Source organism: Choloepus didactylus, chromosome X (assembly GCF_015220235.1).
Source record: "Choloepus didactylus isolate mChoDid1 chromosome X, mChoDid1.pri, whole genome shotgun sequence".
In the NCBI taxonomy this organism is placed as follows: domain Eukaryota; kingdom Metazoa; phylum Chordata; class Mammalia; order Pilosa; family Megalonychidae; genus Choloepus; species Choloepus didactylus.
In genome coordinates, this window is record NC_051334.1 from 47,036,481 (window position 1) to 47,108,569 (window position 72,089).

Here is a 72,089-nt window from a genome sequence, read left to right on the forward strand (position 1 = left end):
ATTCACTAATGGATGCTAAAATCAGTCAACAACAGTTTGAGGAGAAACATGGTATTTTCATAGCCTAAAAGTATCTCACCCAAGGTAGTTACTAACAACAAAGAGAAAAATAGTAATTTTACAGTAGAGAAAGACCGCCTTAATCAAGGGATCAATGTTAAGATCACCAGTTAAAGACATAGCAACATTACATACCTCTCTCCTGATATGAAGTACTGAAAAGGGTACAATATAAGTTTTGTGGTGTTCTTGACAAAAATGCATATCCTCAATTGATTCATGAGAAAACATTAGAGAAACACAAATTGAGGGACTTTCCACAAAATAACTGACCAGTACTCTTCTGAAGTGTCAAGGTCATGAAAAACAAGGAATGAATGAATAACTCCCATAGTTTGAAGGAGACACAACAATGGGGTCCAGATTGGATTCCGAAATGGAAAAGGGACACGTAGGGGAAAACTAGTAAAATTCAAATAAGCTCCTTAGTTTAATTAATCATATTGTACAGTGTTAATTTCCTGGTCTAGATAATGGTACTAAGTTTATTTAATTAAGTAACATTAGAAGAAGTTGGATGAAGAGTATAGCTGAACTTTGTACTATTTTTGCAACTTTCCTGTAAGTCTAAAATTGTTTCAAATGAAAGGTTAAAAATAATCTCCTGGGGGGAGGGGTGAATGGCTGTGGGTGGGTGGATATCACAGTGGAGAGAGAGAGATGGAGAGAGAAAGATGAGAAAGAAATGTTACAAGAGTCAGCAGAGTATGGCAGTGATCAAATGCGATCAAATATGACATAAACATTGAATATATTTGTGTCCCCCAAACGCCATTATCTTTGATGTAATCTTGTGTGGGCAGATGTTATCAGTGTTGATTAGATTGTAATTCTTTGAGTGTCTCTTTGGAATGCACCCCACCCAGCCGTGGGTGATGACTCTGATTGGATAAGTTCCATGGGGGTATTGTTCCGCCCATTTGGGGTGGGTCTAGGTTGATCAGTGGAGCCATATAAATGAGCTGACATAGCAGAAGGAACTCAGTGCAGCTGAGACTGACATTTTGAAGAGGAACTACAGCCAAGAGGGACACTTTGAAGAAAGCACAGGAGCTGCAGATGAGACAGTTTGAAAACGGCCATTGACAGCAGACTCTTGCTCCAGAGAAGCTAAGAGAGGACAAATATCCCAAGTGCAACCAAGAGTGACATTTTCGAGGAACTGCAGCCTAGAGAGGAACGTCCTGGGAGAAAGCCATTTTGAAACCAGAACTTTGGAGCAGACGCCAGCCACGTGCCTTCCCAGCTAACAGAGGCTTTCTGGACACCATTGGCCATCCTCCAGTGAAGGTACCCGATTGCTGATGTATTACCTTGGACACTTGATGGCCTTAAGACTGTAACTGTGTAACCAAATAAATCCCCTTTTATAAAAGCCAATCCATCTCTGGTGTTTTGCATTCCAGCAGCGTTAGCAAACTAGAACAAACATCAATAAAACTAACATCCTAATAGTGTAAAGGTGGATGCCTGCCTTCTGGAGATAAAGAGAAAAGCAAAGCCCTCAAGGTTTCTTAAGTTACAGAAATATCATTGTATTTCTGATATCTGATCCAATGAAAGATACATCTAAATGAGATTAATCTAGTCAAACATGACAAGCCTGCATGGATTTAGTGAAAGCAGATGTGGACAGACATTAGCTGAAGACCAAAACCTGATGACATCCAGATGTCATTTAACCTCATTGCAGGCACTCTACAGGTTGGGTAGGACAATTGCTGCTGGACTAATTTGGGATAGTAAGTAGGACAGGGAGTGGATTTTCATCCATGAAGCAACCAGAGAGTAAATCCAATTGATTCTATATTCTAACCCATTTCAGAACCTTTCTCAGGTAACATCTGCCATGGTCAAGGGACATTTCCACAAAACCAAAAGTTGCTATAGCGGTAGTGGTTTGGCAAAGGTAGGAGTAGGACTGCTGATTTCTTCCAGTGAGGGACAATGGGCCTCCTAGTTCATCCAGTGGCACAAGAGAAGAAAATGTGGAAAATATTACCATTATTAGTAAATTCACTGTTGTTACACACATATACCATGTGCTCCAAAGTCAATATGGCAGACATTTTAATATCCATCAGCTAGTCTTCTGTCCATATCCATTGGTGTAGAACAGGCATTGGAAAGAGAGGTGTTATGTATTAACCCCGTCAAGTCACAGCAGCTATGATTATATTGTTATATTACTTGATATTACATGTAAGGGACAGGGAGAGGGAGGGAGGAGGGAGGGAGGGAGGGAGGGAGAGAGAGGGAGAGAGAGAGGGGTAGAGAGAATGTGTGTGGTTTACAATTTTGGGCGCAATCGGTGGCAGAAAATTCTCATCTTTGAAAGAAAGATGTGATTTGGAAAACAGCCAAAGTTAATCAAAGCCAAGTCCAGTGGAAAAAAAAAGCCGAGTCCAATGGACATGGTGAATGACTCGTGTGGAGAAAAGGCTTGCTTCTTATAATGGTAGAAAATGGTATCAGAGAGTGAGAGGAAAATGGAGAATGAGATGGGATTGAATGGAATTGAACAGCACTTGTGAAAAATTCATGTACTAATCCTGCCAGTGATTCTAACAGCATAGTTCTAAAAATATTTGACAATGACAGCATCTTGGAATAAGTGTGGATTTGGTCTTTCAAGGTGATTATTTTGAAGCATAGCACTGGTTTTGGTATTCACATTCTATCAGGCATTTGTAAGGTTACCCTATATATAGTTTATTATCTCAAAAGGAACACTTTTGAGAGTGAAAAGTGTGCTATTAATAATTATGTTGGAACAAAGGCACAAATCAGAATTGTCCCAGGCAAAATGGATCATATGGCACCCTAGATATGTGTAAAAACACCACCGTCATTCTTCATAGTCACACCTGTAAATACCATTAGAAATACCTTTTCAATAAATTTCCATGATTGAAGAAGAAACCTTTATTGAAATCTCTTATTAACATGGTACCATATTTAGATAGTGGGGAGGAGCTTCATTCCTTTTAAATCATCTGTGTTATGAACAAAAATGCCAGCACAAGTGGAAGGAAAGAAAAATGTAGTCAACTGGCTAGATGTTTTGACTGTACCATTCCAAATGGCTCATGGGGATGATATTTCTTCCCTAAGTAGCCTGATTTCCCTGGTCTTGTTGGATCTAGGTAAATTGTCTGGATCTAGGCTAGCCTTAATTAAAGGTAGTTGTGGTAGACACTGTCACGTTCTGCCCATATCCTCTTTCAGGAATGAAGAATTATTTCCTCGCTTACTGAGATTGATGCCTGCTGGCACTCTCAGCTCCCAACCCCCTTCAGGGATTGCCTCAGCTGAAAAAAACTGCCACAAACAAGGTCTAACCAGGGCAGCCCACATCCAATGCCTGGACAATGCAGGGAATATTAAAGCCTGACCCCCTTGCCTCATGTTGGAACAACTCTAAAGAGCCATTCCAGTACCAGAGCTCCCCAGGAGATTGGCTGAGGGCTTCATCGGGACTGAGTGGCAGCTCAACCTCTCCATCTACCCACTCATGTTTCTTTCCCCTCCCTTCTACAGGTATTGATCCCAAGAACATTTCCTAATGAATATCCTGTATGCTGATCTCCAGTCTGCTTCCTGGTGACATCAAACTGTGATAGTCATCTCTAGCTCTGATATTGTTTGACTTTGATCTATTCTTAATCAAATCATCCATTCTTGACTCAAGTTCTCAGTAAAAGATTAAGATTTATTCTTGGCTCATGGGTTCTACTTTCTATGAATGTTCTAGATGGAGAGGATAAAGGCATCTGCTCTTAAAGCTGCCACTCTCCTTTGAAGATGGAAGTTTAAGGAAGAATAGTGGAGCTGTCTGCACACCTTCAACAATCAAACCAAACACAGCATGCATACTATTGTAGTCTTTGCAGGTTGAAAGCCATTTAACCCATCAGAGTTTTGGGGTCCCACTGCTAGTCTCTATAAAAGGCAGAAACTGTCCTACTCAGGGTAGATCCTAGTACCTTGCACAGAATCACAAACAGAAGAGGTACGTGGTAAATGTTTGGTGAATGAATAAATGGATGCCTTGACCAACCCATGCAGTCCTCCGCAGCATTGTTTGAGAGGTTCTAGAACTGAAAATGACCGAATCAAGGTGAGGAGATGGGGTTGAAGAGGAGAATTAAGGAAAGAGAGGGCAAGATAGGAAGGTCCATAAAGGGATGACAGAAGACTGAATAAAATCAAGCCAGTCTTCTGTTAAAGAAGGAGAATTCTGCAAACTGTCTGTCCTTAACCTCTCCTTTCTCACCTTTCACCACCCTCCTACATCCATTCAACCTACTAAAATATAAAAGCATATTATAGTACTTGCCTTATTGCTGGATTATTTGTGGCATTGTGAGATTTTTTTCCTGTGGCATCAAAATATTGCTGGATAACCCTAAATTCTCTTTATAATAAGTTTTCTCTGCAACAGTTGGAATTGAAATTGGAAACACACTGGCCTAGGGCTCCAAGTCGGGGGTGATGAGCAGGGAGTAGTAAATGAATAACTGCCTTATTAGATCACATTCACATTTTACAATTCTTTAGAACAAAGACATTTGCAGCCATAAAACATGTTACCTAGTGATATAGTTGTGCCAAAGCCAATAATAATTGTACCATGCTAAAAGCCTATTCAAATCTATCAGTGGGAAGTGTAAAGAAATCTCAGACACTTCAGGATTTACTATATTTATTCTGGATAAACTGACTTATGGAGGGTAGTTTTGAAAGTGGTTTGGGGCATCAACTAACATAAAATATTTTAAATGGATGAGTTCTCTTAATTACAAATAAAATTTAATCTCTGTTTTAAGAGAAAAGACATTTGAGACAAACGCCTTTTGGGTCCTTTCAAACTCTGAAATGTCCGACTAGGGTTTCGAATAACAATGGATCAAAGAAGGCACCTCCACTACACTGTCCTTATTCACATTAATTATTACACTAGGCTGAACTAACTAATCTTGAATGCTCAACAATATTATTAGTAGAAGCAGCTCTATTTGTAAGCTCTGACTTTTCCCCTAGTGATTACACTTGATTACAGGTGTAGGAACGTTTTCTGTAGTGTGTCTTATAAAACCCAATGCGAATGTAACCACATATCATCTCATGTGAAGCATTAGGCAAGTAGTTAGATAGGATAGAATTCAGCATAAAGAACTGACAAGGTGATTATAAAACATGAGGCAGAAACCAAATAGGTGGGCACATTTTTATCGACAGCGCTTAGAATTGCTCTATGTGATTTCTCAGAAGCGCCCAGGTTCTGGTAAAATTATTTATGGTTAAGTGTTTTAAGGCCATTCAAAGAATATGTAAACAATAACCAACTCCCATTTTTCATGGATGCCATAACTATTTAGGATTCCCATTTTTAGTTAAAGTCTAAGAGGGCAGGTCTGTTGCAGAGATGGATTTTGGGGAATGCTTAAAAATTCCGATTAAAAAAAAACACACAACTATGAGCCAAATAATCTACCATTGGATAGATAGTAGTTCAAATTTAGTAAACTAATAATTCAAGAAGTTCTATTCATAATTACTCTAGGAATATCTTAATTCAACAGTGTTCCAAGTTTACCCTATGACTGCACCCTTGCAGAACAGACTTTCACCTGGGGGTGGAAGGAAATCATGTATAAAGTCAATAATGAAGGGGGTAGAAAAAATTTTCAGAATCTGATTTTCCCCTTTCCTTAACCTTGTGCTCAGAGCAGTGGGAAAGGAGAGAGAGAAAGGGAATATGTACATGTCAAAGGAAATTATAAAACTTTATCCACATTAGGTAATTCCAGAAGGTATGTATTTTACACACGGTGTGGGACCACCCATTTCCATTCAGCAGTTGGTCACACCTGTTTTGCTTCCAAAATAAACCTCTCAAATTAGAGGCATTGTGGAGGGGAGGAAGTCAAAGATTAATATGTACCTGCTACCAGGGCAGAGGAAAAATAAAGGAATACTTTTTGGCGAATAGGGGAATGAAACTGAGTGTTCAAAAGAAAAATGTACAAATATGCTATTGGAGAAAATGCAAATACAAATGAATATGAATCAGAAAATACATTCTTTGACACGCTGATGGAGAGAAATAAGTCTCATAAAGTTCATTTTTATTCAGAATATATTTTCTTTTTTTTCTCCCCAGCAAACCAGAAGCATATGCTTCTTACCAACATCATTGGCCTGTGAGATCTCACTAGAAGTACAACTAAAAGTGGATCCATATGTATATTTGGCAATAAAGATCATTCAATAACAGCTGAAACTTGCCTGTATGCTTGCAATACAGAATTTAGCTAGCTTTATCATTACACCTGGTGTTGTATATAAAACTGTGTGTACTATTTAAAAATCCCTATGAGATGTATAAAATTAATCATAGCACAGGAAGTCAATGCTAAGGTGATGAGTGAATGAATAAACACATGAATTTCTGCTTACAGTATTGGAAAATGTTGCCCCTCACGTATTCTTTAATTCCCACCCCACCTTATCCCCCAGATCCAGCAAAGAGCTGGTATTAAAACAGAATCTATGATGGTCTGTCTCAAGCAAGTACTTCCTTTTAATTAGAGAGTGAAATGCCCCCCCAACTTTAAAAAATAACAGCTTTATTATGATATATTAACATTTGATAAAGCCAACCAGTGTTTAGTGTACAATTGAGTGATTTTTAGTATATTTATAGAATTGTGCAACTATCACCATAATCCAAACTTAGAATATTTCCATCACCCAAAAAGATCCCTCATGTCCATTTGCTCCATACCCATTCCCAGCCCCAGGCAACCAATGATCTACTTTTTATGTCTATAGTTTGTTTTTTTCTGGACATTTCATTTAGATGGAATCATACAGTATGTGGTCTTTTGTGACTGGATTCTCGCACTTAGCAGGATGCTTTTGATTTTCATCCATTTTGTAGTATGTATTGTTCTTCACTCCTTTTAATAGTTGAAAATTACTTTCAGTGGCTGAATATACCATATTTTGTTTAACCCTTTGAAAGTTGATGGGCATTCGGGTTGCTTCCAGTTTGGACTGTTATAAATAATGCTGCTATGAACAATTGCATACAAGTCTTTCTGTGGACATGTGTTTTCACTTCTCTTAGATGGATATCTAGAAGTGGGATTGCTGGGTCGTATGGCAGATTTATGTTTAACTTTTTGAGGAGCTGCCAAACTGTTTTCCAAAGTGACTGTACCACCTTACATTCCCATCAGATATATATGAGGGTTCCAGTTTCTCCACATCCTTGTCAACTCTTATTATTATTGTCTTTTTAATTATAGCCATTACAGGTTTGAAATTGAATCTCATTGTTTTAATTTTCATTTCCCTGATGACTAATGAGGTTGAGCACCTTTTCATGTGCTCACTTTTTTCGTGAAATGTTTTTTTCAAACCTTTTGCCCATTTTTCAATTGAGTTGTCTTATTACTGAGTTGCAAAAACATTTTATATATTCTGCAAATAAGTTTTTTTATCATATATTTGATTTGAAAATATTTTCTCCTAGTCTGTTGCTTGTCTTTTCATTTTCTTAAGTGTCTTTTGAAGGGGGCAAAACATTTTAATTTTGATGAAGCCCAATTTATCTTCTTTTATTCTTTTTTGATCATACTTTGGAGGTGTCTTATCTAAGACATCTTAGCCTAACACCCAGTCATGAAGACTTTTATCCTATGTTTTTTTCCTAAGTGTTTTTAGTTTTAGCTCTTACATTTAGGTTTATGATCTACTTTGAGTTTTTTGGTTACGATGTGAGGTAAAGGTCTCATTTCATATTTTTTCATCTGTATATACAATTGTCCCAGCACTATTAGTTGAAAAGACTATCCTTACCCCTTGAAATGCATTGGTAACTTTGTTGAAAATCATTTGACCATAAATGTAACAGTTTATTCCTGGGCCCTCAATTATGTTCTGTTGATCTATATGTCTGTCCTTACACAATACCACACTGTCTTGTACACTCTAGCTTTGTATTAAGCTTTAAACACTCAAACTTTGTTATTATTTTTCAGTTATCTGGGTTATTCTAGGTATTTTGTATTTCCATTTAAATGTTTGGATCAGCTTGTCAATTTCTACAAAAAAAAAAAAATCCTGCCGGGATTTTGATAGGATTTGAGTTGATGCTATAGATCAATTTGGGAAAAATCATGTTAATAATATTGAGCCTTCTAATCAGCGAACAGAGAATGCATCCCCATTTATTTATATCTTCTTTAATATATCTCAGCAATATTTTGTAGTTTTCAATGAACAAGTCTTGCATTTCTTTTAAAAACATATTCCTGTTTTCATTCTTTTGGATGCTATCATGAATGGAATTGTTTTCTTAGTTTCATTTTTGGATTATTCATTACTAGTGTATAAAAATATAATGTTATAATGTTCTTATATTCTGCAACCTTCCTGAAGGGTTTAGTAGTTACTTTTTTATGTGTGTGGATTTCTTAAGATTTTCTATATACATGATCATGTTGTTTGTGAATAAAAAGAGGTTTCCTTCTTCCTTTCTAATCTGAATGCCTATTACTTCTTTTTCTTGCCTGGTTGCACTGGCTAGAACTTCCAATACAATGTTGAATGACAGTGGTAAAACTGGACATATCTGTCTTGTTTTTGACCTTGGAGGAAAGCACTTTTTCTTTCACCATTAAGTGTGGTGCTAGTGTAGGTTTTTCACAGGCACCCTTTATCAAGTCCAGGAAGTTCCCTTGTATTCATGAGTTGTTGAGAGTTTTTATCAGTAATGAGTGTTGGATTTTGTCAAGTACTTCTTCTGAGTCTAACCAGATGATCCTGTGGTTTTGTCCTTTATTCTATTAATATGATATATTACATTAATTAATTTGGGGATGTTAAATCAGTATTGAATTCCTAGAATAAATCCCATTTTCAAGGTGTAGAATCTTTTTTAATGTTGCTAGATTTTGTTTGCTAATTTTTGTTGAGGTTATTTGCTTCTATGTTCATGATGGATATAGGAGTAGTTTGCTTTTCTTGTGATATATTGTCAAGATGTGCTATTGGGGTGTTAAAGGCCTTTTAGAATGAGTGTTTCCTCCTCTGTTTTACGGAAAAGTTTGTGAAGGATTGATATTGTTTCTTCTTTAAATGTTTGGTAGTATTTACTAGTGAAGTCATCTATCTCTGGGCTTTATTTTGTGGTAAGTTTTTTAAATTACTAATTCAAATTCTTTACTACTAATGGGTCTACACAGATTTTCTATTTACTTTTTAGTCAGTTTTGATAATTTGTGTCTTCCAAGGAATATGTTAAGTTCATCTAACTCATCTTATTTATTGGCATAAGGTTGGTCATAATATTGCCTTATGACCTTTTTAATTTCTGTAAGCTCAGTAGTGGTATACCCTCTTTCATTCCTGATTTTGGTAATTTGTGTCTTCTCTTTTTTTTGTTGATCAGTGTATTTGTCAATTTTGTTGATCTTTTCAAAGAACCAATATTTGCTTACATTGATTTTCTTCATTTTTTCTGTTTCCAGCTTGAGTCATGTTTTAGTCTTTTTTATTTCTTTTCTTCTTCTGGTTTAGCTTGCTCCTATTTTTCTAGTTTTTTAAAGTGGGAGATTAGGTTATTGATTTGAGATCTTTCTTATTTTCTAATTTGGTCTTTATAGCTACACATTTCCCTCTAAGCACTGCTTTAGGTGCATCCATAAATTTTGATATGGTGTGTTTTTGTTTTCATTCCACTCAAAATATTTTCTAATTTCCCATATGATTTCTTCTTTGACCTATGGATTACTTATGTTGTTTAATTTTCAAATATTTGTGGATATCCCAGATTTCCTTCTACCATTGATTCCATTTTGGTTGTAAAACATACATAAATTTCTGGCTGGATGCCATTCTGTTGTTTGTCCCTACCAGTATTGCAACCTCAGGCTAGCTACAATGTTGTTCTTCCCTGATTGTTTGCCACTGAGATGGGTATTGTTTTCAACAGTGCTCTTCTATGCATGGAATTTTCCACGCTTGGCTCCAAATAAAGTCAGCAGCCTCTGGCAGGGCAGTAGAGCTGCCATTCCCCACAACCTGCTCCAACTGGGTAGAATTATGGAGCTGGGCTGCAAGGAGATTGGAGAAGTCCAAGACTAATACCCCAGAGACTCATACTATACTTATGGATGTTCGTTAAATTTTCATGAATAAACACTCTTCAATTTTCTGTATGCTTTGAGTCAATTTTCAGGGTCTTTTAAAGATTATTTTTGACAACTTTGTCCAGTTTCATCATTGTTTTCTGGAGAGAGGATTTGCTGAGCTCATTTACTCAGCTCTTCTGGAAGTCCCATCAAATTTCAACTTTTTAATTCAATATGACAGTCTAAAGGCTACAGGGCTTTGGGAAGTGTTAGTTGTTTTTGTTGCAATTAGTATTTAATATTTTAGGATCTTTTAAAAAGTAGGTAAATTGTCCCATAGAATTCTTTTTAGAATTAATCTAAAAAATAATAATAACCATTACTGCCACTTACTAAGGGTATAGTATATGCCAGGCCCTTAGCATACCTTACCTCATTTTGTAGTAAAAATCTTACTGTAATGTATTATTATTTCATTTTACAGGTGGGCAAAATGAGACTCTAGGTTAAGTTCTTCACCTAATATCTTACAATTAATAGGTCTTGGAAGGGGTATTTGAACCCAGAAATATCTGACTCCAAATCTACTCTTTTCTATACCTTATACCATGAAACTGAATATTGGAAGACATGTTTCTCTCCAAGACAAGTTACTACCTAAACCTTGAAGAAGAGACTGCTTTAGATAATTAACAGAATTGGCATTTGCCTACTTTGTGTGACTTCAGAGGATAAAAAAAATGCCATGTAGCCTAAAGTAACTTAATTTCTAGTGCTTGGAATTTCTTCTATTCATTTAATAGTCAGTTTGTTTATGAATGATTTATGTCCTGCATAATTCAGAAGACTTGATGTGATTTGGAATACCTAGAAGTCTTTAAATGCAATGATTTAAAATTTGGGGGAGGGTTCATACCCCATTGAAGATAGAATTAAGGCTCTCCAGAGAAATGGAGAAATATAAACACAATTTGGGATAGCATATCAAAGAGTTCATGGGCTCCAAAAGTCATAAACTCCAGTTTGAGAATCCCCATTTTAATAGCAGAGACAAAGTCTAGAGCAGCTACTTGCCCAGATAATACCTTTGTCAAGTATTAGAAAAAGGCAGCCACCTGAGTTGAATATCCTTGCTCAGTAAAGAACCCACCCAGCCATATATGGTGGACCTGACAAAGACAATGGGCTCACTGATGAAGGTATTATGCTTCCTTTGTTTTGTATCCCTAGTTCTCAGCACAGTACCTGGTTTACAATAGGTGTCCAATTATATTTGATTCATAAATAAGTGACTGATAAACATTTTATTCCAAAATAAGAGATATGACTTAAAATGCAAAAGATCTGAGAAAAGTAACACTGAGGCTAAAATTTAGAGTCAAGATTAAATTCTTGATTTCAATTCTTTTAATAGAGCTTGGGGAGGTCACAATGTGGAATTTGGCTGCTTCAGAAACAAAACTTTCATGAAGGCTTGCCCCAGGCAGGACATCAGTCATCTAGTGCCTTTCTGAAGAAATTAGTGAATGAAGAAGGAAAGAGTAACACACTTTAGAGTTGCCAAGGAATAAGTAGGTTTCCATAGCTAAAAGTAACATACTCTCAGCAGTGCGAGAATAGCTTAGTGTTTTCCGCATCTCAGTGAGTTCATTTTGCTTCCATGGAAACTACTGATTTATATTAACACGTAAAGAGCTTCTACAGGAAAGCACTTGGACAGAACTGCATGTAGAAATGTCAGTTCCATGTACTCAGAGGTCTCAAATATGCCTGTTCATGGAAGGCTGACTTGGGAAGCAAGCATACCTTCTGGGCATCGGTTTGTTCAACAGTCCCATAGACATTGCTGAATATATCATACTGAACTTCCAAACTTATGGTTTCAATGATTCAATTCAGCAAACATTTATTGAGGACCTACTATATGTCAGGCATGGTTCTAGGCTCCAGGAAATAGAGATAACATCTGTAGTCAATTCAGTATCCCCAGGGGACTAATGGGGCAAAATTTGTCTGCCATGAAATTCCAGATACTGATTGGAGCTCCTCAGCTCCCAGGTGATGGGTTGCCCTGATTATGTACCACCAAGGCATCTTAGGGATCTCCTATCATAGCACTTGCCATTTTGGTTTAATGGCTAATTTCCTGTTACACTAGGAAATACAGTCTTTCTTATTCACTACTGTATACCTGACATCTAGTATGATTATGGGGTAAATACAGGGTAAATACCTGTTACAGGGTAAATACCTAATAAATGCTTGTTGAATAAAATAAGAGTTAAAACGAATGAGATTTTAGTGGCAAGATTATTTTCCAAGGGTAAAGAATCACCGTACTGGAGAAAAGGAGGGTATGACAGGAGGTGAGGGTTAAAGCAGAACTAACTCTCTCTCAGGTAGAGAGACCTTAAACCATAAGACCATAAGTCTTTCTTCCCAACAACATTTCTTAATGCTGTGTCTCCAGCACTTTAGTTTTCTATTCAGTCAGCTAATTTTTGCTTACAGGACCTGCTAGGTTTAAGAACCTATAAGATATATATATATACATATACATATACAAAAATATATATAAATATATAATTTCTGGGAAAGGTGTGCAGACTCTAAGATGGTCTTCAATGATTTCAGCCTCCTGGTATGTATGCTCTTGTATAATTCCTTTCACCTTGAGTGTGGGTGGGATCTGTGACATGCTTCTAATAAATAGAAAACAGCAAAGGGGATGAGATATAACTTCCATGATTATGTTGCATAAGTTGGAACTTCTGTCTTGCTGATGCTCTCCTTTGCTTGCTTTGATAAAGCAAGCAGCCATGCTGTGAGCTACCGAATGGAGAGGACCATGTAGCAAAGAAATGAGGGTGGCTTCTGGCAAACAGCCAGCAAAGCATTGAGGTATTGAGATCCTCAGTCCAACAGCCCTCAAGAAAATGAATTCTGCCAACAACCACATGAGGTTGGAAGAAGTTCATTCTCCAGTCAAGTATTCCCAGCCCTATCCACAGTGACAATGCTCTGGCCTGGGTACCTCCTGCCATGATCACTAACCACAGAGTCTCACACAGCAGTGACTTAAGGACCCACACACATTCAGGCACGGGGATCTAAAGCCACATAGAACCACAGCAAGGCCCTAGTGGTTGGCATTTGGGCACATATAAAGCAACCCCCCAAAAACCAGAGCAAGCCATGGTAGAACTATTGACAAGTTGTGCTCAATCCCAGCCTGGTCCCTAATTTCAGGTGCACCTAAATGAAACAATCAGGTTTTTCTGAACACTGAACACAGGCTCCATGGGCTGGGATCTCCTAATGCAGAAGTTACCTGAGGCATAAAAGTTGTGCAAAAGGGGGTCCCAGGGCTGAGTCCTTCAACTTTGTTCTTTTTGAAGATGGTTTTGTTTATTTGGGGTCACTTATCCTTCCACATGAATTTGATGATTGGGTTTCCCATTTCTGCAAAGAAGGGTGTTGAACTTTGGTGGAAATTGTGTTGAATCGGTATACTGTTTGAGGTAGAATTTACATCTTAATAACATTTAGTCTTCAAATCCATGAGGATGGACTGCCCTTCCATTTATTTAGGTATCCTTAACCTCTTTCAGCAATATTTTGTAGTTTTCTGTGTACAAGTCCTTTACATCTTTGGTTAAATTTATTCCTAGTTATTTGATTCTTTTAGTTGCTATTATAAATGGAATATTTTTCTTGATTTCCTCCGCAGATTGCTCATTATTAGTGTACAGAAACACTGCTAATTTTTGTGTGTTGATCTTGTACCCAGCCACTATGCTAAATTTGTTTATTAGCTCTAATAACTTTGTTGTGGATTTTTTAGGATTTTTTATTTATAGGATCATGTTATCTGCAAATACAAAAAGTTTTACTTCTTGTTTTCAAATTTAAATGTCTTTTATTTCTTTTTCTTGCTTGATTGCTCTGGCTAGATCTTCCATTACAATGTTGTAGTGGTGACAGATGGCATCCTTGTCTTGTTCCTGATTTTAAGTGGAAAGATTTCAGTCTTTCACCACTGACTATGATGTTAGCTTTGGGTTTTTTATATATGCCCATAATCAGGTTGCAAATGTGTCCTTCTATTCCTAGTGTTCTAAGTATTTTTACCAAGAAGGAGTGCTGGATTTTGTCAAATGCGTTTTCTGCATCAAATGAAATGATCAGGTGTTTTTTTCCTCCTTTACTTTCTTAATGTGGTGTATTACATTAATTGATTTTGTTATGTTGAACTACTCTTGCGTAAATCCCAATTTATCATGGTGCATAAATATTTTAATGTGCTTTTGTATTCTGTTTGCTAGTATTTTGTTGAGAATTTTTGCAACTATATTCACATTGGGTATTAGTCTGTAATTTTCCTTTTTTGTGTTGTCTTTATATGGCATTGGTATTATGGTGATGATCTTGTAGAGTGAGTTAGGGGGTTTTCTCTCTTCAATTTTTTTGGAAGAGTTGAGCAGAATTAGTGTTCATTGTTCTTGGACTGTTTGATAATATTCACCAATGAAGCAGTCTGATCTTGGACTTTTCTTTGTTGGGAGGTTCTTTATTATTGCTTTAATCTCTTTACTTACTATTGGTCTGCTGAGAATTTCTATTTCATCTTGAATAGTGTAGGTAATTTTTGTACTTCTAATAATTTGCCTACTTCATCTATATTATCTATTTTGTTAGTGTACATTTCTTCATTGTATCCTTCTATAACCCTTATTATTTCTGTGTGGTCGATAATAATGGCCCCCCTAAATTTCTTCTTTTAGTTATTTGGATCCCCTCTCTGTTTTTCCTTTGTCAGTCTAGACAAAGTTTTGTTAATTTTATTGATCTTTTCACAGAGCCAAGTTTTGGTTTCATTTCAATCTCTGTTTTTTAACTCTATTCAATGATCTCTGCTCTAATCTTTGTTATTTCTTTCCTTCTGCTCACTTTGTACTTAGTTTACTCTTTTATTCTAGGTCCTCCAGTTGAAAGGTTGGTTCCTGACTTTATATCTCTCTTTTTTCTGTTATAGATTTCTAGCTCATTCCATTCTGATCAGAGAAGATCTTATTGTATCCTTTCAATATTTATGTGTTAATTGAGTCTTTTCTGACCTAACATATGGTCTTTCCTGGAGAATGACCCAGGTGCACTAGAGATGAATGTGTATTCTGCCGCTGTTTGGTGAAGAGTTCTATATATGTCTGTTGGATCTAGTTGGTTTATACTATCTTTCAAGTCTTGTATTTCCTTATTTATCTTCTCTCTAGATGTTCTATCCATTATTGAAAGTGGTGTATTGAAATCTCCCACTATTAATGTAGAACCATCTGTTTCTCCATTAAATTTGTTAATATTTGCTTCATATATTTTGGGGGCTCTGCTTGTTAGTTATATATATGTATATTTATAATTGCTATGTTTTCTTGTCAAATTGACCCCTTTTATCAGTATTTTGAGACCTTGTTTTTCCCTTGTAACAGTTTTTGGCTTAAAGTCCATTTTATCTGATATTGGCATAGCTTCCCCACCTATGCTTTGGTTACTTATTTCCATGGTTCATTTTTTTCTATCCTTTCATTTTCAACCTACATTGTGTGCTTGAATAGAAGATGAGTCCCTTATAAAAAGCATATAGTTGGGTCATGTTTTTTTATCCTTTCTACCAGTCTCTGCCTTTTAACCAGAGAGTTTAATCCACTTATATTTAGAGTAATGACTGATAATGGAGGACATTTTTCTGCCATTTTGCTACATGGTCTTTGTGAGTCTCATTTTTCCCTCTATTCTTCTGGTAATACCTAATTTCCTATTTAGTTGATTTTTGTAATGTACCATTTTGAGTTCCTTCTCATTTCATTCAGTATAAATTTTTCACATTATTTCTTTGTGGTTACCATGGGGTTTAAATATAACATCCAAAAATCTATAACAATCATGCTTGTTTTGATAGCAACTTGACTTCAATAGCATACACATACACTGTTCCTATACCCCTCCACCCCCAACCTTTTTGCTGCATTTGTTACAAATTATATCTTTATATATTTTATGTCCAGACCATAAATTTATTATCACTTTTCATGTATTTGCATTTTCAAAGCTATAAGAAGTAAACAGTGGAGTTACATACCAAAAAATACAATAAAATAGTATTGGTATTTATCACTATCCATATGCTTACCTTTGGCAGAGGTGTTTATTTCTTTATGCTGCTTTGAATCAGTCGTGTGTCCTTTCCTTTCAGGCTGAAGAACTCCCATTAGCATTGCTTGTAGGGCAGGTTTAGTGGTGCCGAATTTCCTTAACTTTTATTTATCCGGGAATATCTTAATCTCTTCCCCACTATTGAAAGACAGTCTTGCTGGATATAAAATTCTTGGTTGGCAGTTGTTTTCTTTCAGCACTTTAAATATTTTATCCCACTGCCTTCTTGCCTCCATGGTTTCTGATGACAAATTGGTACTTAATCTTATTGGGACTCCCTTGTAAATAACACATTCCTCTTCTCTTGCAGCTTTCAGAAATCTGTCCTAGTCCTGGGCATTTGGTAGTCTCACTACTATGTGTCTGGGCATAGTTCTCTTCAATTTTTTCTTGTTTGGGGTTCTTTGGGATTCTTAAATGTGCATATCCATGTCTGTCATTAAATTTGAGGAGTTTCCTGCCAATTCTTTGAAAGTTCCTTCTTTCCCTTCTCTTCCCTCTTCTGGGATTCTGTATTAGTATGCTTGATGATTTCCCACTGGCCTCTTAGGCTCTATTTGCTTTTTTTATTCTTTTTTCTTTCTGCTCTTCATCTGAATAATTTCATTTGTTTTGTCTTTGAGTTCACTGAGTCTTCTGTCAGCTCTAATTTGCTCCAATTAGCTCTTATTAACTGTTGAAACCTGCTAGGATATTTTTCATTTAAGTTATGGTCTTCAACTCCAACATTTCTGTTTGGTTCCTTTTTTTCTTTATTAAAGAAGTGATTTTACAGAACAATCATGCATAAAATCCAGAATTCCCATATACCACCCTATTAACACTTTGCATTGTGTGGAACTTTTGTTCAATTTATGAAAGCACATTTTTATAATAGTACTATTAACTATTGTGGAGTATAGTTCCACAGATTTTTAAAAATTTTTTCACTCTGTTACCATATATTCAACCTAACAATTTCCTCTTTTAACCACATTCTGATATATATTTCAGTGCTGTTAATTACATTCACAGTGTTGTGCTATTATCACCACCGTCTATCACCAAAACTTTTCCATAATTCAAGATAGGAACCAAGTACATTTTAAGCCTTAACTTTCCATTCCCTATCTCCACTCCATTCCCTGGTAACCTATATTTTAGATTCCAACTCTATGAGTTTGCTTATTCTAATTATTTCATATCAGTGAGATCGTGCAATATTTGTGCTTTTGTGTCGGGATTATTTCATTCAACATGATGTCATCAAAGTTCACCCATGTTGTCACATATATCAGAACACCATTCTTTTTTGCAGCTAAATAATATTCCATTGTATGTATGTACCACATTTTACTTATCTATTCATCTGTTCCTTCCATCTGGATTGCTTCCACTTTTTAGCAATTGTGAATAATGCTGCTATGCACATTGGTGTGCAAATATCTATTCGAGTCCCTGCTTTCAATTCTCTAGCAGTGGGATTACTGGGTTGTATAGTAATTCTATGCTTAACTTTATGAGGACTTGCCAAACTCTGTTCCACAGCAGCTGTGCTATTTTACATTGCCACCAGCAATGAATGAGTGCTCCTATTTCTCCATATCCTCTTCAACCCTTGTCATTTTCTTTTTTTTTTTTTTAGCCATTCTAATGGGTGTGAAATTGTATCTCATTGTGGTTTTGATTTGCTTTTCCCTAATGGCTAATGACACTGAGCATCATTTCATGTGCTTTCTGGGAACTTGTATATCTTCTTTGGAGACATGTATTTTCAAGTCTTTTGCCCATTTTAAAATTGGGTTGTTTGCCCTTTTATTATGTTGACAGCTTTCTTTATATACTCTGGATATTAAACCCTTATAGGATATGTGGTTTTCAAATATTTTCTCCCATTGCATAGGTTGTTGTTTTATTTTCATGATAAAGTCCTTTGAGGCACAAAAGCTTTTAATTTTGATAAGGTCCCATTTATCTACTTTTTTGTTGTTGCTTGTGCTTTGGTTGCAAATCTAAGAAACCATTGCCTTACCCAAGATTCTGAAGATGTTTCCCTATGTTTTCTTCTAGGTATTTGAAGAACTATTATATTTAGGTCTTTGACTCATTTTGTGTTGTGTTTTTTCTAATATGGTGCCTATAAGAATTAAACTGTAAATATGAAGACTCAAATAGTAAAAGGACCAAAAAATATATACCATCCTAACATCAATCAGATGAAAACTGGAGTAACTATATTAATATCAGACAAAGTTAATTTCAGAGCAAAGATTTTTTTTCCAGGGATAAAGAGTGTCATTTCATATTGGTATAAAATGTCCAACTCATGCAGAGTATTTACCAATCTAAAGATCAGGCACCTAATAACAGAACATTTAAATACATGGAGTAAACACTGATAGAACTGCAAAGAGAAATGGACAAATCAACAATTGCAGTCTGAATTTTCAAAACCCCTCTCTCAATAATTGGATAGCAACTAGACAGAAAATCAACAAGAATATAGCAGACTTGATCAACACCTTTCAGAAGAGGTCAGAATTGATCACCAAAATCCCAAATTTTGGGGTAACATTTGCCAACCATCCTCAAGTGTCTGCACTTCTTGGGGAGGAGGATGAAGAGGCATTGCATTATTTCAAGTTGAAGTGACAGAATTTGAAGATATTAAATCAGGTTACAGAATAGATTTTTATTTGGATGAAAATCCTTACTTTGAAAATAGAGTTCCATCCAAAGAATTTCATCTGAATAAGAGTGGTGATCCATCTTCAAAGTCAACTGAAATCAAATGGAAATCTGGAAAGAACTTGATAAAATGTTCAAGTCTAACACAGAATAAAGCCAGCAGGAAGAGGCAGCATGAAGAACCAGAGGGCTTCTTTACCTGGTTTACTAACCATTCTGATGCAGGTGCAGATGAGTTAGGAGAGGTCATCAAAGATGATATTTGGCTGAATCCACTACAGTGCTATTTGGTTCCTGATATGGATGATGAAGAAGGGGAAGGAGAAGAAGATGATGGTGATGAAGAAGAAGGAGAAGGATTGGAAGATATTGATGAAGAGGGGGATGAGGATTAAGGGGAAGAAGATGAAGATGATGATGAGGGAGAGGAAGGAGAGGAGGATGAAAGAGAAGATGACTAATAGAACACTGATGGATTCCAACCTTCCCTTTTTAATTTTCTCCAGTCCCTGGGAGCAAGATGCAGTATTTTTTTTTTCCCTCTTGTGCTCAGATGCCCTGTTTTTGAGATCTCTTTTCTCTCCTTTAAACCACGGTTCTCAACTTATTTTGGGGTAAATACCTTGCATAGAATACAGTGGGAAAAGAATCTCTACCCATTTCTGTTCCAAATTCATTTTTATCCCTTCCTGTCTCAACAACAACAACAAAAAATACTTTATGGAATCAACACACCACCGTGCTCTGTGGGAAAAAAGATAAACCTTCTGTTTCCTTCACTCTGCTGGAAGCTGGAAGATGCTAGGCCCCTGTGTAGTCATGCATAGAATTCTAGCGTTTTTCCTCCTTTCTCTGTATATTGGGCTCAGAGATTACACTGTGTCTCTATGTGAATATGGACAGTTAGCATTTACCAACATATATCTGTCTACTTTCTCCTGTTTAAAAAAAGAAAAAAAAACTTTAAAAAATGGGGTTATAGAAGGTCAGCAAAGGGTGGGTTTGAGATGTTTGGGTGGGTTAAGTGGGCATTTTGACAACATGGCTTCTCCTTTGGCATGTTTAATTGTGATGTTTAATGGACATCCTTGCAGTTTAAGATGACACTTTTAAAATAAAATTCTCTCTTAATGATGACTTGCCCTGCCACTTGATAGGAGAATCAGCAGAACCTGTAGGATCTTATTTGGAATTGACATTTCTCTATTGTAATTTTATTCCTGTTTATTTCTAAATTTTCTTTTTGTTTCACTGGAAAGGAAAGATTATGCTTAGTTTTAAAAGTTAAAAGTGTACAAGTTGCTTTGTTACAATAGAACTAAATGTGTACAAAAATAGTACTGAATTATATATGTAAAAGGGAGGAATTTTAGGCCATATATATGTTATTTGAATAAAAATTAAAGGAAAAAAATCATCTAGGACCACATTAACCACAGGGTAATAAAATTACCATTTAACAAAAATAAATAATAATAAGGATGGTTTAAAATCTATGCCCATGGAAATAAGGAAGGTGGGGCACTGCACTTTTAATCTGGCTAAGGAGAAATCAATTAAAATGGAAATTACAAACAATTGCAAAATGACAAGCAATAAGAGCTCTACATATCAAAACCAGTGGGGTGTAGCCAAACTAGTACTCAGAGGAAAATGTATGGCCTTAAATACATTTATTAGAAATCAAAATTGAAAACAAAGAAACAAACCTTTCAAGAACCTATGTGAAAGCACACAAAATAAGCTCAAATAAAAGTAAAAGGAAGTGATTAATAAAGTCAGAAATCAATGAAAGAAAATACAAAAAATAGAGTTGAGCAATACCCAAAAAACTGCTTCTTTGCAATGACTAACAAATTAGACAAATGTTCTTTCTGATAAAGAGAAAGAGAGGGGAGACATAAATAATGATAGGAATAAGCTTTGGCTCCAGATTAGATTTTTTAACAAATAAATTTTCAAAACAGAAACATAATTATTTGGTAGGCAATTATAAATTACCAAAATTGTGTAAAAAAAGGTATGGGACTAGTATGGACCAATAGCCATAGAAGAAAGTGGAAGGGTAGTCAAAGATCTACCTTTAAAATTTGTTGCAGGCAGCCTCTAAAATAGCCCATAATAGCACCTACTGGTATTCACACCCTTGTGTAATCTCCTCCCTTTGAGGGTGGCTGGACTAGCAATTCACTTCCTCTAGCCAATAGACAGCAGCAAAAGTGATGGGATATTACTTTCAAGGTTAGGTTACAAAACAGACAGTCATTCCTGTTTTGCTACATGACTCTCTCCCTTAGTGAAGCCAGTTTCCAAGTTGTGAGCTGCCCTGGGGTGAGTTCCATGTGTCATGGAACTGAGGGGGCCTCTGGCCAACAGCCCATGAAGAACTGAGGTCTTGAGTCAGACAAACCACAGGAAACTGCATCTTGCCAATAGCCATATGAGTGAGGTTGGAAATGTATCCTCCCCCTAAATAGCCCTAAGATGACTGAAATCCCAGCCAATGCTTTGATTGCAAGCTGTGAGAGATCCATGCTTAGTTTCTTGATCTACAGAAATTATGAGGTAATAAATGTTTGTTGTTTTAAACCATTAAGTTTTGGGGATAACTTGTTACACAGCAATATATAATTAATACAAAAATAGGTCCCAGGCCCAGATTTTCTATATTATGTAAACACTTCCTGAGCATAGAAAAAGATGGGCAGCTATTCACCTCACTTTTGGAAGCTAGCTGAACCCTGATACCAAAGGTGGACAAGAACAGGATATATAAAGAAGGTGATAAGTGAGTCACTTTACAAACACCACAGAAAAAGTCATAAACAAGTATTTAACAAGTGAAATCTAACAACATGGTAATTGAATACTGAATTGTAAGCATGTAGAATTTACTTCCAAGAAAGCAATACTTTAAAAATATATATATTTAGTACTTATTATGTACTAGGCTCTGTCGTAGGTGCTTTACAATGTATTTAGTCTTTTAACCTGCATAATAACCTAATGAGGTAGCACCTATTGTTTAAACCCAATTATATATTTGATGAGACTGAAAAGGAGAAGTTACACAAGTCTCAACATTACCTTGATGATAAACTAGATAAAGACATTACAAGAGAGGAAAACTACAAACAAATCTTATGAATATAGATGCTAAAATTCTCAACAAAATATTAAAATATTGAATCCAACAATATAGTACTGAACCTTTCTCCATATCTCTCTCTCCCTTCTTTGTTTCTCTGTCAGTAGGGCTCTCTTTAGTATCTGAAGTAGGGCAAGTCTTTTGTTAGCAAAATCTCTCAGCATTTGTTTGCCTGTGAAAAATTCAAGCTCTCCCTCAAATCTGAAGGAGAGCTTTGCTGGATAAAGAATTCTTGGTTGGAAATTTTTCTCTCTCAGAATTTTAAATATGCCATGCCACTGCCTTCTCACCTCCATAATGGCCCCTGAGCAGTCACTGCTTAGTCTTATGTTGTTTCCTTTGTATGTGGTGAATTGCTTTTCTCTTGCTGCTTTCAGAACTTGCTCTTTCTCTTCAGTATTTGATAGTCTGATCAGAATATGTCTTGGAGTGGGTTTATTTGGATTTATTCTATTTGGAGTTCTCTGGGCATTTATGCTTTGTGTATTTATATTGTGAAGAAGGTTTGGGAAGTTTTCTCCAACAATTCTTTGAATACTCTTTCTAGATCTTTACCCTTCTCTTCCCCTTCTGGGACACCAATGAGTCTTATATTTCGATGTTTTATTTTATCTATCATATCTTTGAGGTCCATTTCAATTTTTTTTTAATTTTTTCCCCATTCTTTCTTTTGCTCTCATTTTCCATTTTGTCCTCCTCCAGGTCACTGATTCATTGTTCGGCTTCCTCTAGTCTTGTACTATGAGTTTCCAGAATCTTTTTAATTTGGTCGACAGTTTCTTTTATTTCCATAAGATCATCTATTTTTTTATTTATTCTTGCAATTTCTTCTTTATGCTCTTCTAGGGTCTTCTTCATGTCCTTTGTATCCTGTGCCATGCTCTTCTTCATGTCCTTTATATCCTGTGCCATGCTCTTCTTCATGTCCTTTATATCCTGTGCCATGCTCTCATTGTTTGTCTTTAGTTCTTTGATTAATTGCTCCAAGTACTGTGCCTCCTCTGATCTTTTGATTTAGGTGTTTGGGTTTGGGTTATCCATATGGTCTGATTTTTTCATATGCTTTAAAATTTTCTGATTTTGGCCTCTTGGCATTTGCTTAACTTGATAGGGTTCTTTTAAGATATGTAGGCCAATTCAAAGACTAATCTCTAATTTGTCAGATCTACAGCTTGGTGGTGTACACTTTCTTTAACTAACCAGCAGATGGCATCTGTGAGTCACCTAGTCCCCTCAAGTCAGTTCTCCCTAACTTTGTCTTTGTGGTGTGTGGGGGTCTGATTCTTGTGGGGTCCAATTGGTGAACCAAGTTTGGGTGTGTTGTTGGTGCTATCTGCCCTGAATGTGGGGCATGTGTCTGAGCAGATAGGGAGGGAGGGTGGCTTTAATAATCAAACCTACCAGGTGTTCCTGGAGATTTAAGGCTGTTGCAAGAGTCTAAATCTTCAGTTGAGTCTTGCCACAGATTGTCTCTGGTGCTGACCCACAAGTCCTTGGTATTGGCCTATGGTCCCTGGGATTTCCGAGTGGGTCCCCCTTCTGAGCCATGCCATCCCAGGGCCTCTGCTGAGGGATGACTGTGCTACATCACAGGTGAGCACCATCCCCCAAGGGAAGTTCTGGGCTGCTGGCCATGTAGGGGCGTTCTCAGCCTGCTGTAAGGATGGCTGTATGAGCGTGTTAATTTCACCCCTTTCACACAGCTCCGCCTTCCTAGCTCTGGGACAATTAGCAGTGGGTGCATGAAAGGCTATCATCCACACCAGATATTGAGGCATTGGCACAGCCCATTCCTGTTGCACTTCACTGTGCAGTTCTCGCTGCCATATCCACAGCTGCTTTTGGGTTTTTTTAAAAAAGAACTAGTCTGATTCCAAATGCCAACCCATGATTTCCCTACACCACAGAGTGGCAGCTGGATATTCAGCAGGCTTACTCACCCTTTTCAGAACATAGACTCCTAGTTTCACCAAGTGCACAGTCCCTGTGGATTTAGCAGACCTTGTCCAGCTGGTGCATCGCTGGAACTGGTGTTCTGGGTCACTTTCTGGCTTTTATCTAGTATTTTTCACGGAGGTGTTTTTTTGCCCTGTCTCTCCTAGCCACCATCTTCTGAAAGTCCCCAAATGTATTGATTTTTAAATCAGATTTTAAAACTTCTGCTCTTTGTAATGCACTGTTAAGAAAATGAAAAGATAAACTACCTATTTGGAGAAAATGTTTGCAAATCATATATCTCACAAAGGACTTGTATCCAGAATTTATCAAGAATTCTCAAAACTCCGGTAATAATGGGGTGGTATATGGGAATCCTGTATTTTATGCATGAAAAAAAAAAAACAGAAAACAAGAAAAAGTTAATTACAGTAAAACAAAAATCCCAATAAAACTGGATGAAGGATTTGAGCAGACACCTCACCAAAAGAAGACATATGGATGGCAAAGGAACAAATGAAAAGAGGCTCAACATTATTAGTCATTAGGAAAATGCAAATTAAAACCACAATGATATCTCACTATACATTTATTAAAATAGCTAAAATAAAAATGTTTGACCATACTAAGTGTTGGTGAAGATGTGGAGCAACTGAAACTCTCATACACTACTGTTCAAAATGTGAAATTGTCCAAATACTTTGGAAAATAGTTTGGCATTTTCTTCATCAGTTAAGCATACACGTACAATGTGATCCAACCATTCCATTCTTAAGAATGTGCCAAAGAGAAATGAAAACATATGTTTATACAAAGATTTGCACATGAATGTTCATGGCAACTTTATTTGCAATAGTCAATAAGCATCACTAGGATAATTGATAGATTAATAAACTGTGGTATATCCATTCAATGGACCATTACTCAGCAATAGAAAGTAATGAAATATTGATACAAGCAATAACATGAATGAATCTCAAAATAATTATGCTGAGTGAAAGCCTGTCAAAAAAAAGAGCGCATGCTATATGATTATATTTACATAAAACTCTAGAAAATACAAAGTAATAGTGACAGAAAGCAGATCAGTGGTTGCCTGGGGATGCTGCAGAGGGCAAGGAGGTGTGGGGGGAGGGATTACAAATAGACAAGAGAAAATTTTTGGGGGTGATGGACATGTTCATTATTTTGATTGTGGTGGTAGTTTCATGGGTGTATATACATGTCAAAATTTATCAAATTGTGCACATGAAATATGTGCAGTTTATTGTATGTCAAGTATTCCTCAATACTGCTATTGAAAAACTAAGGACAAAGAAATAGGCATTGAACATTTGGATGGAAGACCAGAGAGGGAAAAAGAGCTTCTCAATATGGGCATTCAAAAAGAAAACAAATATCCATAGTTTGTTGTGGGGGGAGGTAAATTTCAAAACATTCGTTGCTAACAAAAGAAGAAAAATGTACATTTCATGTACAATATTGTTACTAATATAATTTGTGTCAAATATCATGAATATTTTCTTTATTAATAAAAGAACTCTTTGATGTGCATACCCCTTATAGACCGTAAGTCTAGTATGATGGACCCTACAAGGTAAAACATGACATGCCTTCTCGTTACACAATCTAAACATGCTCATGTGTCACATTTTGCTCCTAAAGCATCTGGAATTCTGTATTTCCTGCATAATTACTTGGAAAGGGGGATATATGAAGACTCTTCTCTAAGGGACCAGCCAAATCTTTGAAATTCAGCCAGATCAAACTCAAGCAGGGTTCTGTGTCCCAAGGGTGCTATGTGCTTTCCTCACACTATCCCTTTGAAGTTATTATTATTATACCCATTATGATACCCAAATGAGAGAACTGAAGCTCATTAACAGTAATTTCCTCTAGTTCACCCATTGGCACCAGAGGGCATCATGAAGCTCTGTATTAGGTCGGCTAGATTGCAAAATCTAGAAAATTAAGGGAAAGAGAGTAAGAATTATGTATATTGAGGACCAGGCCCTTCCATAGGCCCTCTATCCAAGTTATCTTATATAATGATGACAACAATTCTGAAGGTAGGTTTTATCATTCCTGACTCAGAAGGGGAAACCAAGCCAGAAATGGGTCAGTGCTGGTGAGTCACTGAGGAGCTGGGAGTGGCTTCCAAAGGTGGTAACCCCATAAACAAGTCCAGACAGGCAGATGGATTGCAGAAGCAGAAGAGATGGAGACCAGGGAGATGATGAAGGTGCAACAGCCTGCATCCTAGACTCCAGAGACAATTTGCCAGAAGAGATGGTTTGGCCGTAGCTGCTTTTTATTTCCATTCAAGACCCTTGAGCACATCCTCTTCTATTTCTTAAAGGGATAGTGGCAATTTCTGACAATATTTTAATAGACTCATGGGGATAAATATGTGATTGGGCTTGGATCAACCCTCTTTTCCTTCTCTGGGTTCTTTGCCACAGAACTATCCTAAACCCTAGAAGAGTGGTATCCATGTCATCCCATGGCAAATTATTGGATGAAGCATCTTGGCTTTATTTCATTTTTGCCCAAGGACAAGAAAAGGTATAAAATCTTTGAAAACAGTATCCCAAGAGAATTTTAATTAACACTTGATTAAACTTAAGTAACACTTAAGTTTGAATATCAAAATCTTTATCTCCAAAATGATAGTCTGTTGTTGGCAATGGAAATTTATAACATATTAAAGGTCACTGCCTGCATAGAGTTCTTTTCAACTGAGAGGGATTTCAAAGCAAAAATAAAGTTGTTTAGGTTCAGTTTTGTTGATCATTTTAAAAAAACAACATGCATATAATCCAGAAATTCAAGTAATAAGAGAACAAGCTTACAAGGCTGAAACAAAAATAACAATACTTTTTAATGTCCACTAAATTCCAGGAAGTTGTATACACTCTCTTGATTAATTCTAACGATAATTAGGTAAACCATCAGTATGTTCATTTGTGGAGAAGGTAATGAAGTTCAGAAGGGTCATGTAACATCTTCAAGTTCCCACAACTAATATATATCAAAATTCAAACCCAGCTTTTTTTGGCTCCAAATTCCACACCACACTATTATCCTGATACTGAAGAAAAGGACTACATCTGTTCTATTTCACCTTTCCTGAGTAGACATGTTTTGGGGTTGTGAATTGAACTGGTGTGTGGCTGAAACCATAGAGGAAATTCTCTGGTAGAAAAGATCATCAAATACTGCCTCAAACCTAAATTAACATCATGGCTCTGAGAGAAACCACTTGTATCCTTACGCTTTGGGCCTCCTTTCCTCATCTACAAATTTGGTCTAATAGTTAATATGGCAGAAATATGAATGTTGAAATTTATTCTTGTCTCTTCAGGAAGCTATTTGATATGTTGGCCCACCTGTAGTGACATAAGCATCACATCTTGATGTAGCCCCAAAGGAGAAGCTGCCCAACTGCCCTGTGTGGTAGTCAGGAGGGCTGCATCCGGGGTCTGAGTGGCCCTGCTTGATTTCAGCCTTTAAGACCCTTCCTTCTCTCTTCACACAATAGTGACAGCCCATCTCAGAACACTGGTGGAGTGGCTGGGTTTTTCCTGCCTGTTCATAGATTTAGCATCAATATTTGAGTTTTTTTTTTTAAACTTTATTGTAGTAACAAATATACAACTCAAAATTTCCCATTTTAACCACATTCAAGTGTACAATTCAGTATTAATTACCTTCCTAATATTGTGCTACCATCACCAATATCCATTATTCCTACTTTTTAATCACCTCAAACAGGAACTCTTCACCTGTTAAGCTATAACTCCCTCTTCCCACCCCACACTCCCCACTTTGATCCCTGGTAAACTGTAAACAACTATCTGTCTCTATGAAGTTTGTTTCTTCGGGGTATTTTATATAAGCAAAATCATAAAATATTTGTGTTTATGTGTTTAGCTTATTTCACTCATTAAGTTTCAAGGTTCATTCATGTTGTAGTAGGCATCAGAACATCATTCCTTTTTAAGGACTGAGTAATTCTATTGTACATATATACCATATTTTGTTTATCCATTCATATCTTGATGGACACTTGGGTTGCTTCCACCTTTTGGCACTTGGGGATAACACTGCTATGAACATTGGTGTACAAATATCTGTTTGAGTACCTGCTTTCAGTTCTTTGGGGTATATACCTAGAAGTGGAATTGCCAGGTCATACAATAATTTGATTTTCAAATTTCTGAGGAATGGCCAAACTGATTTCCACAGTGACTGTACCATTCCACAGTACCACCAAAAATGGATAAGGATTCCTGTATCTCTGCATCCTCGCCAACACTTACTATTTTCTGGTTTTCTTCAAATAATAGTTGGTGTGAAGTGGTATCTCCTTGTGGTTTTGACTTGCATTTCCCTGTTTACCAATGATGCTGAACATCTTTTCATGAGCTTATGGCCTTTTGTATATCTTCTTTAGAGAAATAACTATTCAAATCCTTTGCCCATTTTTTAAGCTGTATTGTTTGTCTTTTTGTTGATGAATTATGTTTCTTTATATATTCTGGATATTAAACCTTTTATCAGATATATGGCTGGCAATTATTTTCTCCCATTCTGTATGTTGTCTTTTCACTTTCTTGATCAGTGTCCTTTGGCATACAAAAGTTCTTAATTTTGACAAAGTCCATTTTATCTATTTTTTTTTCTTTTGTTGATCATAGCATCAGTATTTATTAAATTCTTTGTATGGGTTATTTTACTTCATCCTCATTGTAACTTGATGAGATGAGCAATGTTTCATGTGAGTAACAAGACAGAGAGAAGTAGAGTGATTTTCCTAAGATCACATAGTTAATAATGACAGAACAAGGATTCAAACTCAAACCAGGTCAGTCCAACTTCAAAATCTATCCCCAAGCCACAATGCCAGTGTTTATGAAAGTGTGATTATTTTAGAAATTCCACAGTGAGGTCATCTATGGGCTCTCCCTAGTAACACAGGTTCTTGGGCTGAATTTTAATGAATTAATAGCAAATCAAATTGATCAGTAGCATATGGATTTAATTTGTCCTTAAGGACATGTATTTAAACATATACAGGAAAATGTATCTTTTGAAACATATTCTGGATATTGTCCAGTGTAGAACATTTAAAACAAATTTTCAAATTTTAGATGAATCCAGATCTCTGGTATGTTTATTCAGTCTTCATCAGGAGATCCAGATGAAGGGTTATTTTAATTTAAAAAATGGAATTCTCAGAAAGGGCTAGTAATTGAAAGATCAGCATTCCAGTCACAGCCAGACCATTTACATGTGACTTTGGCAAAGCTGCTTACCTCTGGGAGAGGGCCTTGTGTTTCCCACTTGTGAAAACAGGATAATACCTCACATGCTTCACCTGATTTCTGTGAGGATCAGATGAGATGATATGTGAAGTATTACAAAATACTAGTGAAGTATTACAAAAATTAAACAATTGTTGAGTGTCATAAACACAGTAGACTATAAATATTTGCTTTTTACATAAATATTGATTTTAATTATGAAATAAATCACTTATTTTCTTTTTCTTTGTGTTATTTTGCTTTCCTTTCTATCCTCACACATTTGTTTTACAGTTCCTTTTACTTTCACCAATTTGACTTAGCTGCACATGGATGCGTGTTGCTGCTTTTTGTCATTAGTTTTCTGCAAATTCCCAGATTCCATGGAAGGAGCATTAATCAATCTATCTTCAGTTAACAAAAAGAACTTCCACTTTTTTTCCTCCTAGTATAGTCTATTAAAATATATTCTACCTAAGCTAATTCATAAAGTTGGAAAGTAGATTACAAGTTACCAGAGAACAGAGGATAAGGGGATAGGAGAGTTATTGCTTAACAGGTACAGAATTTCAGTTTGGGGTGATGAAAAAGTTTGAGTGATGGTAGCACAATGCTGTGAATGTAATAATACCAATGAATTGTACACTCAACAGTAGTGAAAATGGAAATTTTTGAATTGTATATATGTTATTACAATAAAAAGATTAAATATATATATTGTACCAATAATTTCATTGATCAGCTCTGGTCCAGAGCAGAATAAACTTTGCATGTACCTGCCCCAAACTGCACCAACCTGTTCAAGGGCATTTATATGGTGCAATGTTGATTTATCTTTGGTGTTCCAGTGTCAGAATGCTTTGAACTAAAGCAACCTCAGATGTGGAAAGCAACCATTCAAGAATTCCAGAACCTGTTCTCTCTGGCACACTTTGTTCTCTCCCTCCCGAACCCCAAAGCAAAATTGTCATTGTAGTTATTTTTTTTTTTTTTGGCTTGTATCTCTGTCACATCTTGACTCTTTAAGAGAGAATTTTTTTTTTAACTTTTTATTTTAAAACAATTTTATACATAGAGAAATGTTGCAAAAATAGTTAAAAGACAGTCCCATGTGCCTATCACCCAGCTTCCCACTAATGTTGGCATCTAACAAAATAGTAATACAATTATCAAAAACCAAGAATTTGATGTTGGTACACTAATACTAACTAAACTACACATTTTATTTGGATTTTACAGTTTTTCCAATACTGTCCATTTTCTGTTCTGGTTGCAAACAAGTCTCCCAAATGTCATTTAGTTGTCATGTCCCCTTAGTCTGTTCCAATCTGTGGGAGTTATTCATTCTTTCCTTGTCTTTCATGACCTTGACACTTTTGAAGAGTACTAGTCAGTTATTTTGTGGAAAGTCCCTCAATTTGTGTTTCCCTAATGTTTTCTCATGATTCAAATGAGGGCATTCATTTTTTGGCAAAAATACACAAAGCTTATGCTGTTTCCTCTCAATACATCATATCAGTGAGTACATGACATTGATATGTCTTATTGCTGGTGATCTTAACCTTGAGCACTTGGTTAAGGTGGTCTCTGCAGAGATTCTCTACTGTAAAAACCACTACTGTGAACTTCCAGGTAAGATGGTGGAATAGGAAACTCCAAGCTCCTCCAAAACAGCTAGTGGACAGGCAGGAACTGTTTGAAACAACTGTTCTGGGGCTCTGGAGGACAGGGGAGTACTATATAGCCTCTAGGGAAGACCAGGATGAAGAGGCTGAGAAATTGGTAAAGGACTGAATAGCTTGCTCCACAGTGGCTGCCAGTGCCCCCTCAACTCCTGAGGCAGGCCACATCAGGGTCCAGTCCCTCACTGGCTGCTGTGGATGGAAAGGGATTGGAAGTCCTCTACCCCAAGAACAGGGGTGTAAGGAGCACAGCTGAGCATTTATCACAGCTTTTGATCAGTGAACATGGATTGTCAGATCCCAGCCCTGAGCTGCTATTTCAGCCCACCCCAGAGTGGGAAGGCCATGGCCATTGTTTCAACCTTGCTGCTGACAGGGGCAGAGGTCTTGGAGTATGAAAAGTGCAGGGCGACCATAGGGCAGTGGTGAACAGTTCACTAAAGGGCACCATCTACTGGGCAGGCCATGAAAGAGCAGCTTTGGGGAGTTATCTAAAAGGCTTTTGACATCTTTCCTAACTTTCTCCCCAGGGCTCTTTGGTTCCCATTGGTGCCCCTTTCATGGGTCCTTGGCCTTCTTGTGGCTGGGAAATACTTGACTTGACAAAGTCCTCTCCAGGGTGATCCTCTTCGCAGAATTTATCCTCCAGGCAAAATCAGCTAAAGGCAATGAAATGATTGTTTAAAAAAAAATTATAGAGGCAAAACAAAACAAACAGAACAGATCACGATCCCCCAAGAAGGAACACAGGAAAGGAAGCTTTCTCCTGGAGATGAAACAACTACAAAATTAGTGCAATATTATAAATTGAGCTGCTTATCCAGGGCAAGAATCAGATGAAAAAGAGCTGGAAAATCCGATCAGTTAAACATGAGCTATTCTAAAGGTCTGGAATAAGTTGAAATGTGTCAAAGAAGAGCCTTATCAAAAAGCTAATCAACAATAAAACCCTACGCAAGAGACAAACTGAACTTCAGAGTGAACACATCAAGATAACCCGATATGCATCTGCATAGACATCAGCAAAAAAGTTACAAGCCATACTAAGAAACAGGAAGATATGGCCCAGTCAAAGGAACAAATTAAAACTATGGAGGAGACACTGAATTTGAAACAACTAATCCATGATGTTCAAAAAAATCTCCTAAATCAATTAAAGGAGTGAAGGAAAATATGGCTAAAGACATAAAGAATATTAAGAAGATTAAGAAGACACTGGGTGAGCATAAATAAGAATTTGAAAGTATAAAAAGAAATATAGCAGAAATTATGGGAGTGAAAAGCATAATAGAAGATTAAAATTAAAATACACCAAAGGCATACAGTAGCATATTGGAACAGGCAGAAGAAAGAATCAGTGAACTAGAAGACAGTACAATTGAAATCTTACAGACAGAAGAAACAAATAGAAGAAAAAATGGAAAAACTTCAGCAGGGCCTCAGGGATTTGAATGACAGCATGAAGCACAAAACATATGTGACACGCATGTCCCAGAAGGATAAGAGAAGGGAAAAGGGGCAGAAAGAATAGTTGAGGAAATAATGACCAAAATTTCCAAACTCTTACGAAGGGCATAAATATACATGTTCAGGAAGCATAACATACTCCAAACAGAATAGACTGTAAGAAACCTTCTCCAAGACACATACTAATCAGAATTTGAAACACCAAAGGTAAAGAGAGTATCCTAAAAGCAGCAAGAGAAAAGTGATTCATCACGTACAAGGGAACCTCAATAAAAGTAAGTGATGGAGAAAGCCAGGAACTGCGTGGACTGGACACCACAGAGCAATCTGTCTTTGGGCATACTTCATACAACACTCATGAAAATGTCGAACTGCTGAGATCAGCGAAATCTGTAAGTTTTTGTGGCCAGGGGACCCGCGCCTCTCCCTGCCAGGCTCAGTCCCGTGGGAGGAGGAGCTGCCAGCTCCGGGAAGGAGAAGGGAGAACTACAGTGGCAGCCCTTATCGGAAACTCATTCTACTGATCCATACTCCAGCCATAGATAGACTGAGACCAGACACCAGAGAATCTGAGAGCTGCCAGCCCAGCAGAGAGGAGACAGGCATAGAAAAAAAAAAAAAAAACACGAAAAACTCCAAAATAAAAGCAGAGGATTTTTGGAGTTCTGGTGAACACAGAAAGGGGAAGGGCGGAGCTCAGGCATTGAGGCGCATATGCAAATCCCGAAGAAAAGCTGATCTCTCTGCCCTGTGGACCTTTCCTTAATGGCCCTGGTTGCTTTGTCTATTAGCATTTCAATAACCCATTAGATCTCTGAGGAGGGCCCTTTTTTTTTTTTTTTAATCCTTTTTTCTTTTTCTAAAACAATTACTCTAAGAAGCCCAATACAGAAAGCTTCAAAGACTTGCAATTTGGGCACGTCAAGCCAAGAGCAGAACTAAGAGAGCTCTGAGACAAAAGGAAATAATCCAGTGGCTGAGAAAATTCACTAAACACCACAACTTCCCAACAAAAGGGGGGTGTCTGCTCACAGCCACCATCCTGGTGGACAGGAAACACTCCTGCCCATCGCCAGCCCCATAGCCCAGAGCTGCCCCAGACAACCCAGTGTGACGGAAGTGCTTCAAATAACAGGCACACACCACAAAACTGGGCGTGGACATTAGCCTTCACGGCAACCTCAGCTGATTGTCCCAGAGTTAGGAAGGTGGAGCAGTGTGAATTAACAAAGCCCCATTCAGCCATCATTGCAGCAGACTGGGAGCCTCCCTACACAGCCCAGCAGCCCAGAACTGCCCTGGGGGGACGGCACTCACCTGTGACATAGCACAGTCATCCCTCAACAGAGGACCCGGGGTGCACAGCCTGGAAGAGGGGCCCACTTGCAAGTCTCAGGAGCCATACGCCAATACCAAGGAATTGTGGGTCAGTGGCAGAGACAAACTGTGGCAGGACTGAACTGAAGGATTAGACTAATGCAGCAGCTTTAAAACTCTAGGATCATCAGGGAGATTTGATTGTTAGGGCCACCCCCCCTCCCTGACTGCCCAGAAACACGCCCCACATACAGGGCAGGCAACACCAACTACACACGCAAGCTTGGTACACCAATTGGGCCCCACAAGACTCACTCCCCCACTCACCAAAAAGGCTAAGCAGGGGAGAACTGGCTTGTGGAGAACAGGTGGCTCGTGGACGCCACCTGCTGGTTAGTTAGAGAAAGTGTACGCCAAGAAGCTGTAGATCTGATAAATTAGAGATAAGGACTTCAATAGGTCTACAAACCCTAAAAGAACCCTATCAAGTTTAGCAAATGCCACGAGGCCAAAAACAACAGAAAATTATAAAGCATATGAAAAAAACAGATGATATGGATAACCCAAGCCCAAGCACCCAAATCAAAAGACCAGAAGAGACACAGCACCTAGAGCAGCTACTCAAAGAACTAAAGATGAACAATGAGACCATAGTACGGGATATAAAGGAAATCAAGAAGACTCTAGAAGAGCATAAAGAAGACATTGCAAGACTAAATAAAAAAATGGATGATCTTATGGAAATTAAAGAAACTGTTGACCAAATTAAAAAGATTCTGGACACTCATAGTACAAGACTAGAGGAAGTTAAACAACGAATCAGTGACCTGGAAGATGACAGAATGGAAAATGAAAGCATAAAAGAAAGAATGGGGAAAAAAATTGAAAAAATCGAAATGGACCTCAGGGATATGATAGATAATATGAAACGTCCAAATATAAGACTCATTGGTGTCCCAGAAGGGGAAGAAAAGGGTAAAGGTCTAGGGAGAGTATTCAAAGAAATTGTTGGGGAAAACTTCCCAAATCTTCTAAACAACATAAATACACAAATCATAAATGCTCAGCGAACTCCAAATAGAATAAATCCAAATAAACCCACTCCGAGACATATACTGATCACACTGTCAAACACAGAAGAGAAGGAGCAAGTTCTGAAAGCAGCAAGAGAAAAGCAATTCACCACATACAAAGGAAACAGCATAAGACTAAGTAGTGACTACTCAGCAGCCACCATGGAGGCAAGAAGGCAGTGGCACGATATATTTAAAATTCTGAGTGAGAAAAATTTCCAGCCAAGAATACTTTATCCAGCAAAGCTCTCCTTCAAATTTGAGGGAGAGCTTAAATTTTTCATAGACAAACAAATGCTGGGAGAATTTGCTAACAAGAGACCTGCCCTACTGGAGATACTAAAGGGAGCCCTACAGACAGAGAAACAAAGACAGGACAGAGAGACTTGGAGAAAGGTTCAGTACTAAAGAGATTCGGTATGGGTACAATAAAGGATATTAATAGAGAGAGGGAAAAATATGGCAAACATAAACCAAAGGATAAGATGGCCGATTCAAGAAATGCCTTCACGGTTATAACGTTGAATGTAAATGGATTAAACTCCCCAATTAAAAGATATAGATTCGCAGAATGGATCAAAAAAAATGAACCATCAATATGTTGCATACAAGAGACTCATCTTAGACACAGGGACACAAAGAAACTGAAAGTGAAAGGATGGAAAAAATATTTCATGCAAGCTACAGCCAAAAGAAAGCAGGTGTAGCAATATTAATCTCAGATAAAATAGACTTCAAATGCAGGGATGTTTTGAGAGACAAAGAAGGCCACTACATACTAATAAAAGGGGCAATTCAGCAAGAAGAAATAACAATCGTAAATGTCTATGCACCCAATCAAGGTGCCACAAAATACATGAGAGAAACACTGGCAAAACTAACGGAAGCAATTGATGTTTCCACAATAATTGTGGGAGACTTCAACACATCACTCTCTCCTATAGATAGAACAACCAGACAGAAGACCAATAAGGAAATTGAAAACCTAAACAATCTGATAAATGAATTAGATTTAACAGACATATACAGGACATTACATCCCAAATCACCAGGATACACATACTTTTCTAGTGCTCACGGAACTTTCTCCAGAATAGATCATATGCTGGGACATAAAACAAGCCTCAATAAATTTAAAAAGATTGAAATTATTCAAAGCACATTCTCTGACCAGAACGGAATACAATTAGAAGTCAATAACCATCAGAGACTTAGAAAATTCACAAATACCTGGAGGTTAAACAACACACTCCTAAACAATCAGTGGGTTAAAGAAGAAATAGCAAGAGAAATTGCTAAATATATAGAGACGAATGGAAATGAGAACACAACATACCAAAACCTATGGGATGTAGCAAAAGCAGTGCTAAGGGGGAAATTTATAGCACTAAACGCATATATTAAAAAGGAAGAAAGAGCCAAAATCAAAGAACTAATGGATCAACTGAAGAAGCTAGAAAATGAACAGCAAACCAATCCTAAACCAAGTAGAAGAAAAGAAATAACAAGTATTAAAGCAGAAATAAATGACATAGAGAACAAAAATACAATAGAGAGGATAAATATCACCAAAAGTTGGTTCTTTGAGAAGATCAACAAGATTGACAAGCCCCTAGCTAGACTGACAAAATCAAAAAGAGAGAAGACCCATATAAACAAAATAATGAATGAAAAAGTTGACATAACTGCAGATCCTGAAGAAATTAAAAAAATTATGAGAGGATATTATGAACAACTGTATGGCAACAAACTGGATAATGTAGAAGAAATGGAAAATTTCCTGGAAACATATGAACAACCTAGACTGACCAGAGAGGAAATAGAAGACCTCAACCAACCCATCACTAGCAAAGAGATCCAATCAGTCATCAAAAATCTTCCCACAAATAAATGCCCAGGGCCAGATGGCTTCACAGGGGAATTCTACCAAACTTTCCAGAAAGAACTGACACCAATCTTACTCAAACTCTTTCAAAACATTGAAGAAAAGGGAACACTACGTAACTCATTTTATGAAGCTAACATCAATCTAATACCAAAACCAGGCAAAGATGCTACAAAAAAGGAAAACTACCGGCCAATCTCCCTAATGAATATAGATGCAAAAATCCTCAACAAAATACTTGCAAATCAAATCCAAAGACACATTAAAAAAATCATACACCATGACCGAGTGGGGTTCATTCCAGGCATGCAAGGATGGTTCAACATAAGAAAAACAATCAATGTATTACAACACATTAAAAACTCGAAAGGGAAAAATCAATTGATCATCTCAATAGATGCTGAAAAAGCATTTGACAAAATCCAACATCCCTTTTTGATAAAAACACTTCAAAAGGTAAGAATTGAAGGAAACTTCCTCAACATGATAAAGAGCATATATGAAAAACCCACAGCCAGCATAGTACTCAATGATGAGAGACTGAAAGCCTTCCCTCTAAGATCAGGAACAAGACAAGGATGCCCGCTGTCACCACTGTTATTCAACATTGTGCTGGAAGTGCTAGCCAGGGCAATCCGGCAAGACAAAGAAATAAAAGGCATCCAAATTGGAAAAGAAGAAGTAAAACTGTCATTGTTTGCAGATGATATGATCTTATATCTAGAAAACCCTGAGAAATCGATGATACAGCTACTAGAGCTAATAAACAAATTTAGCAAAGTAGCGGGATACAAGATTAATGCACATAAGTCAGTAATGTTTCTATATGCTAGAAATGAACAAACTGAAGAGACACTCAAGAAAAAGATACCGTTTTCAATAGCAACTAAAAAAATCAAGTACCTAGGAATAAACTTAACCAAAGATGTAAAAGACCTATACAAAGAAAACTACATAACTCTACTAAAAGAAATAGAAGGGGACCTTAAAAGATGGAAAAATATTCCATGTTCATGGATAGGAAGGCTAAATGTCATTAAGATGTCAATTCTACCCAAACTCATCTACAGATTCAATGCAATCCCAATCAAAATTCCAACAACCTACTTTGCAGACTTGGAAAAGCTAGTTATCAAATTTATTTGGAAAGGGAAGATGCCTCGAATTGCTAAAGACACTCTAAAAAAGAAAAACGAAGTGGGAGGACTTACAGTCCCTGACTTTGAAGCTTATTATAAAGCCACAGTTGCCAAAACAGCATGGTACTGGCACAAAGATAGACATATAGATCAATGGAATCGAATTGAGAATTCGGAGATAGACCCTCAGATCTATGGCCGACTGATCTTTGATAAGGCCCCCAAAGTCACTGAACTGAGTCATAATGGTCTTTTCAACAAATGGGGCTGGGAGAGTTGGATATCCATATCCAAAAGAATGAAAGAGGACCCCTACCTCACCCCCTACACAAAAATTAACTCAAAATGGACCAAAGATCTCAATATAAAAGAAAGTACCATAAAACTCCTAGAAGATAATGTAGGAAAACATCTTCAAGACCTTGTATTAGGCGGCCACTTCCTAGACTTTACACCCAAAGCACAAGCAACAAAAGAGAAAATAGATAAATGGGAACTCCTCAAGCTTAGAAGTTTCTGCACCTCAAAGGAATTTCTCAAAAAGGTAAAGAGGCAGCCAACTCAATGGGAAAAAATTTTTGGAAACCATGTATCTGACAAAAGACTGATATCTTGCATATACAAAGAAATCCTACAACTCAATGACAATAGTACAGACAGCCCAGTTATAAAATGGGCAAAAGATATGAAAAGACAGTTCTCTGAAGAGGAAATACAAATGGCCAAGAAACACATGAAAAAATGTTCAGCTTCACTAGCTATTAGAGAGATGCAAATTAAGACCACAATGAGATACCATCTAACACCGGTTAGAATGGCTGCCATTAAACAAACAGGAAACTACAAATGCTGGAGGGGATGTGGAGAAATTGGAACTCTTATTCATTGTTGGTGGGACTGTATAATGGTTCAGCCACTCTGGAAGTCAGTCTGGCAGTTCCTTAGAAAACTAGATATAGAGCTACCATTCGATCCAGTGATTGCACTTCTCGGTATATACCCGGAAGATCGGAAAGCAGTGACACGAACAGATATCTGCACGCCAATGTTCATAGCAGCATTATTCACAATTGCCAAGAGATGGAAACAACCCAAATGTCCTTCAACAGATGAGTGGATAAATAAAATGTGGTATATACACACGATGGAATACTATGCGGCAGTAAGAAGGAACGATCTCGTGAAACATATGACAACATGGATGAACCTTGAAGACATAATGCTGAGCAAAATAAGCCAGGCACAAAAAGAGAAATATTATATGCTACCACTAATGTGAACTTTGAAAAATGTAAAACAAATGGTTTATAATGTAGAATGTAGGGGAACTAGCAGTAGAGAGCAATTAAGGAAGGGGGAACAATAATCCAAGAAAAACAGATAAGCTATTTAACGTTCTGGGGATGCCCAGAAATTACTACGGTCTGTTAATTTCTGATGGATATAGTAGGAACAAGTTCACAGAAATGTTGCTATATTAGGTAACTTTCTTGGGGTAGAGTAGGAACATGTTGGAAGTAAAGCAGTTATCTTAGGTTAGTTGTCTTTTTCTTACTCCCTTGTTATGGTCTCTTTGAAATGTTCTTTTATTGTATGTTTGTTTTCTTTTTAACTTTTTTTTTCATACAGTTGATTTAGAAAAGAAGGGAAAGTTAAAAAAAAAAAAAAAAAAACAAGAAAAAAAAAGATGTAGTGCCCCCTTGAGGAGCCTGTGGAGAATGCAGGGGTATTCGCCTACCCCACCTCCATGGTTGCTAACATGACCACAGACATAGGGGACTGGTGGTTTGATGGGTTGAGCCCTCTACCATAAGTTTTTCCCTTGGGAAGACAGTTGCTGCAAAGGAGAGTTTAGTCCTCCCTATATTTATGCCTAAGAGTCTCCTCCTGAATGCCTCTTTATTGCTCAGATGTGGCCCTCTCTCTCTGGCTAAGCCAACTTGAAAGGTGAAATCACTGCCCTCCCCCCTACGTGGGATCAGACACCCAGGGGAGTGAATCTCCCTGGCAACGTGGAATATGACTCCCGGGGAGGAATGTAGACCCGGCATCGTGGGACGGAGAACATCTGCTTGACCAAAAGGGGGATGTGAAAGGAAATGAAATAAGCTTCAGTGGCAGAGAGATTCCAAAAGGAGCCGAGAGGTCACTCTGGTGGGCACTCTTACGCACACTTTAGACAACCCTTTTTAGGTTCTAAAGAATTGGGGTAGCTGGTGGTGGATACCTGAAACTATCAAACTACAACCCAGAACCCATGAATCTCGAAGACAGTTGTATAAAAATGTAGCTTATGAGGGGTGACAATGGGATTGGGAAAGCCATAAGGACCACACTCCACTTTGTCTAGTTTATGGATGGATGTGTAGAAAAATAGGGGAAGGAAACAAACAGACAAAGGTACCCAGTGTTCTTTTTTGCTTCAATTGCTCTTTTTTACTCTAATTATTATTCTTGTTATTTTTGTGTGTGTGCTAATGAAGGTGTCAGGGATTGATTTAGGTGATGAATGTACAACTATGTAATGGTACTGTAAACAATCGAAAGTACGATTTGTTTTGTATGACTGCGTGGTATGTGAATATATCTCAATAAAATGATGATAAAAAAAAAAAAAGTAAGTGATGATTTCTTATCAGAAGCCATGGAGGTAAGAAGGAAATGGTATAATATATTAAGGCACTGAAAGAGAAAAAAAATGCCATCCAAAAATTCTTTATCTGTCAAAACTGCCATTCAAAAATGAGGGAGAGGGAGAGGAACTTAAGATGGCGGCTAGGTGAGACAGAGAGAAAAACACCTCCATGGAAAACACTAGATAAAAAACCAGAAAGTTACCCAGAACACCACTTCCAGAGTAGCACTAGCCGGACAAGTTCTGATAAAGCCACAGGGAACGTGCGTTTGGTGAAACCAGGAGTCTGCATTCTCAAATGAGTGAGTGAGTCGGCTGAATCCCTTGGCCACACTGTGGTGTGGGCAAACGGTGTGTTGGCATTTTTTTAAAAAAAAAAGAAGCCCGGGAACAGCTGCAGATAAGACGGGAGTGGTCTGGACTAACGCCTTGGTTCTGGGGTGGAGCATACCCCTTCCCACACCCACTGCTGATTGTCTCGGGTCCAGGGGAGCAAAGGGGAGATGCATGACTTGCAGCCATCTCCCTAGCGGGCGGGGCTACTCCTGTCCGGGGCCGAACACACAGCAAGGAGCCGAGCCAAGAAACCCAGCCTGACAGGGAGTCTTTCCCGCAGCACCGCTCATATGACACAATATCGGCCATGGACAGTGGCCTTGAATACACCCACGGCTGATTGCCCCAGAGCTGGGAGAGCGGAGCTGTGCAGAAAGGGGGTAGTTAACACGTCCCATTCAACCATCTTTGAAGTGGGCTGGGAAAGCCCCTAAACAGCCCGGCGGCCCAGGGCTTCCCTGGAGGCAGGCACTCACTTGTGACATGGCACGGCCCTCACCCCCTCAGCAGAGGTCCTGGAAAAGCACAGCAGGGAGGGGGGAACTGCTTGGAAATCCCAAGGAACCTATGCCAATACCAAGGACTTTTGGGTCAGTGGCAGAGAACAGCCTTAAATCTCCGGGAATACCTGGGAGGTTTGATTAGTAAACCTGCCCTTCCTCCCTAACAGCTCAGGCACACGCCCCTCATTGAGGGCAGACAGCACCGACAACACACCCAAATTAAGTGCACCAATTGGACCCCAAAAGAATCAGATCCCCACACACCATAAAGTTGGGGAGAACTGACCTGAGGGAAATAAGTGACTCACAGATGCCATGTGCTGGTTAGTTAGAGAAAGTGTATGTCACCAAGCTGCAATTCTAACAAATTAAAGATCAAGTAAAGCAAATGCCAAGAGGCCAAAAACAACAGAAAATCTTAAAGCATGTGATAAAACCAGACTACATGGAGAACCTGAACCCAAACACTCAAATCAAAAGATCTGAAGACACACAGTTCCTGGCAGAATTAATCAAAGAACTACAGACAGGCAATGAGAGCATGGAACAGGATATAAAATACTTGAAGAAGAGCATGGCACAGGATATAAAAGACATAAAGAAGACCCTAGAAGAGCATAAAGAAGATATTGCAGGAGTAAATAAAAAAATAGAAGATCTTATGGAAATTAAAGAAACTGTAGGCCAAATTAAAAAGACTCTGGATACTCATAATACAAGATTAGAGGAAGTAGAACAACAACTCAGCCTCCTCGAGGAGCACAGAACAGAAAATGAAAGAACAAAAGAAAGAATGGGGAAAAAATTGAAAAAATTGAAATGGATCTCAGGGATATGATAGATAAAATAAAACGTCCAAATTTAAGACTCATTGGTGTCCCAGAAGGGGAAGAGAAGGGTAAAGGTCTAGAAAGAGTATTCAAAGAAATTGTTGGGGAAAACTTCCCAAACCTTCTACACAATATAAATACACAAAGCATAAATGCCCAGTGAACTCCAAATAGAATAAATTCAAACAAACCCACTCTGAGACATATTCTGATCAAACTCTCAAATACTGAAAAGAAGGAGCAAGCTCTGAAAGCAGCAAGAGAAAAGCAATTCACCACATACAAAGGAAACAACATAAGACTAAGTAATGACTACTCAGTGGCCACCATGGAGGCGAAAAGGCAGTGGCATGACATATTTAAAATTCTGAGAGAGAAAAATTTCCAACCAAGAATACTTTATCCAGCAAAACTCTCCTTCAAATTTGAGGGAGAGCTTAAATTTTTCACAGACAAACAAATGCTGAGAGAGTTTGCTAATAAAAGACCTGCCCTACTTCAGATACTAAAGGGAGCCCTACCAACAGAGAAACAAAGAAATGAGAGAGAGATATAGAGACTTTTAGCAGACATATATAGAATATTACATCCCAGGTCACTAGGACACACGTTCTTCACTAGTGATCACGGATCTTTCTCCAGAATGGACTGTATGTGGGGACATAAAAACAAGCCTCAATAAAATAAAAAAATGAATTTGTTCAAAGCACATTCTCTGACCACAATGGAATACAAATAGAAGTCAATAACCATCAGAGACTTGGAGAATTCACAAACACCTGAAGGATAAAAATGAGGGGGAGATGAAAACACTCCCGGATAATCAAAAGCTGAGGGACTTCATCACCAGTAGATCAGTCCTAAGCAGGCTGAAAGGAAGGGACACGAAACAATTGACTGAAACCACATGAAGAAATAAAGATTTCTAGTAAAGATCACATGGTAAATATAAAGACCGATACTACTATATTGTTGATTTATAACTCCACTATTTACTTCCTACAGGATCTAAAATACATAAACTGTAATGATAAATTGGTGGTTTTGGACTCAATGTAAAATATGTAATTCTTGACAAGAACTACATAAAGGTGGGGGAATGGAGAGTATAGGAACACAGTTTACGTGTCCTATTGAAGTTAAGTTGGTATCAAAGAAAAATAAGATTGTTATGGATTTAAGAGGTTAATTTTAAGCCCCACAGTAAACACAAAGAAATTATCAGAGGATATAACCATAGAGATGAAAAGCAGGGTATGGGTTATGAGAAGTGTGGGAAGGGGCAATGGGGAGTTAAGAAATGAGTGTAGGGTTGCTGTTTGGGGTGAAGGGAAACTTCTAGAAATGGATGGTCAGAAGGTGATAGCATTGCAACATTCTAAATGTGATTAATCCCACTAATGGAATGCTAGGGAGGGGTGGAATAGGAAGATTTAGGCTATATGTATCTTTCCACAATTGAAAAAAAAATAATAGTCTAAATAGATGACAATTAAATGCCAAGGATGATCCTGGATGGGATCTGAGGTCAGAGGAGAGGAGGCTCAAAGGGACACAGATGGGACACAAGAAAAAACAAAAAAGGAAATATAGAATGTAAGCTTTATATCAATGTTGATTTCTTGAACTTCTTAGCTGTGTTTAATGAGATTGCATAAAATAATGTTCTTGTCCATGGGAAAGGTATATGTGAATTATATTGTTTGTTCAAAGATATGTGCAGCTTGCTCTCATATGTTCAGAGGACGGAGCAATAGATCATGGATGATAGATAAGGAGGGAGGGAGAGAGAGAGGGAGGGAAAGAAAGAGACAGTGGTGTGACAGAATCTTAAAGGTGATGGATCCGGGGAGGGGGAGGGGGATCGGGGTATGATGGAGTTCTATGTATGGGGTTTGTACTGTTTTTACAACTGTTCCTGTAAGATTGAACTTATTTCAAAATAAAATTTATTATTAAAAAAATTGAGGGAGAGTTTAAAATATTTATTGATAAACAGGAACTGAGAGAGTTCATCAAAAAGAGACCTACCCTACAAAAAATGCTAAAGGAAATTCTGCAGGCTAAATGGAAAAGACAGGAGAGAGAGTGGTTTGGAGGAGAGTGTAGAAATGACAATTATCAATAAGGGTAACTACAAGGGTAAAAAACAAGATATGACATATAAAAACCAAAGGATAAAATGGTTGAAGTGAGTACTGTCTTTACAGTAATAACATTGAATGTTAATTGATTTAACTGCCCAATCAAAAGACACAAATTGGCAGAATGGATTTAAAAAAATATATAATCCAACTATATTCTTTCTACAAGAGAATCATTTTAGACCAAAGATACAAATAGCTGGAAAGTTAAAGGTTGGAAAAAGATATTCCATGCAAACAGTAAAGAAAAAAGAATTGGGTAGATATACTAATGTCAGACAAAATAGACTTTAAATGCAAAACTGCTATAAGAGACAAAGAAGGACACTATATTTTAATAAAAGTGGAATCTACCAAGAAGAAATAACAATCATAAATATTTATGCACCTGATGGTGTCCCAAAATACATGAAGCAAAACTGAAGAGAGAAATACACTCCTCTACAATAATAGTTGGAGACTTCAATATACCACTCTCACTAATAGAAAGAACATCTAGACAGAAGATCAACAAGGGAATAGAGAATTGAATATGATAAGTGAACTACACCTAGCAGACCTATACAGATCATTGCACCACAAAACAGCAGGATACACATTCTTCTCAAGTGGTCATGGATCATTCTCCAGGATAGACCACATGCTGGATCCCAAAAAAGTCTCAAAAAAGTTAAAAAACATTGAAATTATGCAAAACAACCTGACCACAATGAAATGAAGCTAGAAATCAATAACAGGTAGAGAACTGGAAAATTCACAAATACATGGAAGTTAAATAACACACTCTTAAATAATCAGTGGGTCAAAGAAGAAATTGCAAGAGAAATCAGAATATATCTGGAAGTGAATGAAAACGAGAACACAACATACAATACTAATGGGATGCAGCAAAGGCATGGCTGAGAAGGAAATTTATAGCCCTAAACTTCTACATTAAAAAAGAAGAAAGAGCTAATATCAAAGACCTAATGAACACCTGGAGGGACTAGAAAATGAACAACAAACTAATGCCAAAACAAGCAGAAGGGAAGAAATAATAAAGATTAGAGAAGAAATAAATGAAATTAAGACTAACAATCAATAGAGAGAATTAACAAAACCAAAAGTTGGTTCTTTGAGAAGGTCAATAGAATTGGCAAACCCTTGGCTAGACTGGCAAGGAAAAAGAGAGAGAAGAGGCAAGCAAATAAAATCAAATATGAGAGGGAGCATGTTACTAATGACCCTACAGAAATAAAAGGATCATAAGAGGATAATATGAACAACTGTATGACAATAAATTAGACAATGCAAATGAAATGGACAAACTCCTATGAGCACATGAACTACATACACTGACTCTAAAAGCAATAGAAGACCACAACATAACAATTACTAATAAAGAGTTTGAAGCAGTCATTAAAACCCTTCCAACAAAGAAAAGCCCAGGACCAGATGGCTTCACTGGTGAATTCTACCAATCATTCCAAGAAGAATTAATGCCAATCCTGCTCAAACTCTTCCAAAAATTTGAAGAGGAGGAAACTCTACCTCATTCTATAAAGCTAATATCACCCTAATAGCAAAGCCAGATAGAGATACTACAAGAAAAGAAAATTACACACCAATTTCTCTGATGAATATAGATGCAAAAATCCTCAAAAAAATTCCTGCAAATTGAATCCAGCAGCACATTAAAAGAACTATACACCAAGAGCAAGTGGATTTTATCCCAGGTATACAAGTGTGGTTCAACACAAGAAAATCAATTAATGTAATACATCATGTTAACAAATTGAAGGGGAAAAACCACATGATAATCTTGATTGTCAAATACAGAAGAGGCATTTGACAAAATCCAACATCCTTGCTTGATCAAAGCACTTTGAGTGATAGGAATAGAAGGAAACTTTCTCAACATGAAAAATGGCATAAATGAAAAACCCATAGCTAACATTATACTCAGTGGTGAAAGATTTAAAGCTTTCCCTCTGTGATGGTTAGGTTCATGTGTCAACTTGGCCAGGTGATAGTACCCAGCTGTCTGGTCAAGCAAACACTTGTCTAACAATTGCTGTGAGGACGTTTGTGGTTGGTTAATAAACCAACAGGCTGGCTCATTAAATCATCAATTGACTGCAGCCGTGACTGAGGACTCACCAAAGGGCATGTCTTCCACAATGAGAGAATGCAATTGGCTGGATTTAATCCAGTTAACCAGTTGAAGACTTATAAGTGAGACAGATAGAGGGCCTTCACTTCTTTTTTGGCTGCCCAGCGAAGCATTTCCTGAGGAATTCGTCGAAGTTGCCAGTTCGTTTCCTGAGGAGTTCATCGGACATCATCCTTGAAGTTGACAGTTTGCAGACTGCTCTACAGAATTTGGACTCATGCATACCCACAGTTGCATGAGTCACTTTTATAAACTTTATAGTCATAGACACCTCTCAGTGATTCTGTTTCCCTAGAGAACCTTAACTAATACAACTTGGTACCAGGAGTGGTTCTTGAGAAACAGAATCTTAAAATGGGCTTTTACAATTTGTTTTCTACTCTGAGTAGATTCAAAGGCACTAATGACTCTATTTCCAATAATCAAGAGGACACTGAGAGTCCATGACATGAGTTGGCAAAGGAGATACACAAAATAGCACCATTTGATTCTCCTAATCATACTCTAGTACAAAGCAAGGCTCTGGGTGACAGTGTTTTTGACACCTTCACAGAGTTTTGCAGAATTAAGAGGTATTATGATGTTGGCTGGCTGCTCTTAGATACGTTGGATAAAGTTGTAAGAGAAAGGGATGAGCTAAAGGCTTCAAATTCAAAACTTAAATGCCGTATGACAGATGTAAAGGTTTCTATGTGTGCCCTGAAAGAAAATCTTATTTCCTGTGCCCGCAGACTTGAGGTTTCTGAAAACTAGACACAGACTCTCATTGTGCAAGTAGCAGATTTACAACATAAACTAAAATCTCAACCTCTCAGGGTGTCTGCTGTTAAAGTAAAGGCATTGATTGGAAAAGAATGGGATCCCAAAACTTGGGATGGGGACATATGGATTGATAATAATGGCAGTGAGGACATTGGAACCCCGGATTCTGTTGAGTCATTATTAGATTTACCTGTAGAGGGCTGTCCTGAGGAAACAGCTTCCCCACCTCCAGTCTGCCCTAAAGAGCCTGCCACCCAACCCCCACCTAAACAGATTAACCCTTCAGTGCCTGCTAATCCTGTAATCACCTCCCTGAGGAAGCAGCCCTCACGCCTCTGTCTGGAGAGATTAACCCTGTTTTAAGAGATGAAAATGTAACAGAATGTCTTGAGGTAAATGGCTTGTGGGGTAATTCTAACTCTTTTCATGACTCACCCCCACCACCAGTCTTTGCTTCAAGACCTATAACTAGACTAAAGTCCCAACAGGCCCCAAAGGGTGAGGTACAAAGTGTGACCCATGAAGAAGTACACTATACTCTAAAAGAACTGTATGAGTTTTCCAACTTATACAGACAGAAACCAGGGAAATATGTGTGGGAATGGATATTAAGGGTGTGGGATAATGGTGGAAGGAATATAAGGTTGGATCAGGCTGAATTTATGGATATGGGCCCACTAAGCAGAGATTCTGCATTCAATGTTGTAGCTTGAGGGGTTAGAAAGGGGGTTAACAGTTTGGGTGGCTGGCTGAAACATGGATCAAAAGGTGGCCGGCATTACCAGAGGTTGAAATGCCAGAACTGGCCTGGTACAATGTGGAGGAGGGAATGCAAAGGCTTAGAGAGATTGGGATGTTGGAGTGGATTTATCATGGAAGACCTGCTCACACACCCCTGGAATGTCCAGAGGACACATCTTTTATCAGGACTGTGAGGAATAAATTTGTGAGACTAGCTCCATCATCCCTGAAGAGCTCTGTAGTTGCCCTTCTCTGTAGGTCAGATATTACTGTAGGAACTGCTGTCACTGAACTGGAATCCTTAAACACAATGGGGATAATCGGATCACGAGTCAGCAGAAGCCAAGTGGCTGCAGTTAATCACCACAGACAAGGTGGGCATGGCTACCATAATGGAAAACAGGCTCAAAGCAGCAATCAAAATAATATGACTCACAGAGACTTATGGCATTGGCTAGTGGATCATGGAGTACCAAGTAGTAAAATACATGGGCAATTGACTAAATTCTTGTTTGAAATATATAGGCAGAAGAATTCTAGGTCATGTGAACAAAAGTCTCCCTTGAATTACAAAAACAGAGAGTCATGGTCCCTTAATCAATTCCCAGAGTTGAGACAGTTTACAGATCCAGAGCCCCTTGAATGAGAGGAAGGCTGGGTACCCTTGGGGAAAGACCCTGTTACACTGACAAAAATTTATACTGTTACTCTTCCTCCCAGCCTTCCCCAGGGGGACCTATGGCCTTTTACCAGGGTGACTGTGCATTGGGGAAAAGGAAATGATCAGATATTTCATGGATTATTAGACACTGGTTCAGAAGTGACATTAATTCCTAGAGACCCAAAACATCACTCTGGTCCACCAGTCAGAGTTAGGGCTTATGGAGGTCAGGTGATTGATGGAGTTTTAGCTCAGGTCCATCTCACAGTGGGTCCAGTGGGTCCCTGGACCCATTCTGTGGTTATTTCCCCAGTCCCAGAATGCATAATTGGAATAGACATATTCAGCAACTGGCAGAATCCTCACATTGGTTCTCTGACTCATGGTGTGAGGGCTATTATGGTGGGAAAGGCCAAGTGGAAGCTACTAGAACTGCCCCTGCCTAGCAAAATAGTGAACCAGAAGCAATACTAGATTCCTGGAGGGATTGCAGAGGTTAATGCCACTCTTAAGGATTTGAAGGATGCCGTGGTGGTGACTCCCACCACATCCCCATTCAATTCTCCTATTTGACCTGTGCAGAAAACAGACGGGTCTTGGAGGATGACAGTGGATTATCATAAGCTTAACCAGGTGGTGACTCCAATTGCAGCTGCTGTTCCAGATGTGGTATCATTGCTTGAGCAAATCAACACATGCCCTGGTACCTGGTATGCAGCTATTGATCGGGCAAATGCTTTTTTCTCAATTGCTGTCAGCAAGGACCACCAGAAGCAGTTTGCATTCAGCTGGCAAGGCCAGCAGTTTACATTCACTGTGCTACCTCAGGGTTATATCAACTCTCCAGCCCTATGTCATAATATTGTTCTCAGGGATTTGATTGTTTCTCCCTCCCACAAGACATCACACTGGTCCATTATATTGATGATATCATGTTGATTGGACCTAGTGAGCAAGAAGTAGCAACTATTGTAGATTTGTTGGTAAGGTATTTGCATGGCAGAGAATGGGAGATAAATCCAACAAAAATACAGGGGCCTTCCACCTCAGTAAAATTTCTAGGTATCCAGTGGTGTTGAGATATTCCCTCTAAGGTGGAGGATAAGCGGTTGCATCTGGCTCCTCCTATGACCAAAAAAGAGGCACAATGCTTAGTTGGCCTCTTTGGATTTTGGAGACAACATATTCCTCATTTAGGTGTGCTACTCCAGCCCATTTACTCAGTGACCAGAAAAGCTTCTAGTTTTGAGTGGGGACCGGAACAAGATGAGGCTCTGCAACAGGTCCAGGCTGCTGTGCAAGCTGCTCTGCCACTTGGACCATATGATCCAGCAGACCCAATGGTGCTGGAAGTGTCAGTGGCAAATAGAGATGCTGTTTGGAGCCTTTGGCAGGCTCCTATAGGAGAATCACAATGCAGGCCCTTAGGATTTTGGAGTAAAGCTTTACCATCCTCTGCAGATAACTACTCTCCATTTGAGAAACAGCTGTTGGCCTGCTACTGGGCCTCAGTAGAGACAGAATGCTTAACCATGGGCCACCAAGTAACCATGAGACCTGAGTTACCTATCATGAGCTGGGTGTTGTCTGACCCACCAAGCCATAAAGTTGGGCATGCACAGCAGCACTCCATCATAAAATGGAAATGGTATATATGAGATAGAGCTCGAGCAGGTCCTGAAGGTACAAGTAAGTTACATGAGGAAGTGGCCCAAATGCCCATGGCTCCCACTCCTGCCACCTTACCTTCTCTTTCCCAGTCCACAGCTATGGAATCTTGGGGAGTTCCTTACAGTTGACTGAGGAAGAGAAAACTCAGGTCTGGTTTACAGATGGTTCTGCACGATATGCAGGCACCACCCGAAAGTAGACAGCTGCAGCACTGCAGCCCCTTTCTGGGATGTCCCTGAAGGACAGTGGTGAGGGGAAATCCTCCCAGTGGGCAGAACTTCGAGCAGTGCACCTGGTTGTTCACTTTGCTTAGAAGGAGAACTGGCCAGAGGTGCGTCTGTATACTGATTCATGGGCTGTTGCTAATGGTTTGGCTGGATGGTCAGGGACTTGGAAGGAACATGATTGGAAGATTGGTGACAAAGAAGTCTGGGGAAGGGGTATGTGGATAGACATTTCTGAGTGGGCAAACAACATGAAGATATTTGTGTCCCATGTGAATGCTCACCAGAGGGTGACTTCAGCAGAAGAAGATTTTAATAACCAAGTGGATAAAATGACCTGTTTGGTAAATACCAATCAGCCTCTTTCCCCAGCAACACCTGTCATTGCCCAATGGGCTCATGAACAAAGTGGTCATGGTGGTAGGGATGGAGGTTATGCATGGGCTCAGCAACATGGACTTCCACTCACCAAGGCTGACCTGGCCACAGCCACTGCTGAGTGCCCAATCTGCCAGCAGCAGAGACCCACACTCAGTCCCCAATATGGTGCCATTCCTGAGGTGATCAGCTTGCTACCTGGTGGCAAGTTGATTACATTGGACCACTTCCATCATGGAAGGGGCAGCAATTTGTTCTTACTGGAATAGACACATACTCTGAATATGGGTTTGCCTTCCCTGCATGACATGCTTCTGCCAAAACTACCACCTGTGGACTTACAGAATGCCTTATCCACCATCATGGTATTCCACACAGCATTGCTTCAGACAAAGGAACCCACTTCACAGCAAATGAAGTGAGGGAATGGGCACCTGCTCATGGAATTCTGTGGTCTTACCATGTTCCCCATCATCCAGAGGCAGCTGGGTTGATAGAATGGTAGAAAGGCCTGTTGAAGACTCAACTATGGTGCCAACTAGGTGGCAATACTTTGCAGGGCTGGGGCAGTGTTCTCCAGGAGGCTGTGTATGCTCTGAATAAGCATCCACTCTATGGTGCTGTTTCTCCCATAGCCAGGATTCATGGGTCCAGGAATCAAGGGGTGGAAACAGGAGTGGCACCACTCACTATCACTCCTAGTGATCCACTAGGTAAATTTTTGCTTCCTGTCCCTGCAAGCTTAAGCTCTGCTGGTCTACAGGTCTTGGTTCCAAAAGGAGGAGTGCTTCCACCAGGACATATAACAATAATCCCATTGAACTGGAAGTTAAGACTGCCACCTGGCCACTTTGGGCTTCTTATGCCTCTGAATCAACAGGCAAGGAGGGGGGTTACTGTACTGGCTGGGGTGATTGATCCTGACTATCAAGGGGAAATAGCACTGCAGCTACACAATGGAGGTAAAGAAGAATTTTCCTGGAATACAGGAGATCCCCTAGGGCATCTCTTAGTACTACCATGCCCCGTGATTCAAGTCAATGGAAAACTGCAACAACCCAATCCAGGCAGGACTACCAATGGCCAAGAAACTTCAGGAATGAAGGTTTGGGTCACCCCACCAGACAAAGAACCATGGCCAGCTGAAGTGCTTGCTGAGGGTAAAGGGAACATGGAATGGGTAGTGGAAGAAGGTAGTGATAAATATGAACAATGGCCGTGTGACCAGTTACAGAAACAGGGACTATGATGGCATGAATATTTCCTCCTCATTTTGTTATGATTATGTTTGCATTTGTCTGTAAAGCAAATATCTTTGCTTTCTTCTCTGTCTTATCCCCTTATCATATGGCATAACCCATACTGTTCATTTTGCTGTATTTAAGCTAAAGGAAATCAATTTTAAGAGCTAATGTCACCCAAGGACTTACACCCTATTCTGGAGAGATTTAGTGCATTTCCAGTTGTATGCTGCACAGCAGAGTATTGTTAGGCAAAATATATGTCTGTTAGTGTTATCTACTTAGAGATAAAGTATGGTTTTAGGTGATGTGTATAACTACCAAGTTGACAAGGGGTGGACTGTGATGGTTAGGTTCATGTGTCAACTTGGCCAGGTGATAGTACCCAGCTGTCTGGGCAAGCAAACACTTGCCTAACGATTGCTGTGAGGACATTTGTGGCTGGTTAATAAACCAACAGGCTGGTTCATTAAATCATCAGTCAATTGACTGCAGCTGTGACTGATGACTCACTGAAGGGCATGTCTTCCACAATGAGAGAATGCAGTTGGCTGGATTTAATCCAATTAATCAGTTGAAAACTTATAAGCAAGACAGATAGAGGACCTTCACTTCTTCGGCTGCCCAGAGAAGAGTTTCCTGAGGAGTTCATCGAAGTTGCCGGTTCGTTTCCTGAGGAGTTCATTGAACATGTTCGTCAAAGATCCCAGTTCATTTCCTGAGGAGTTTGTCAAAGTTGCTGGTTCGTTTCCTGAGGAGTTCGTTGGACATCTTCCTTGGAGTTGACGGTTTGCTGACTGCTCTACAGAATTTGGACTCATGCATACCCACAGTTGTGTGAGTCACTTTTATAAATTTTATAGTCATGGACACCTCTCAGTGATTCTGTTTCCCTAGAGAACCTTAACTAATACACCCTCTAAGATCTGCAACAAGACAAGGATGACCACTGGTGACCACTGTTATTCAACATTGTGCTAGAAGTTCTATCTAGAGAAGTTAAGCAAGGAAAAGAAATAAAAGACATCAAAATTGGAAAGGAATAAGTAAAATTTCACTATTTGCAGATGACATGATCCTGTATATAGAAAGTCCTGAAAAATCTTCAACTAAGCTACTAGAGCTAATAAAGGATCTCAGTAAAGTGACATGATACAAGATCAACACACAAAAATCAATAGTGTTTATATACACTATTAGTGAGCAATCTGAGGAGGAAATCAAGAAAAAATTCTATTTACAATAGCAACTAAAAGAATCAAATATCTAGGAATAAATTTAACAAAAGATGTAAAGGACTTATATACCAAAGACTACAAAACATTGCTAAAAGAAATAAAAGAAGACCTAAATAAATGGAAGAAGATCCTGTGTCCACTGATTGGAAGACAAAATATCATTATGATGTCAATTCTACCCAAGTTGATTTAGAAATTCAATGCAATCTCAATCAAAATTCCAATAGCCTACTTTTCAGAAATGAAAAAGCTAATATCAAATTATTTGGAAGGGTAAGGGGCTCTGAGTAGCCAAAAACATCTTGAAAAATTATAATAAAGTTGAAGGACTCAAACTCATGACTTTAAAGCATATTACCAAACTACAGTGACCAAAATAGCATGAAAGGGGATGTCTAGGGTCATGTATGTGACTAGAAGGAAAGCTAGAGGATAAAACATGGAACTGTATAACATAGTGAAATCTGTTGTGGATGATGATTGTGGTTCACAATCAAAACCACAATGAGATATTTCACACCTACTACAATGGACACTATTAAAAAAAACCAGAGAACTATAAGTGTTGGAGGGGATATGGAGAAATAAGAATGCCCATTTGTTGCTGGTGGGAATGTGACATGGTGCAGCTGCTTGTAAAAGACAGTTTGGTGATTCCTCAAGAATGTAAGTATAGAATTGCCATATGATCTAGCAATCTTGCTACTAGGTATATACACAGAAAAACTGACAGCAAGGATGCAAACAGACATTTGCACACCAACATTTATAGCAGTATCATTCACATTTGCCAAAAGATGGAAGCAAACCAAGTGTCCATCAACAAATGAATGGATAAACAAAATGTGGTATATACATATGGAATATTATTCAGCTGTAAGAAGGAATGAAGTCCTGATGCATGCAACAATGAGGATGAACCTTGAGGACACTATGTTCAGTGAAATAACACAGCCGATAAAGGACAAATATTGTTATGACCTCACTGGTATGAACTAATTATAATAAACAAACTCATAGTTAGAATCTAGAATATAGGTTACCAGGAGATACAATGAGGGTAGAGAATGTGGAGCTGGTGCTTAATTTGTGCAGAATTTCTATTTATGTTGATTTTAGATGTTTAGTGGTGAGTGGATAGTGGTGATAGTAACACATTATTGTGAGTACAATTAACAGTGCTGAATTATGTTTGTGAATGTAGTTGAAAGGGGAAGTTTTGGGGCATGCATGGTATTAGAAGGAAAGTTAGAAGATAAAACATGGGACTGTATAACACAATGAACCCTGTTGTGGAAGATTGACTGTGGTTAGTAATACAGATATAAGAATGTTCTCTCATGAATTAAAACAAATGTGTGACACTATTACAAGGTGTTAATAATAGGGTAGTATATGAGAAAATACATCTAATGTAAACTATGGACTATAGTTTACAATAATATTTTAATATTCTTTCATCAATTGTAAAAATGGTACCATGCTAATGCAAGTGTCAAAAACGGGGATATATCAGATGATTATATTTTTATGTGACTTTTCTGAAAACCTACAATGTCTCCAATTTAAAAATTAATAATAGTTTTTGTAAAAAAGCATTAGGCTACGTGAAAGAAACCAGAAACAAAGTACTACATATTGTATGATTCCCTTTATTTAAAATGTAAATATAAATAAGTTGATAGAGATAGAGTTATACTTGTGGTTTTGTAAGACTGTGGAAGGACAGAGGGATTGAGAGTTGACTGCTAAGGGGTATCAGGTTTTTCTTTTTGAACTATTGAAAATGTTCTAAAATTGTTTGTGGTGATGAATGCACAACTCTGATCATACTAAAAGCCAATGATTGTATACTTTGGATGGGTTATATTGTATGTGAATATATCTCAATAAAACTGCTTTAAAAATTAAATCCATTAAAGCAAAAAAAAAAAGGCTATTTTTTTTTTCTTTGTAGTTAATAACACCTTGGGAGAGATACTTTAGTTTTAGGCTATGAAAATATCCTATTTCCTCTCAAACTGTTGTTGACTAATTTTAGCATCCATTGTTGGATATCTTGCCTGCAACAATTACTACTGTGGCATTCCACTTGTAATTTTGTATTTCCCTTATTCCTTCTACATTTATTAACTGGAATTCTTCTGTAAGGAAGAGCTGTGTCTTCTTCTCCATTTATTTATTTATATCAGTATGAGCTCATAAATATTGACTTCATTCAGTGGATTATGGTTCAATACAATTGTTATTTATTCTGTTGTTCAAATTGCTCCAACTTTGGCAGGTAAGAACTTTTTAAGGTTGGTTCCTGTGCTCTTTTAACAAGTCCCATACTTTTTAAAAGAATTTCCTTGTTTTCTGGCACAAGATCTCCAAGCTCATCTTGTGTTTTCTTTTCCCAACCCTAGAATTAACCACTTATCCAAGGGCCCCTTGTTCTTTTTATTAGAGAATAGTGTTTTAGAAACCAAGATCTAGGTGCTAAGGTGTGACACTACTTCCAGTAGAGCAAGGAAATGCATGTGTATATATATATATATATTTAAAACTCAGGAGTTCACATTGATAGCTATGATTCTAATCCAGTACCACAAGATTCATTCTAGCTTACTCCCACTCCTTATTTGCCACTTCTTTCTCCAACAGTACAACCTGGTTCTTGTTATCTACAAAATATTTACTTATTTGTTCAAACCTAATATTTACATAATGTAATTTCAAAATTGCTGACCCATTCCCTGTGAGAACCAGATGTAGTAACTAGCATGCAGTGTCTGTATACATTATTTTGTCCCAGCTTCCAGTCAAAACACTGTTTTCTAAAGTTACTTAGGTTAGTTCTTTTCTTCTCTATGCAACTTCAATATGTTTATGTTATTCATTTGTAGCTGGGTCCCTCTATTTCTGTATTTCATTTCAGGTTCCCCTACATCCTGGTTGATTTTTTAAATTGCATACAATAAAATTCACTCTGTGTAGTGTACAGTTGGGTTTTGAAATATGCATAGAGTCCCTAGAGAAATGGAAACTTATGCTGGCAACAAAACCTACCAATGAATGTCATGTAATCCATATCACATTCATGATACAGAATAGTTCCTTCATACTAAAACTTTCCTCATGCTACCCCTTTGTAGTCCATCCTCTCTTTCCTCCAAAACCCTGAAAACCACTGATCAGTTTTCCTTCCCTATAGTTTTCCCTTAACAATAATCTCATATAAATAGAATTGTACCATTTGTAACCTTTTGGTTCTGCTTCTTTCACTTAGCAAAATGCATTTATGGTGCATGTTGTCTGACCCAATAGGTTGTTCCTTTTTATTGCTGAGGGTATTCCACTGCATTGATATACCATTGATTATTTATCCATTTGCCAATTGAAGGACATCTGTATTTTTTCCATTTATGAATAGAGCTGCCATTATGAATAGAGCTGTCATAATCATTCATTGATAGGTTTTGTGTAAAACATACACTCCAAAAACCAAAAAAAAAAAATGTTGAAAGAAATTAAAGAAGACCTAAATAAATGGAAATGAATCCCATGTTCATGGATCAGAAGACTAAATTTTGTTAAGATGGCAATACACATTAAATTTAGCTACAGATTTAACACAATCACCATCAAAACTCCAGCTGGCTCCTTTGCATAAATTGATCCTAAAATTCATATGGAAATTCAAGAAATCTAGAGTGAACAAAACAAACTTGAAATGGAAAACAAAGTTGGAGGACTCCCATTTATCAATTTCAAAACTTACTACAAAGTTTCTGTAATTGAGACAGCATGGTATTGGAATAAAGATAGACAAATAGAACAATGGGATAAAATTGAGAGTCTGGAAATAAACTCTTGCAGTTAAGGTCAATTGATTTTCAACAATGGTATGAAGAGCAAGTCAATGGGAAAAAGGATAGTCATTTTAACAAATGGTACTGGGAAAACCAGATAGCCACATGCAAAAGAATGAAGTTAGACCCCATCCTCTCATCATATACAAAATTCTTTAAAATAGGTTTAACTCTTTATGACCTTGGATTAGGCAATGTTTTCTTAAATATGACATGAAAAGAACAAGTACCAAAAGAAAAAATAGGTAAATTGGACTTCATCAAAATTAAAAAGTTTATGTTGCCAAATATAGCATCAAAAACATGAAAATGCAATCTACAAAATGGGAGAAAAAATTTGCAAATCATATATCTAATAAGAGACTTGTGTCTAGAATATATAAAGAACTGTTGCAGTTAAATAATAAAAAGACAAAAAACTCAGTTAAAAATGGGCAAAGCATTGTTCCAGAAAAGATATACAAATGGTCAGTACAAATGGCCAATAAGCACATGAAAGGATTTTCAACATCATGAGCCATCAGTGAAATGCAAATCAAAACCTCAATGAGATACCACTTCATAATCACTAGAATAGCAATGATCAAAATAACAGAAAATAAGTGTTGACAAGGATGTGGAAAACTTAGAAACCTCATTCACTGCTGGTGAAATTTTAATTTCTTCTGTGCTCTTATGGATTTTTATGTACTTCTATCAATTACTAACAGCATAGTATTGAAGTCTCCAACCATAATTTTAGTTTTGTCTATTTCATCTTTCAGTTCTATCAGTTTTGCTTTATGTAGTTTGAAACTCCACTGTTAGGTGCACATTCATATAAAATTGTTGTATCTTCTTGGCAGTTGTCACCTTTATTATTATGTGATGTCCCTCTTTATCTCTGATAATATTCCTTGTGCTGAAGTTTACTTTGTCTGATGTTAATATAACTGCCCAGATTCTTTTTTTAGTGTTTGCATAATTAATATTTTCCCATTATCTTATTTTAACTTGTTTTTATTGTTCTATTTTAAATGGATTTAGTATAGCAGCATATAGTCAGATTGCTTTTTTATTTTATCCAATATAACAATCTCTCTTTCATTTGGTGTTTTTAGACCATTCACATTTAATGTAATTGTTGATACGGTTGGATTAAAATCTACCATCTTGGTAGTTGTTTTCTATTTGTTCTGCTTATCCTTTTTTTTTAATTTTTCTGCCTTCTCTTATATTAATTGCATGCTTTTTAAATTGAGCCTTTGTGTTTTCATTTTATCTCCATTATTGACTTATTACATAAACCTTTGAAAGAAAATTTTGTGATTGTTTTAGGGTTTACAATATACATCATCAATTAATCAGAATCTACCTTCAAATAATATTATAATGCTTCATTTGTAGTGTACAGACCTTACAGTAGTATAGCCCCAATTCCTTTCTCCCATCTTTTGTTTTATATTGTTATACATTTTACTTTTATGTTTGCTGTAAACAAAAGTTTGCTTTAGAAAGTTTTATTTTACAGAAATTTAAAATAATAAAATAACTTTATTTTAATCTTAATTTTTTCCATTTCAAGAGCTCTTCATTTCTTTGTGTCTATCTAAACTTTTGTGGGTCATCATATTCCTTGTACATGAAGAACTTTTAATTTTTCTTGGAGAGTAGTTATGCTGACAATTATTTCATTTTTGTTTGTCTGAAAAACTGTTTATTTTCCTTCATTTTTGAAAGATATTTGTACTTGTTCTAGAAATTCTAGGTTGAAAGATGTATTTTTCTCTCAGTACTTTAAGATCTTCACTCACTGTTTTCTGGTTTACATGGTTTCTGGGGAGAAGACTACCATAATTCTTACCTTTCTTCCTCAGTATGTAATGTGTCCTTTTTTCTCTGGATGCCTCAAGATCTTCTCTTTGTCTTTTGTTTTCAGCCATCTAATAATTTTATGCCTAGGTGGGTGTTTTTGTTTTTGTGGGGTTTTTAAAGGGGTTTTGTTTTGTTTTTGGTATTTATCTTGCTTGGCATTCTCAACTTCTTGGATCCATGGTTTGGTATCTGTCATTAACTCTTGAAAATTGTCAGCTATTATTTCTTCTGCACCATTCTCTTTCTCTTCTCTTTCTGGGACTCCAATTATGTGTATGATAGACTTGGATCTTCTCTTGTTTTGTTTTCTCTTTATCACTCATTTTTCTCTTTGTATTTCAGTTTTGATCATTTCTATTGACCTATCTTCCAGGTCAATGCTTCTTGCCTTGGCTGTGTGAGGTCTACTAATGAGATAAAGATATTCTTCATCTTTATTACTGTGCTTTATTTCTAGGATTTTCATTTAATTCTTTCTTATAATTTTGATCGCTCTGCTGAAATTACTTACCTTTTCTACTGGGGCCTTCAGCATATTAATCGTGCCTATTTTAATTCCATGTCAGAGAGATTCAACATCTGGGTTATCTCTGAATCTTGTTCTGTTGATTTCTTTATCTCTTGCAAATGTTTTGTTCTTTCTTGCCTTTTCATATGCCTCAGAATGATTAAGTGAAACCCAGACATCTTGGGTAGGACAGTAGAAACCAAATAAATAATTTTTATGCCTGGAAATGTGCATGTCTTTCCTTTGGCTAAGCCTTTAGTGTGGAGGTTTGAGTTAATTTAATCAAAAGTTGAGCTAGTTTGAAGTTCATTATTACTTTAGCTGTCTTCAGTGCACCACAGTCTTCAAATTCCTCTAGTGGTAACTTAGGGGCTGGTTTTCTAGAAGTTCTTTTCACTGTCACATCAGCTTAAGTTTTCCTTTTACAAACTGTGTCTGTCTCTTACAACTCTTCAGGCAGTACTCTTTTTTTTTTTTTATAGACTTTATTTTTTAGAGCAGTTGCAGGTTTACAGAAAAATTACACAGAAAGTGCAGAGCTTCCATATACCCCCTCTCAACACACACACACATGCAGACATCATTTTCCCCATTAACATTTTGTATTAGTGTGGTACATTTGTAACAATCAGTGAACAAAGATTATTAGAATTTTATTATTACCAGAAGTCCATAGTTTACATTAGGTTCACTCTTTGTGCTGTACAGTTCTATTTTCTTTTTAAATTTTTATCATGGTAACACATATACAATATAAAATCTCCCATTTTAACCTCTTTCAAATATACAATTCAATAGTATTAGTGTTGTGCCACCATCTCTACCATCCATTACCAAAACATTTCCATCACTCCAAACAGAAATTCTGTACTCACTGAGCAATAACCCCTCTCCCTACCTCTGCCCCATTCCTCCCTTCCCCCCAAACTGTAACCTGTAATTTACTTCCTGTCTCTATGAATTTGCATATACTAGTTACTTCATATAAGTGAGATTGTACAATATGTTTTTTTAATATTCACTTTATTGAGATATATTCACATAGCATGCAGTCATACAAAACAAATCGTACATTCGATTGTTCACAGTACCATTACATAGTTGTACATTCATCACCTAAATCAATCCCTGACACCTTCATTACCACACACACAAAAATAACAAGAATAACAATTAAAGTGAAAAAGAGCAATTAAAGTAAGAAAGAACACTGGGTGCCTTTGTCTGTTTGTTTGTTTCCTTCCCCCATTTTTCTACTCATCCATCCATAAACTAGACAAAGGGGAGTGTGGTCCTTATGGCTTTCCCAATCCCATTGTCACCCCTCACAGGCAGTATTCTACTATTACTTGTTACTTATTAGATTGTTATGGGAAAGTGGGGGGATATCTATTGTTCTGATTGAGCCTTGGGTTTAGACAAATACTCTGCCCTCAATCTCTGGTATGTGGCCTTCTCAGTGCTCTAGTACCTCCCCCATATATTCTGGGCCCTGGATCTATTGCTGCCCTTCCTTCAAGTGTATAGGTTTGTTTATTTCTGTTCCCTTCCCTCAGCTGCAATGGATTTTCAACAGTTCTCTACAGACAATGGCATTTATTGCCCTTCCTCACATAAATTAAAGCTTTTGTTCCATAAAGGGGACAAGGGAGAAAGGTCTTGGCAGTGTTCCCTGCCCTTCCCAATAGCTGCTATTCCTCTTCCCCAGGCCTTCAGCATGAAGAAAGCTTTCCCAGGAGTCTCCACAAATGTGACTGGAGAAAAGTTTACCTTGTATCTGTAGCATCTCCCCCCCAGGGTCTCCAGAGTCTATCAATCACCAGTCAACACTAAGCTTCCACTGATTCTAAGTGGGTTTTCCATACTAATGTTCTGGATCATCTGCCCCCAGGTAAGCAAGTGCTTTTATATTTTCTCTCCCTGCAAGTATCTGTCTCTCCTTTGATTTCAGGCTACTTGGTTTTCCTGCTCTCTCAAAAAAAATTCATGTATATGCAATTTGTGTGTTTTTGAATGTGTTGTGTTGCAAGAGTGGGAATGACTCTATGACCAGCTTTCTACATTCCTGTATGAAATCAGGAACTCCTCAAAGAGATGTTCAAAGGCAATTTTTAAATATATTAATAGTGAAGGGGTTACACTACCAAAAGCCATAGAGTTTCAGCTCCAGGTAATTGTGCTGTGACATGGCAAACAAATTGATTGTTCATGTCAGCCTGCTATGAAACACAAGACAAAGAGATGAAGATGATATTGAATACTTAAATCCTGGGAAAAGCTTATAATGTTTTCTCATCTACCCCTTATGTCTGCAGAAATTTCCCTGTGTCTCTAGGCCCTTCCATGACCAATTGCTCAATAACAAGAAAGTCAGAATTCCATATAATTGTAATTTCACATGATGTGTGTACACTTTATTTAGTTCATTTCATTCTAAGGAGCTATGTCTGTCTCTTCTTTTAATCCTAAAGCAAGTAGGAAAGCAGCCCTTAAATAATTAATAGCAATAAGTAAACAAGAGCTGCTTGACAGTCTTTCCCCACCATGCCTTCAAACAGTCACAGTTATAGACCAAGCCTGCACTCACTTAATCCATTCAGCAGTCAGAGCCAGACCCTCCTTGACTTACGGGCTGAATATTCTCCCTTCAAAACCCACATGACTTTGCAGTGGTTCCCAAACATGGCTACACATTAGAATTATTTAGCAAGTCCACAACAGGTGTGCTAGATTGAATTTATGTACCCTAATTTGGACATGTTTTAATCTTAATCCACATTTCTGTCAGTGTGAACCCATTATAAATAGGATTTCTTAAGGATGTTATTTTTATTTAACGTGTAGCCCAACTGAGTGAGGGTGGGTCTTAATCCAGATTACTGGAATAGTTTATAGCCAGAAGAAATTCAGACATAGTCAGAAAAGCTTCAGGGAAGAGCTGGAAGCCAGAAGTCAATGGTACCTGGAAGAGAAAGGAGAAGACATTGCCATATGATGCAAGGCAGGGATACAAGTCAAGGAACCCCAAGGATCACCAGTAGCCAGCACCAGAATGTACAGACTAAGGGAGAAAGCATCACCTTTCTGATGCCTTGATTTTGGACTTCTCCTAGCCTCAAAATTGTGGGCCAATAAATTCTCATTGTTTAAGCCAACCTATTGTGTGGTATTTGTCATAGCAGCCTAGCAGACTAGGAAACCCAAGACAGTAGGTCTTGAATAAGGCCTGGGAACCTGTGTTTTTAGCAAGCTCTCCAGGTGGCTCTGACACAGCTGGTTTGTCTTTGGAACTAGGGAAGTTGGGGATGGAGAGACAGAGAACCAACTCTCAGAAGCAACCTCTCTTGTAGCCTGGATCTGTAGCTCTTGGTTACTTAGACGGCATGTAAACCATAGCCAGAGTTGTGTTTATGGGACATTAGTACACACAAGGCCTATTCCTGTTTCTCCAGCCATGTATTTTAAGCTCCTGAGTGCCCTTTACATCTGTTTATCCATTGCTGAAAGGAGCTCATGGGCTTTGACCCCATTCCAGCCAACATACTCTATCATGAGGCGGCCAGTTGCCTAACATTTTGCCAAGATCTGGGTGTGGTAGAAAGCCTCCAAAATGGCTCCCAAAGATCCCTGTTTCCTAATATTCACACTTTTGTATGGTCCTCTCCCACACTGTACCATGGTTGGTCTGTGTGACAAATAGCATATGGCAGAAGTGATGGTATGTCACTTTCACAGTTTGGTTATAAAAGACAGCAACTTCTATCTTGGGCATTCTATCAGATCACTTGCTTTGAAGGAAGCCATGCTGTGAGCAGCCATATGCTGGCCCACATTTCATGCCTTCAGTCAACAGGCACATGAGTGAACTTGAAAGCAAATTCTCCAGCCTTTTCAGATGACTGCAGTTCTGGCTGACAACTTGACTGTAAGCTCATAAGAGGCTCTGAGCCAGAACTTCCCAACTAAGCTGCTCCTGAATTCCAAAACTTCAGAAACTATGTGAGATAATAAATGTTTCTTATTTTTAACCTTCTAAGTTCTGGAGTCATTTGTCATGCATAATTGTCTTGATTATTCTCTGTTTGCCCACACCTTCCACACTGTCCATCCCTCTCCACTTTTCCTTGCCCTGACCCATGCCCCCAGAATAGATCTGGGTTCCCTTGACTTCTGGCTTCTAGTTGGGGTCAGTCAATGGGAAGCTGCTTCAGTTTACTAAAGCTGCCAGAATATAGTATACCAGAAATGGGTTGGCTTTTACAATGGGAATTTATTAGGTTACAAATTTACAGTTCTAAGGCCATAAAAATGTCCAAATTAAAGCATCTGGAACACCTCTGTCACACTGCTTGGCACATGGCTGGCATCTGCTGTTTCTTCTCTCCTGGGTTTCATTGTTTTCAGTTTCTGGCTTCAGTGGCTTCCTCTCTCAGCTTCTCTGGGTATTTCTCTCTCTTTTCTCTGTGTCCTTTATCCTCTTGTAAAGGACTCCTGTAAGGTGGCTAAGAGCCACCTCAAATGGGGTGGGTTATATCTCAGTTGAAATAACCTAGACAAAAGGTCCCACCCACAATAGGTGTGCACCCACAGGAATGGATTAAAATAACATGGCCTTTTCTGGGGTACATAACATCTTCAAACCAGCACAGAAGCACTGATAGTAAATTGGAAGGCAAGGGGATAGAGGGATCAGGAATATCTTCCCGGCCCCCTCCGTGTTTTGGTCATTTTTTCTGGCTATGGCTGCATCCCTCTGTGACTACAGCTCATCCTAGCTGGGCTCTCCTCCAGAGCTCCAGCTGACACTGGCTCTGGTAACACTGTTGCCGACCCTTGTCCCTTCAGGCCTACAGGTAGTAATATTTTCCTACAGTTGCTTGTCCTTGGGGGTACATTCCTAATTGGTTCTGTTCTTTCATGAGTAGTCCTTTCATTAAAGTCTTTTACACTATCTGGGTTCAACTATTCCTTCCAGAACCCTGACTAAGGCAGCAGCTCATTCATTCATTTACTCACTCATTCATACTACAAGTATTTATTGAACACCTATTATAGTCCAGGAGCTATGCTAGGCACTAGTGATTCAGGAATGAACACAACTTATTCTGCATATTCCTAGAACATACATTCTCATGAGGGAGAAAGACAATAAACTAATTATTATCCAATACCATTTCTTTCAGTGTTAGGTACTAGGAAGAAAATTAAAGCAGGGTAAAGAGATAAAAAGTGATTGGGGTATGCTGGGCATAAGGGGAGAGTCTGTTTCATATAAGAAACTCCGGGAGGTCCTGTCTAAGAATGTGGCATTTCAGCAGAGAGCTAAGTAAAGTCTGGGAACAAACCATATAGATATTTGAGAAGATTATTCCAGGTGAGAGAAATAGAAAGGCCCTAAGGTGCATAGCAATAAATTCAGTGTGGCTAGATTAGAGTAAGCAAGGAGCTGGGTTTAGGGTAAATGAGGTTGGAAAGATAGTGAGAGGGCAAATAATATGTGGCCCAATAGGGTATGATGAGAACTTTGAGTTTTATTTTGATAATGATGGAGATCCACTGGAGAATTTAAAGATTTGATGCCAACTGGTTTATATTTTAGAAAAATTACTCTGGTTGCTCCATGAAACCATAGAGGGGCAAGACTGGATGTTTGGAAGCCATGTGGTGGTACAGGCAAGAAGGTAATGGCTTGGACAAAAAGGAAGTGATGAGAAGTGGTCATATTCAAGGCATATTTTGAAGGATGGGCCAGCAAATTTGCAATGGATTGGATGGAAGGATGAGGGTAAAATAGAACAGAGGTTGGTAAACTGCAGATCACAAGCTAAATCCCCACCCACTGTTTTCATAAATAGAAGTTTTTAATGGAACACAGCCAGACTCATTCCTTTACCATTGTCTATACTTGTTTTCCTGTTATAAGAGCAGTGTTGAGTAGTTCTGACAAAACCCATATGGCTTGTAAAGCTTAAAATATTTACTCTCTGGCCTTTTCAAGAAAAATTTGCAGACCCCTGAAATGGAGTAATCAAGAATGGCTCCTAAATTTTTGGCCTGAGCAGCTATGTGAATGACACTATCTTATACTAAGCCAGGGAGATCCGTAGGAAGGGCACCTTGATAGCAGAAAACCAAAGCTTGGTTTTTGTGCAAGGTTCATTTCAGATGATTATTCAAAACCCAATCAAAGAAGTAGAGTTGGCAGTTAGAAGTAGAGTTTGGAGGTTTGGGGAGAAGTCAGGGCTGGAGATAAAAACGTGGAAGTCATAAGCACATTGAAGGAATTTAAAGACATGAGACTGTATAAGATGACTTGGGGCAGAGGTTCCCAAACTTTCTTGGTACACAGCATCCCTAGAGTCTCAGTAATTTTTTCACAGAACCCCTATGCCAAAAGAAATACTTAACAATTCTGTTTATTAAGTATTTAAGTCCTGACAACTTGTATTTATGTCCTAACAATTCAGTTGCCATTTGAAAAAGTAATATACATAAATTTAAAGGCAAAATAATATTTTAATTTCATCCTTAAATAACCACCATTACTTGACAATGAGATTTATGTGCCTATTGAGCACAGCACAACTTCTCCAACCTTGGAAGCAGATTGAATATTGCCACCCTTATTTCCTGTTTTACACTGATTTTCATACAGTATTTGCTTTTTTATCGAAGCAACGCCCCCAAAACCCAACTTTCCAGAGACATGGTCACATCAAAAGGAATATAGCACAGCCTACTGAGCAATGGATTACCTCAAGCTAGTTGTTTGTGTAGTGTCTGACATATGTCAAGAATCACCACATTTCCTTCAAATTTTTCAAATATACCATGGTGCTCCTGTGAGTTTATGCAACACTCCAAGACAACTTGGTGGACAATTTGGGAATCTCAGACCTAGGGAGATCCAGAAACTAAGCATTAGAGAAATTCCACGCTGCTATGTTGATTACCTTGCAATGGATTGGCTTAAACAATGAGAATTTATTGTCTCATGATTTTGGAGGCTGGAAGGCTTTCTTCCTCCTGGGGTTGGTAGAATTCTCGCTGTCCAGCAGTCCCTGGGTTCGTTGGTTTTCCTGTCACATGACAATAGTCCTCTCCTTTCTCTTCTGGGTTCCATTGACTTCCACCTTTTTCCTGTGGCCTTCTTTTCCATGTCCAATTTCCTTTGCTTATAAGATTTCAGCCAATTTGGATTATGGTCTACACTCATTCACTCTGGGCACACCTTAGCTAATAAGTCTTCTAAAGTCCTATTTACAAATGGGTTCAAACCCACAGGATCAGGGGTTGGGACCTGAACATGCCTTTTATAGGGGGCATGATTCAATCCCCAGCACATATCCTGACTTCACTTCCTGTCCACCCTCTGATCTCCAGCTTGTTTCCCATTTGCTGAACCCCAAGCAAAGCCAGATGGTAGGAAGCCCACTGATGAAGCCAATAGATGTCAGTCTCCTAAAGAATATAGCAGGATGGAGAAGGGTGAAGAGTGAATCTGGAAGGGCAATTCCAGATCAAACCAGGAACAGATGCTACACCATCTACTCCACTCTACCTCCATACTTCTCCCCAATTCAAATTTCTCTCTCCTTCTCAAGTTAAAAATTTTTTAAAAAAAACCACCTAAGCATATCAAAGGGAAGGGGTTAGATTCAATGACTGGGACCAGCACAGCCAGCTAAAATTTATTTTTACCCTTTAATGATTGTATGTGTTTGGGGAAAGAATTATGGCAGCCAAAAAACAAAAACAAAAACAAAAACAAAAAGCAAAAAACACACACAGTTGAATTTACTCAGAGGTAAAGCCTTCATTCATCTAATGTGCATCAGATTGCCCTTCAAAATTAGGTGACTCCTTGAGCTGAAGTAAGATTGGAGTTGTTATAGGGCAAGGATAAGAGAGGGGTACATGATTGCGGTCTTGCCCCAGGTTGAATTTTCTTTATCTATAACTGACGCAAAACTTGAGATTGTAATGGTTTGGATAAGTTGGTTTTCATGCTTCTTTCTCAGGATCACTGGTGCAATCTTATTTTGGCAGTTGACAGAACAGTTCTTTTGAGATCTATCTTTGTAAGTCTTGATGGTTGTCTATTAGCTGTCCAGTGACAAATAAGTTATGGGGATGGAGAGATAGAAAAGAAGAAAAGAAGGAAAATAGAAGAGAGGGAAAAAGGAAAGTAAGCAAGGCCCTAAGCAAGGAAATGGGGGTCTGCTTTAATTCTTTTATAGTCTCTTTTCTTGGCCAAGGTGAACTCCTTTCATTGCTAACCAAATCTTTTAGGAGAGAAAAAAATTACAGGAATGTATAAGATTCAGGAACTGAATCAAGAAGATACCCATAGTGGGTTGGAGGAGTAGGTTTTTTCTTTGGTCTTCTCTTCCTTAATCACACCTTAGATAGATACTGCTGGTATTCATTAGATGCAATTGTGTGCACTTGATGAGGAGTATTCCTATCAGAGAAAAATAAAAATGATTACTCACCCTTGGAATAAAGTGCATCCCCTAGATGGTATCCCTGTTGGAAATACCTAGGAAAAGAGGTCCCTTCCCTAACTACCTGATGATGATCCATAGGTCCCACAGGTCAGGACAAAGCTGTTCACTCAATGAATGTTTTGGTTGGCATCCCAGATATGTTATTCACTAAGAAGGCATCAGAAAAATTTGGGGGAATGTACATGCAGCAATCATCACTGATGACAGTATGCATGCTTCCCCTAGGTGCCAGGATGATGTCTAATGTCAGTCAATGATGGGCAGCAGCCTTCTGGAGTCCCTGTATTTCTCAATCAAGTGGGTCAGTAATTTTAGTGACATTGTTAGTGGGTCAGTAATTTTAGTGACATTGTTAGTGGTTCGAGTTAGTGGTCACAGATGACAGCATGGAAAACTCAGGCATTGCATTGAAATCTTCAGTAGCTCACTGGGCTATTCCTCCAGGTATGACTGCAACATGGGACCTGTCCCAAGAGGTTGCGAGCACATCAAGATTGATTTCAAGTCTTTTATCTTCTTCAAACAGTTCCTTTTCATCACCTGGTGAGAATGGGTGTTTTGCAAACAGGAGTGCTGTGCTAGTTTGAATCTATTATGCCCCCCACAAAAGCCATGTTCTTTTAATCCAATCTTGTGGGTGCAGACTTCTTATGGATGGGATCTTTTGATTAGATTGTTTCTGTGGAGGTGTGACCACCCCCATCCCCATTCAAGGTGTGTCTTGTTTAGTTTACTGGAGTCCTTAAGAGAGCTCAGGGGCCAAAACAGACCCAGAAGCTTGGAGATGCAGATAGAAAGACGTTTGGTGATACTAAGCTAAGAGATGAAGCCCAGAGTTTGCCCTGGAGAAGCTAAGGGAGGACCCCCAGATGCTTAGAAATGCCCTGAGAGAACAAGCAAGGATGCACAGGAACTGAGAAGGAGAAGCTAAGAGAGACAGAAGCCCAGAGACATTTTTGAGAAAGCCATTTTGAATCCAGAACCCAAGAGCAAAGGACCAGCAGACACCAGCCATGTGCTTTCCCAGCTGACAGAGGTGTTCCCGATACCATCGGCCTTTCTTCAGTGAAGGTATCCTCTTGTTGATGCCTTAGTTTGGACACATTTATGGCCTTAGAACTGCAAATTTGTAACCCAATAAGTCCTTTATAAAAGCTAATCCATTTCTGGTGTTTTGTATAATGGCAGCTTTGGCAAACCAGAACAAGTGCTCTCCCTCAACTACAGATTGTTCTTTTATTTTGGGAGTGAGGGTGATAAATTGGTCAAATTCAAATGGATGAAATAGCATGGCCCTATCCAATTGGCTGGCAACAAAACAGACAGTGGACACACTAACAAAATATGAATCCCTTGGGGTTCTTCATGATGAAAAACACTTGTACTTTTTATCAATGTAGCTTTCCTGGGTGAAGCTGGCCCAATAATACCCACCCTGTTGAACTGGGCTTGGCAGGTTTCATTATAGTATCTGAAGCCCATGAATTCAGGATTAGAAACACATGCTTCCTTTTGAGAAAGACAGGTCCCCCCTCTTTGAGGGGTATAACAGGTAGGGTGTGTTAATATTGGAGATTTGTCAGAGACCCAATTTGGGTGAGAACATGTTCCAAAAGGCAGCAATAATGGCAGATAGATTTCCCTCAGGATAGGTAATAGATATTAGTGAAAATGCAGTGGAACTTATGGGGAAAAGGCAGGAAAAGGTGAGAGAATCAACAATCAATGGTGACATTAGCTTCATAAGCAATAGGTCTGAGCCAGAAAATGCCAAAATTAAGTAAAAGCATTGTGGGATTGAGGCAGGTTAGATAGGAAGGAGGAGAGGGGGATGTGACCCTAAGACCCACAACAAAGTTCCTCACTCAGGTCACCACCCGAAAAGAGCCAATGAAAAGTGCAGCTCATCAATCCCTTATTAGCATAACCAGAGAGGGAAGGGCCCCTCCAAGTCCTTATAATGCGTGAATCCAAACCTCAGTGTGCTGCTCCTCCTTTGGAGAATGTCTGCACTCACCCCCTTCATATGTGTACTTTTGCTATGCATTCAACTTTTTGGCTGTACACACTGACTAGTCCTTTAATTATTTCCTGCAGCTGAGTCAAGAACCCTCATGGCACCAGCCCCTGATTGAGGTTTTGACCTCTGGGAGAACTCCCAGGGCTCTCTGGCATCAGGATCTATATTGATTTATAAGGTTTCTATATTCTTTTTCCGCCACATCTGTAGATGATGTAGCCTAGAGGAAAGTAAATCAGAAAACTGAGGTGATTCAAAGGGGGAAGAGTATTGTGATGCAAGAGTGCAGGATAGTGAAGGGAAGCCACATAAAATGATATACTGGGTTATCCAAGTCTGGGAGATCAAGAAAAAGTCCTTCAGGTGTGCACCTAATAGAGGCACCTCACTGAGCCAAAAGGTCCCATCCTAATAAGTTTGTAGGGGTTGGGTAAGGGAGTTGGAGCAGTGAAAGGAATGAGGAAAAAGACATGTTGAGAGGTTAAGGGTTCCATGAAGACAGACAGGAAACTGTTGTATGTGTGGAGGGTCTTTTGTTTCTCTCAAGAAGTTTAAGCCATAATGCTATAAATTTTTGGTGTGAGATTTTTCCTTTGTTTACCATGTTATCCTCAAAATGTTGGGCTAATTGTTGTAACTCATGGATGGGCATGATCTGGAAGCCTATTTTATGCTTCTGAAAAGCATCTGATATTTCAGGCATAGGGCCATTAACAAAAAAGGAGGAGATCAGGGTTGGGAGTGGTCTCTAAAAGGTTAGAGACAGACTAAAGTTAAAGAAAGACTCATGGTGCCCTTGTTGACAGGACCGGATTATTCCTCAGTCAGTGCAAAAGGGGAAAACTTCAGGGAGAGCTTTTAAAAAGACTTTTTCCTATCTCTAGGGATTTAGCATATCTGGAGGGGCTGTTATTTCCGTGAGGGTTAGGTAAATCCTCACTTATGATGGCCCATTTGCCTTGTCAAACCAGGTTCAGGGTATTCCCTTGTTCGACTAAAAGGTATGCTAACGGATAAAAATCAGGAGGCTTAGGAACATAAGGCCCCAAATTATCTTGAATTTCTCAGTACATTTTTCTCTATCCTTTCTTGGATTTGGGAAATCTTTAACTATGGTGTGGAGATTGGCTCAGTACCACGGTTTCAAGGTAATGTGATTGAGGTGTTAGATTTGGGTCAGAAACTCCTCAGGAGGGAGCCAGTCTAAAGGTGAGAGGGAGCTGAGGAGGGACAGGAAGAAAAGGAAGACAGCAGAAAAGAGGGCTGGGATCAGGAAAGGGCAGAAGTCAAGAGAAGTGGGGTTGTAGGGGTCAGAAACAAGTCCAGAGAAGGGAGAAGGTAGTTGACGTTGTTTAAGAGAGACCTCCATAGGTTAAAGACTGTTTCTTTTCTTGGTGGCTTCCTACCAATTAAAGAATGCTGCTCATTATAGGTCAGCTATTTTATTTCCTTTTGTTCTAAGGCACTTTGGAAATATACAATACCCGAGAGCCCCCAAGGGGCCACTGGAGTTCAATATTGTCTTTCCTAAAGGCTCACCATTTAGAGAGGACTTTAACAGTTAGGACCAGAGGGGCAGAATATATGCCCAGCAGGGATACCTTCAGTGCTTTGGGTAGATTTGAGTTTCCCCTAGTAAAATAATGGAGAAAGACCTTGTCCTACTTTGTGACCATTGTCTAATTCTTCCCTTGACCAGAGAAGATAAAAGGAAAATAGAGGTTGTGACTTTGCACAATAGGTTAACCCTTTCACAGAATCAGAGCCTGTCACTTTCATGCTACAACAACAAC

The 72,089-nt window shown here is 38.3% G+C and overlaps 1 pseudogene; it reads left to right on the forward strand.

Moving 5' to 3' along the window:
• The first annotated feature begins 5,259 nt into the window (after nucleotides 1–5,259).
• LOC119522108 lies at nucleotides 5,260–19,543 on the forward strand (annotated as a pseudogene).
• The last annotated feature ends 52,546 nt before the right edge of the window (nucleotides 19,544–72,089 follow it).